Here is a 72,089-nt window from a genome sequence, read left to right as displayed (position 1 = left end):
CATTGGTCAATGTCCTTGTACCAACTTTGAATAAAATTGGTTAAAACATGTCTGAGTTATGGCTCTGTACATGAAAAAATCGTAATAAAATGGCCGCCTGGCGGCCATATTGGATCGTATCCCAAAAAAAATCGACGTGCATCTGTATGACATTTGAAGTAATCCTTGTACCAAGTTTGAATGAAATCGCTTCTTGCATCTCTGAGATATCTGCGTGAACGGACGGACGGACGGACGCACGCACGCACACACGCACGCACGCACGGACACGACCAAACCTATAAGTCCCCCCGGACGGTGTCCGTGGGGACTAAAAAGTAACGCTACCTCATCAATCTTCTATCCCCTACCCCCTCCTGAATATCAAATGTTCCACCCCTTACATAAGACCAGCAGGCAGGAAATGTATTTACAACCTTGGGGATGTTTTAATTAATGCTATGAGTGCTATCATTCTAATGTAAACAGCACTTAAATCAGTTACAGATAGTGAAATGTCTTCCACTGTGGGGGGGGGGGGGGATTACGACATGTGGAATTATCCTGGATCCAAATTTCTCATCAGTTCTTGTGTGTCTTACATGAAAAAGTTGCAAAAATTGGTTCGCAATGAAAAAATTTACCTCAGCTTTGTTTTCTGGATCAAATTTTACTATAAATTGATATTAAATATGTCAAAATTATGTTCACAGCCTTCAAAACTCTCTCACAACATATACTGGGTTGGTGTAGGTCATTTAAGGTCACGAAAGAAAATTACCCAAAATATAAAAATTTGGGGGGTTTCCCAACACTTTGAGCAGAAAATTTATCTAATAACATCCCTCTGGACTTTTGTACCAAATTACAAAGCTATCAGACAAGTAATTTTGAGAACAAGTTTTCTTGACCAAAAATGACAAATTTGTCTTAAAAATACAAATTTGTATATTTCAGGACAATTTCAACATATCTAACTATTGTCATCTCTGGACATCTGTACACCAAATATAAAAGCTATCTGTCCAGGGGCTTTAAAAAGAATATATCTCTCAAGATTTTTTGACCAAAAATATCAAAAATTGCCCCAAAACAGTAATATTTCCAAAACTGTCGTAATTTCAACAATTAGAAGGGTAACACCCTTGCAAACATCCAATCCAAATTTGAGAGCAATTGGGCTAGCGGTTTAAGAGAAGAAGAAATTTACTTAAAATGAGAAAAGTAACCAAAAAAATTCAACAAAAATACAAATTTAAGATATCTTCACGATATTCATTAAACTGATTTTGATCAACCTTAGGAACCTGTATACCAAATATCAAAGCTATCAGATTAGTAATTTTTCAATAAAAAAATTTTTGACCAAAAATTTGGAAAATTGCCCCAAAATTACAAATATTAAAATTTCAATTCAATTTGTATACACTTGACTGAGGTCATCCTGAGGAACATGTATACCAACTTTCAAAGCAATCAGATGAGTGGTTTCAGAGAAAAACATTTTTTGACTAAAAACTGAAAAAATTACCCTAAAAATAGAAACATGCAAATTTCATCCAAAATTTTAAACACCTACTTTAGAATGCCTAAAGGAACCTGCACACCAAGTTTCAACCCAATCTGACCAACGGTTACAGAGTTTTAGCAATTTGCAGGGTTTTTCCTTTTTTCCCCTCATTTGCATATTTTGGCACTGACATGTTCATTTGAACAAAGTCACATCTCCACCCTAGATGCACCTGTACACCAAATACTAAGACAGTAGGTGCTGCGGTTTGGCTGTTTTTGACGTGGACGGACATACATACATACGTAACATACATACATACATACATACATACATACATACAGACATGCAAATGGCATGCAAATGAACTGATTCAGCTTATACGATTACCTCACATTGGTATACCAAATGTGAGCTAAAATTAATTCCCTTGTCAAAATATTTTTTTCATACTCGTTTATTTATTCAAAGCCTTTTGGGTATGTGCACAGGGCGCAGGAGCAGATTTTCGTGACAAACTTGACACGCAAAAAGCATGCGCAGTAGTTAACTACGTACTTTTACACCGTTTTACAGTTATTTACCGTCGCCATTCTGTATACTCAGTGACTTAAAGCAAAGATTCCATGTTTTCTTGATATCATTCAGGTATAAAAAGAGCAACTTTGTCCCTTTCAGTTGGGACAGTTTCTCAAAACAGAGAATAAAAGCACAAGATCTTACTTAGTTCTATCGTGGAGCCAAAATAATATCGTTTTAGCTCCAATCCGCTTCGAATCCATGTTGTGTGACAGAGGTTATTTTCAGTGTTATGATGTACGGACAGAATGATTATCTTCGCAGGACGTGCCGAATAGACAGAGGCGTAAAAAGATACGCTTCTTTTGTTTTCACTTTATCGGTGAATATGATTGACCTTGTATTGTACTGGTCATATTATGACACTGTTTGCGTAGACTGTTGTAAGAGACTTCCCCTGTAGAGTAACGTAGCATCAAGGTAGTGTCGGTACTACGTAGATTGTAGTTGGCCTATCGAAGGGCAGATTACATTTGGTAAATGGCAGTCTGAGGATATTTTCGTCACTGAAGCTACTGATGCTGAGGCGAACAAAATTGGGTTTGGGGTCACCCACCGTGATGCATTTCCTCTCTTAGACCGGGTAATTTGGCCATCTTTGCAGTAACTGTACATACAGGAAAACCCGTGACTGCCGCTAGAGGGCGCCCCTCCAATTACCGCTTCCATTTCCCACCGACATCGATGGATCTCCTTGTGAATCATCCAGAAGTTGGAATGCATTCAAGGGCGGGCCTCTCCGGAACAATTACAGACTTTTATTGTGATAAAAGTAATAAAATTTACAAGGAAAATAAACTCAATATACACTTTTGATGGGTCGTGTCCCTTTGGGACGGGATACAGTGAGGGATCGATATGCTTTTACAGGTTACTAGTGTCAACGCTGATATTTAAATGCTCCTTCGAGTCTACGAGGCCGATACTTGAATAAATTCAATGGTTACTCTTACTCATCTTATAACAAAACCATATGATGTCTCTTTAAACTAAGAGGCAAAAGATGAATGTTGTCCAGCCGCATAACGAGAAAGGTACCAGGATGTAGGGGGTCACGCTTGGGTAAGGAAAGTGGCCAATCGATTGGCCCGGATAGATTCAGTAAAACTAGGCCTTCGGACTATCGTATTTTACAACCTGTTTATGACACTGCAGACAATGTGGAAAAATAATCACACCATCCCTTCGTCGTCAATTTGCTTTACGGGAACTTTTGTCAAAACTTGGTACTTTTACAATCACTGGTATATAGTAGTTTCTTCCCTCAGTAAGTTTATTTCCTTCGTACTGGAAAATAGTCTTTTTGTCAGCAAAATCACCTTAAATCGACTAGCTAACATTGTTCTTGCTTGTTTTCAAAGTACGGTTATGAACAAAGTTAAAACACAAGTCAGTACGACCAAGTGGATAGAAAGATTTCATGTCGTAGACCTAAAAAAATTATTTCCATTGACCTTCAAAATTACAGACGATACTGCCCTGCAAAGCTTTCAGTACAAGATTCTTACACGTACAATAGCTACCAATAATTTTTTAAAAATAAGAAATGTAATCACAAATGACAATTAATGTACTTTTTGTAATAAATGGGTGGAAGACATAGTCCATCTTTTTTTGAGTGCAAATATATTCTTCAATTTTGGAGTGATGGAGAATCGCTTTTGCTGAAAAATTGTAATATTCCAATAACACTGATTCCAGAAATGTTATCTTGGGAATTATAACGAAAGATGGTACATTCACTGTTAATGTTTTAGTAATTTAGGGTAAGAAATACATATATGATTGCAGAAGATTGCACAGAATACCAAAGATTCAACAATTTACAATATGGGTACAAGAAAGAATCACAGTAGAAAAACATAAACATAAATTAAGTTTCTTTGAAAAAGATGACACAGATTCAAAATGGTCAAAATTAAGTCTATTTTGCCAATAGAATTTTGAGATTTTAAACCGAAGCACTGTCCTGCTTTTTTGTTTTTTCTTTGTTTGGTTTTTCTTTTCTGTATTTTTTTTGGTTTTGTTTTGTCTTCTTTTTCTGAAAGCCAATAAAAAAAAACCAAAAAAAAACATTGTTCTTGCTTATGTTGCAGAAAAAGGGGTCGCCTGAAGACATGGAATCGATAGCAATGAAAGTGACAGGAGCAAAATTGAAAATAAGAGCTCTTTCTTCTTCGTCTGTTCGTAATTTGGCAAATTTACTGGCCTCTAGACTGAAAGAGCCGTCGCTCGAGAACGCTCTCTCCGTGCCCCAACTCTTACTGAGCGCCCTCGAGCGACGGATCTTCCAGACTAACTGGTCTCAAAAGCAAGCTACTTCCGCGTGATCGCGAGACAAATTCCGAACGAGGTGTTTACACAAAGGCACAGACCCTCGATGTGTCGAGAAGAGTCGACATGTTGAGGACATGTTAGCCAGCTGATAATGGTCTCATTACCAACGATTGATAATAATATGCACCGATTCAGCTTACAAAGTGCATTGCTGTGTCCGTATATGCTATTTCTGAATGCCAGAAGATACACGTAACGTCTGATCAGACTGTTTTTCTTTTTCTGAATACAATGTGAAACGTTCCGCATTTTAATCTCTTTCAGTTAATAAAATTCCACTATCCCGTATTCAGTTTTCTTCTGTTATAGACAGACTATAGTTAAACGTTGCGTCATCGCTTGACCTTCGGTGTCGGTGAAGACAGTGCATATGTGAGTTGAATGGAATTTTCTACTCTCGGCATGATGGATTGGCAGATATTAGCCGAGTAGAGTCGTGTCTTGCTATGCCTCTGAACCCGATCATGTCAGGGAGAAAATATCTGACCTTCTTTGTCAACTGAACAAGGAGGTGCTATCAGTCTCCATCGAGATTCAGTTCAGAGAGTTCACTCGAGTGGCTAGGCGTTTCTCGAGAGTCTATGCTAGGCGTCAGCGGCTCATCGGGTTCTTTTCTTGAGTGGGTGGGCACACTCAATAGCACTGATTCTCCGTCACACTGGCAAAACACAAATCAGGCCAGTGGCGAATCTCTTCTGATGGCCTTGCCTTGCCATGCTTCAAGTTACTAATGGTGTGGAAGCAATAACTGAATTGGTTAAAGGGGCAGTTTTCAATCCCTGGTTCTCGAATTGGTGGTAATTGACATTGGCTGTTTGCCTGATTTTAGCCCTTCGTTGTCCTTTAAAAGTTGGGCACAGTTAGTCGATTTGCTGAGAGATAAAGCTGATAAAGAACACATCCCCTTAAAAAGTCAGAAATTTCCTCTGAGACGCAACCTTCCTGCCCGCCCATGACTATAAAATAGGTTCACAAGAGTGTTACTTTCATAGAGTTTTATTCGAGTAGAGTCTATGAAAACACAATCACTATCGCCAAACTTCCATATAAATTTTTATGGCATATTGATCAGATATGTCCATTGTGGTTTGTCTCACATGCCCATGTCGTGCGGTCTGAAGGATTCGATGGTATCTAGTTAATGACGTAGAGGGCAGCATTGTCATCATTTCACTGAAAGTGAACCGGAACTACTTTCAACTTCATGATTTATTTAACAGGGATCACATTGCATATTTTAGATACAAAATCGGGTTTTAAAAATATTTAGCATCAAAAATATACACCACATAAAACCGATTTAAATGTATCAGTGCGCCGTTCGATGATGAAAAATCGTTCTATTTTGACGGATTTTCGTGTAATAATAAAATAGAGTATATTCCCGCCATTTTCAAATAAACCTAAAAATCTTGACTGACAAATATGTAGGAGCATGGAACTACTTTTGGCAGTTCCATGGTAGAAGAGGCACGTAATAAAAACATAAGCGCCAAACCAAGCGACTATGTACCCTCGAGGCAGAACACTACATACCCGACGTCAGGCGAGCAAACAGTATCTACCCTCGGGCGCATAGTCACTTGTTTGAGCTATAATATCATTTATTGCAAAATAAATTAACGCACAATAATGGCTTTGAAAATATATTCATATTACTAATGACTGCCCTGGCAGCCATCTTGAATTATATGGCGCGAAACAAATGACATGTACCATGGCATATTGCTGTTTGGCAAGTTTGAATAAAATCTGCTTGATAAATAACAGTTCATGACTTTGAGCATGGAATATACAATAACAAAAAGGCCGCTTAGTGGCGATATTATCGTGTATAAACTCGCACTATGTTACTGTAAGACCGCGTTCAAAAAAAATGGTGAGGGGAGCTGGAGGAATCGCGACTGAAATCTTATTTTTTTATGATCCCCCCTCAATACCCTAAAAAATTTTCAAGTCCCCCCCCCATACCCTCAAAAATTTTCAAGTCCCCCCCCCAAATTACCATATAGCCGCATATTTATTAGGAATGCACGCAGAGTAAAAACAAACATGTAATGTGTCGTTCTGCACGCAGATGTTCAACACTACCTCTTATCAGCAGGTTGTAGAGCCATATACCTAGGGCAAGTTCTTAAATTGATTCATTTTTAAATGCATCAGTGGACTTTTTGGATTTCTAAGTCTAAGCCAACTTGAGTTTATCCAACTCAGACCAGTTCAATGGCACCAGCTGAAAAGCCAACAAAATGACAATCATGAGAGAGTATGAAAATTAAATTGTGTATTCCTAGCTACGTTTAACAAAATTGTGAAAAAAATGAGCACAGTGACCTACCCAATTATTTTTTCAAAAGTACAAGACATATATAACTTATGGTAGATGCCACTTATAAATGTTTTACAAAATTGACAATACTAGAAGGTTAAAATATTCCATGAAATTAATGTTTTAATCTCAGAAATTTTGGGTGTAATAATGGCAAATTTGATAAAAAATAAATGATTCCATTTAGTCACACATTTTTCCATTTAAATTAGAGTGTTTACTCTTCAAAGTTTTACTTTTGTGTTATTGGTACAATGAGATGTGAAAATTTTTGTTCAATTTATACAATTGCGTTCTTGTTCTACTCCCTACAGCATGTTGAGCTGTCCAATATTCAGCTTGCCAACACAGCCTATGTGTACCGTGCATTTGTATCATTCAAATATCACCAATATTTAGACAAACGGGCTTTGTTGACAAAGTGAATATTGTGTTTTTAAGCATGCTGTAGAGAGACACCAAGAAACTGTATTTGATACATTGCATAGAAACATTGAAAAATTATCAATAGTTGCAGCTCCTGCCCCATTACAAGGCCAACTTGTTTTATAAAACTTTAATGGCATTCATACATTTTCAGATTTTTTCAAGATTAAAGACATAAAATGTGACAAAACGGTTCTAGATTTTGTTTAATTATTACTAACATTAGAACCATTGGACGACATCAAAATGTTGGGAGTCAAAATATTTTCAGGTCCCCCCCCCCCCTAGAGGCAGAGCAAAACTTTCAAGTCCTCCCCTCGACTACTCCAAAACTTTTCGAATCCCCCCTTGAATTCCTCCAGCCCCTCCCCCCTCATCATTTTTTAACCGCGGCCTAAGCCATGGAAATCGTGTCTATGCATGCAACCTTATGAATTTTGATTGGTACTGCCTATTGTTCAAATCACGGTCCCTCGGAGGGACTGTGTTCAAATGCAAGTAAAACATCTGCCTTGTAAAAACCTGTTTGACAGAAATACAATGTTAGGGAAAAGTTTGGAACATAATTTTTATTGATATTTTTGCACTTTAAATGTTTCAATGAAGAAAATGGTTTACAACGACTTTTGTTTCCTATGCACGTATTTTAATTGTCCCCAGTCTCGTAGAAAGGAGGGTTACTTAACCCTCTAAGTGCTGTAATTTTTCCCACCACAATTTTAGAGCAACATTTTACAATTTTTACGAATTTTTCTCTATTGTTTTCTATAATTTTGGAGCAAATAGACATCACATTTCAATGGCTACAGTTTTTTATCAAAACTGGCAAAAGTCTTGGGAAAAAAATTAACTGAGGTATATTTTGTAAAGGTGACAAAAATTGACCTTGGCGCTAAAAGGGTTAATACCTTTGTCGTGGAGACTGGAGGAGGCTTAGAGCTTTCATCGATGAAAGCATGAACGCTATGAACTGGGCGACATCTTTTTACGTCACACACGACAGAAACTCCGCTATTGGAAATTAGTGATAAGCAATTAGTGAAGAAATGCAGGGATACAAACGCAGTACTATACAATAGTCATGGAGGAACACTTTCATTGTTCCTCAAAATCGACACTGCGATTGTGACCTTTCTTCATTTGGTTAAAACAAAGAGCCGGAAAAGACTTCCGCTCTGTTTTCACTATTTCACACTTTCACCCAGCGAGTTACTCAACCACCGTGGATTTGTCCATAAATGTGTTGACAGACAAGCTGTGACGTGCAAGCTTCAGGTTAAGACGACATGAGGGTCGTCAATGACAAGAATGTCTCACGACCAGACCGACGTAATTCACCCCCGCCGCCACCCCCCCCCCAAAAAAACATTTTTTTTCAGTCGAACAAAAATTTATGGTGTTAAAACGACTGCCTTGACTTACACGCACACACGTTCCTACACAGTCCGAATTCTGTTCGAGTCAAAACAAAGGAATATCGAAACTACACTTTCATCACTTTGAAACTAAACTCTTACAGAACTCACTTTTTAGGGCTTTGGAAGAGTTTGGTAAACTTGAACGTCTCGTTAGAAAACACAAATTGATATTCCGACAGCTGATGCATTTTGCGTCAGTTCTCGCTCTCACAAAACTTTACATGTCTTTCCTGCAACTCCAATTTCTTCGTCTCAATGCAGTCTCACTGTGTTTTCGGTGAACGTAAATACCGTACGTCTTGCACTTCACAAGTATCTACATCAAAGATAAAATCATTTGCAATTCATTTGGTCGCTCCCAAGCCCTGTAGTTCTTCAATTCTTCCAATAGTGGGACGCGACTAGTTTAGGAAAATATGAAAATCCCTATGTGGTTTTGACAAATGCAAAACGAAATGAGCTCTTCCAACCCCCTCCCCCTCCCTCCCCCCTCCCAATTGCGCAGGCAGCGAGCTAGCTTTATCATCAACTGACGTCCCTTTGTGAGTAGACTGGGGACGCTCTCTACGCTCAGGCTCCTGCGGAGGAGCTTAGAGAGCGCCCTCGTGCGACGGATCTTTCAGTATACGTGTACCATGGAGGTAGAAAGAAAGAGTTCTTTCTTCATCTTCCACATCCATAGTTGTACGGTGCAGCTGCTGTATCATTTAAAAAATGCAATTCCCTATTCAGAGAGAAAGACTGTCTCTGGCTTCTATACACAATCACTCAGATGACAGTACAGTGCTGTTACACCCTCGTCTAACACACGTTGGCACACTATGGCAGAAAGGCGAAATGATGGGTCAGACATGAGGACGCGCCTTCAGACAATTTGAGGGACCCAGACATATTCTGATATTTTTGATCTGTATGCTTGTTTCTTACACTTGCTTATTGTACTCTGAAAAGCACATTTATGCCACTCAACGTTCACTGTAGACTGAAAGATCAGTCGCTCGAGGGCGCTCTCTACGCTCCCCAACTTTTGTGCATTGCGATTGCCCGCTCCCGACAGTTGAATTTTCAAGTCATCAGTATCAAATGCAGCTACATATGCTTGGCTCCAAGGAGCCATTTTCTGCTATACCGGTCAACCCCTATAACCATTGAGGAAGCAATATTCTACCAGGAAGCAACGGGGTTACACTCACATTGTGGCAATGAAATTAATTACTGTCAAGCCCCGGAGGACACTATGCAAGCAGAACGAAAATATTGAAAAGTACAATTGACCCTCTGAGGAAAACATTTCACCCTAGACTGTAGTGTTTTTGTTCCATTACATAATGAATACATTATTCGCTGAAAATTGTATTTCTTGTTTGTCTCCGCAGACATATATTTATGCAAAATAAGTAGGGATTATTGAACTTCGCTGAAAATCGCTCTCCACATTCCTTTGCTCGTCTTGGCCAGAAAAAAAATCAAAGGAACGATATTTTTGGTCTAACAATACTGAAATCGGCGTCGCCCCACTTAATTTTGTATCAGATTTAAGGTGCATTTGAATTGGAGCCATCAACATTCCATCAATTGAGTCTTTCCACAACCTCCTAACATTTTCGGCTAACCCACGGTCACTATGCGCATTGCTCAGAGTGGCTGACGGCAAACGTACGGTGTTCGACCATTCACACTCGCAAAAATAGCTCCTACGCGACTGCGACCTGTTAATGACACCGAACTACCAAGCTGTGAATAGGTGCAGTTGCGTAACATCTTGTTTGGGATTGTTCCATGACGTTGCGTAACACGTCGTGTATGCTTGCGTGGCAACACACCAAGGTCACGATAGTGAGTGAGGCATTTTATTTTACTGTAAATGTAGGCGAGATAAAGCAATTTATCCCATGTAAAAGGAAATTGAAACACTCGAGTTATGCGGATAATGTCGTAGGTTATAAATGTAATATTTTGGTAGCCTGCAAGGTGTGTGCAATAACTAACGGCGTACTCAATGCAGCGTATTTCAGTCAATATACCGGTACCTGGCACAGAATTCAGAACAACTCTTATTTTTATACTTCCTGTCACGTTCAACAACAACTGCGCTAGCGTTCAAAACAAGACGCGTACAGGCGCACATTTGTGAGAAGGGCCAACACAAATCATTGTCTTACGGTGCGTCCATGCTCATACCCAGTGTGAAATAATTGAGTCTACGGGCACTACCAGCAGGCGTGTTGGGAAACAGTGTTAATTTAGTTACAAACCGGTCTCTATCGTAGGACGGTAAGGGTATTTTCATATTCTCAACGCAGAACTTGCTTCTGTTCTGCCTCAATGGCTAAAGGCAGCCGACAAAAGGTTTCTAGACGTTTCGGCACCAAGATGTTTCGGCACCACTCTAGCCCACCTGGGGGAACTAGTGGTACAGCGTAATGTTACAAATCTAAGCACTAAAAATATAAGTATAGTGTCGATTCATGTACATGCTTTGTGAGAACATGGTAAGAAACCGTAAGGAAAACTCTTTATATCATTTTCAAATCTGTGACACACGTTTATCGACGGGTCAGTCAATTACTAATTGTTTTGAAAAAAAAATCGAAACGGATGCCGAAACGTCTTTGGTTGCGGTGCCGAAACGACTTGGGCCGAAACGGCCAGTTACCCCGACCACAGAGCTACCAAAAGATGCCCCGACAAAGCAATGTCTGGTCGACCATGAAGATAGAGCTCACTGAACACAAGGAGTCACGCAAGAATCGATAACACATTACTTTCGAAACTCTACAGGCTTATTATCACCGAAGATATTGTTGACAATGTTCAAGCGAGGTTGTGACATATTTTTGGCCACCTGGAGGTAAAAAAAATGTAAGCATTACATTGCCTGCGTCTCAGAAATGTTGGTCTCCAAGTTCAAATACGGTCACGAAACCATTGACCTTGGATAAACAAAACCATGGAAACTGCCTTCACTGTATTTGGTTTTTTTCCAACAGTCGCAGCAAAAAAGTTGTGTACGCATAGCTGTTTTACATAATAGTGTGTGGTTCTGACGCTTTTAGAACAAAGTTTAACAATATTTCCCCACGGTCCTCTCTCTACTATAACATTCTCCCGATATCGCCCTGCCACACTGCTTTCCCGTGGCCATTGACAAACTGCCCAGCCGAGAACAAACGGAACGGGGCATTTTAACGTATCATTGAGGAGTTATATAGAATTCGCCCACCCAGTGGTGTGTAAAGCGCGTCCGTCCATTCCCCTCCCTACTGATAAGAAAAACATTGTCCCTGGCCACGCATAGTCTTCTTTACCAACGGTTTGTGCCCCGGTGCGTTCTTCCATCTCTATCGATTTTCAGATTTCCCGTCCAGAACAAACGACGTGCCACGAAGCATGGAGGTAGGAAGAGAGCAACCGTAGGCTGAGACTAGTTCAAAAAAAGCTTGCGTTCAACTACGTAGTTGCTCAATAAACCCTACGTTCTATATTGAGGTGGGATTATTCTAAATAAATAACGGCAAGCTCAAGTCAGCGCAGTCCAGGGTATAAATGACGGCCCCATCGCATCTCTCAGCCACCCCCAAAAAAAATAGTACAGTAGTGAGATAGCCCCGTTGCAGTATACACTCGATAAGGACTATGACGTATTTGGAATCGAGTAAGGGTCTGGCATAGTTGAGAAGCACTCACCTTCTCGCCACCGAACTTCACAATCTTCTTGACGAGCTCCTCCGGGTACGTGGGCCGAAACTTTTTGTACGCCACAGTAAGGTCGGACCCGCTGAAGAAATTGCTGAAAGCTCCGTCCATAGCCATTTCGTATTGCGTTGTTGCAGGTTGTCAACTCCGAGTTCAGAGATGCAATGATGCGTACGCTTAGACGTCTGCGTGAGAGATAAACCGCGCCTGCGCAATGTAGCGAAAGTCGATTAATTCGTGTGCGCTGCGCAGCGACACCAAGGCAACACTCTACGCTCAGCTTGATCACGGGTCCCATAATTATAATTCACCGAGGTGGCCATAATAACAATGGATTGATGGGATAGAATTTGCAAGTGTGCAAATCAATCAATCAGTAAATTTTACATAGCGCAAAAGCGGTGTTTTGCTCAGTCTGTGACGCTCAAATGCCAACCCACACTGTGTGCTCTGGAAAATATGTGCATTTTCAGTTTTCTTTTGAAATTTTCCAAGTTTAAGGATTCTCTGATGTCGATCGGTCGTGCGTTCCATTGTTCAGGTGCAGTTCATGAAAATGCACGGCCACCTTACTGACCATTGGTGATGATTTGAAGGTGATGACAAAGAAAACACAATTGGAAATTTCAGGTAATTGGGTGGTGAAGTGAGGTCGTTGTAACCTGCAAATGTACGCTCATCTGCTTTTCTTTTTAAGTTTCACACTTGTTCAACTTTTATGAGTAATTTGTAATATTGCAACATTCAGCTATATGAAACCTAACGCTTTTGAGAAATTTGAAAAATATGAAGATCCAATTATCCCAAATTAGTTCCAATTGTGTTGACAACAAAATACAATACTTTCAGCCCCATCTCCCACCCCAGGAAAGTTTAACCTTTGCCACCGTTGGAGAATAAATATTAACTTTTATTATTTCATGTAATCTGTGCATACCATACTGTACCGTGTAATGGGTCATTGACCTTTATCGTGTTACAACTTTTATATTCAAGTTTGACACTTATCCTCATGCATATTTTCACACCTTTGTATGTGCAGCTTTTCTTTATGCGTTCATTTAGTTTAATAATTTCTGTAGTGTCTATTTTTACAGACATTCATTATAGTTTGTCAGAACTTTATCAAAATTTAAATCGAGATCAAGTAATGGATTAGATTTCAATACAGGATTACGCGCGTTTTGTACGACCTTTGACCGTTATCATGATGTATATATAGAACCATAGAGGTGCAAATTGATTGCTCCTCCGTGTATAGAGTTGAGTTGTTTGTGTGGAGTTGCATCGCACAGTGGCGACTTCGCTCCATTGTCATATACCCGAGCCACGCTGAGCTAGCTTGTCTGTGTGTCCCTGCCTCCTCCTCCGCTGCCATTTTTTTCTTCGCCCCAGTTTTGTATAGGAAAACAATGTTCAATGTTTGCACCCATGGACAAGCATGCGTAGTGCACCTTTTGGGTGAAATTCCAAAATAAGAATTTCTCGTACACAAATGCCCTCTTAACATTTGCGGGAGAAATACATTCGCATCAATAGTCAAACATGTACAAATGCACAGATATATCTAGTTTTGTATGGGGCAAAAACATTGTTCATAGTTTGTAGCATAGACTACCATATACAGTAAAAGGACACTTTTACGTGAAATTGAGTGATCAAATGTCAGTGTAATAGACAAGCTTGTAATGCCGCTGTGAGGGGTGAACTAGGACAATTCCCACTTCTACTTGAGATCAAACTTAATATTGTTAAACACTGGCTTCATATTGTACAACTGCCACATTGTAATCTTGCTAAAGAAGCTTTCCTGGAGCAAATGGTAAACAACACTAACAATAGATCCTGGTTTACCTGTTTAAGTGCTTTAATTAAAGACAATGGAATGGACTTTCTCCTTGATAAAGCTCCATCACTTAAACACCACAAAGTTATAACTGGATTAATGAAAACAAATTTAACAAACAATTATGAAGTCTTTTTGAAAAATTTGATCACTGATGAAAAAAGTAAACTAAAAATGTATGCCCAAATAAAATGTAATTTTAGATTAGAACCCTACTTAACACAGTTACAAGGTGAGAAAAGAAAATTACTCACCAAACTTCGCATTAGCAATCATGATCGAGCAATTGAAAAAGGGAGACACACTGTTCCAAAAACCCCAATTACTAAAAGATACCGCAATCAGTGTAACACCAACAGTATTGAAGATGAAACACACTTTTTATTAGTTTGTCAGAAATACAAAGTCCAAAGAAAGAAATTTTTCAGTAAAATCAATTTCCCAGAATCAGCTTATTTCTCTGCTAAAAAACGAGAGTTATCTTTTAATAAACAACTTGCAGATTATATTTTACTTTATATAAACAAAGAAATACCTAGTTATATTTATTATTATTATACTGTAATACTTTATCTTTATTGAAGAAAATTTGAACTTATTTTTGTATCACACTTTTAATATCACAAATGTGATGTAAATCCTATATTTACAAGCAAGCAATAAAATTATTATTATTATTATTATTATTATTATTATTATTATTATTATTACAAGTTTAGGGGCTATAAGTATTATATAGAAATCTAATAATAGTTCATTGAGGCTGTGTGGGAATTCTGATAAAGAGGTGTTGTATATTTTAATTTTGTCAATAGGGGTGACTTCCCATTGATGTACGTGCAGCGCAGTTTTCTTCCATCAAAAGTCACGACTATGAAAAAGATTTCCAATATAAATTAACTCTCTCTCTCTCTCTCTCTCTCTCTCTCTCTCTCTCTCTCTCTCTCTCTCTCTCTCTCTCTCTCTCTCTCTCTCTCTCTCTCTCCTATGAAAAAGATTTCCAATATAAATTAACTGTCTGTCTGTCTGTCTGTCTCTCTCTGTCTCTCTCTGTCTCTCTCTCTGCAGTGAAATTGCTATGCTGCGACCACCGAACGAATATTTTCCATACATTAGGGGTATTATTAAAAGTTCATTATATAAATCTAACCAGTGTAGTCTGGCACACAGGTTATTGTAACGTTGCTTGGATAGTCGTTGGAGGCGGGCGGCCGCAGGTCGCCGTTTACTTAGGTCTTTTTTTCCAAGTAAACGGCGACCTGCGGCCACCCGCCTCCACGACTATCCAAGCAACGTTACCTGCGGTCTGGCAGAGACCCTGCGATTCGCGTTCTTCTCTGTTGGAACACGCGCGCGCCCTTCAGAGGCGCGACGCGATTCCCAGAGCATGCGCAATTGAGAGTGCGTGCGCGTGACAATAGAATGTCTCGTGCTATCGTGTCGTTAGCTTTAAAAATGATGGAATGTCAACAGAAACTGGAATTACTGCAGAGAATACTTTTCAGGATATCACATGTGAGTGTCTAAGGTACCAAGTAGGACGTTTAGGAAATCCTTTCAGAAACTTCACGCCGCCTGTGGCCAATTTGTGGAGTATAGGCTTACGTAACTGCACGTAAACAGTATTTCTACTGTACATACTGCCGGAACATATGCGATGGAAATGTTTGCGTTTCACGTCGTTCAATTATTCAGAGGGAAATGCCGCACTCTACTCCAATCTTTGAAAAAAAACAGGGTGACAGACTTTGGAATGCTAACTCTTGTATAACAATGACGTAATTTAATGGGAAGACATTTGTATTCGAGCACGGCTACAGTACAGTTTTTGATTCGAGAACTCTCACCATGTCGGATTCACTGAAACAGTCAGTTGTATGCTCAACAATCCAGAGGGTGAGTCGAACTTTTCCTATGTGCATGTAGAACTTGTGCAAAAATAAGCGAATCCACAGGCCTTTGGCGAATCAATAAATGCGTTTTTAACCAAGCTGAAAGCTGGAAAGATTAATTATTTTGTAGCACGTCAGTAGTTTGATATGACTAACGCCATTCACAATAATACTGGCTATTCCATTGAGCATCGTGCTACAGGTCAAAATCTTATTCCCCAGGTTGATATACATACGTAGAGATTTTTATAGAAACTATTCTATAGCTATTTACATTTCTTTTTACTTTTTGCGGTTTTGCGGTTTCCTGTTTTTTGTTAGCCGATTAGCCGGCACACCCGAAACGACTAGTCTTTGCGGTTTTCTATAATTTGGAGTTGGCACGCACCAAAACGATTAGTCTATCGCGCTAGTATTTCTGGGCACGTTTAGTCTCACTGTTTACCTCGGTTGGTTAGCAACCGCAGTTTAATTAACAGCCGATTCTTTATATTTAGGGTAAATTGTTGCAATAAGTGTTTCCTACGACGTTCGCACAAGTGAGAGCCCTATACTATGTCAAGTAGGGAAGTATTAACGTGATATCTTGTAATACTGTTCCCCCCTAATGTCTTGGCCTGCTGGGTTTTTAAAAAGTGTTTAAAGGTATACAGGCACCATGTTCAAATTAAGCCGTTGCAACCATGGAAAGGGATCTAGCTAGTCATAGAGTTTATGGGGTCACGCCAGGTCACACTAAAATAATGCACCACTACATGGTCATAATTTTACTATAGTTAAACAATCAGAAATAATTTGTCTTCATTATTCTTCCTGGAATGAGACAAAGAAATTATAAATTGTCAATCCAAAAATAAATAAGTACCAGTGAATCTTGGGTGCTAAGGGGAATTGGGTTCACAAAATTAATTGACATACTAGTAGAATTAATTTTATCACATAAAATTAATTTGAAGGCATAAACTTAATTCGATGAATGCGAAGTTAGTAATATACTACATAGCACTTATTTGAGATGACTGCATGGAACAAAATTAAAAATGCTTGAAAAATTATTTCTGGTCTATATAAAATTAATTCTAACACACACTAAAATTAACGGAAAACATAATTTTGACCAGAATGGCCCCAATATACATTATCTTTATTATTATACACCTGCGTCTGCAATCTTTGGAGTTTTCTTCGTACAGTATATTTTGGTATCAGAGGACGCAGAGTCCAATAACTTTGCCGCGGAGTACAATAACTTTTGGTGTTATTGGACGCTATTTGACCTTTGACCTCAAAACACCATTACGTCAATGCGGGGAAATACTTCTAAACATTGGGTACTTCACAACGTTAGTAGTGGTGAATCAAAAGCCTGTGAATTCGGGTGAAATTATGCTGCTGGCCTACAATAGGCCAAACCCGGAATTCGAATCGACCACGGTACAAACAAAGCCATGTGCGTAAACGCGCTTAGATGTAAGTGTATTTCCATGCGCGTTAGTACACATGTGGGCTGTTTGTACCGGCATCACGTGATTATTTGGGCGTACTGAGTCTGTAGAACCCACGCACCCCCCACGCGTCCTTTTTATTCCGGAGTAGAACCATTTCTCACACGTACACTGCGCTGCGCGGGTTTGAAATTTCGTTCTGTGCGCTTAGCGGACGCGCTTAACGCGTTCTCAGTTTGCTCGCGATCGCTCAGTGCAGTGCGGGACGGTCATCCCCAAAAAAGCTTTAATTTTGATTTTTTCGAGGTAAAATTGGATTAAAAAAGGTGTATAATAATGAGGTTATTCCCAAAATACCGGGATTTATGTCCGAGTACATTTTTAATAGAAATAAGGGAAAAAGGAACATTTTCAATGCCAAAATAGTTACCATGGCAACTTGAAACATTAAAATAAGTCTGGTTTTTGTGTTCCCTGACCCGAATTCCCCCACTAGGTAATTTTCATATCAATCAAAGTAACTTTTCATGGGATATTAGAAAAATTGATATTTTCAACCCCTAAAATGGTTACCATGGAAACATGGGGCAGTGAAATCGATATCATATTTGGTCTTTTCGACCCAAAATACCCTAACTGTGAAATTTTCACGGAAATTGAACCTATTATTATTCACGTTATTATTTCTATATAATACTTATATTATTATTATTATGTCTTGTTCACAAATGCGCTTTAAACCACATATCCATGTAAGTAGATTTTTATTTTATCAATATGTATGACAAAATATCTGGGACGTTAAACTTCGATACTGGACAGTAAATATCCGATATTTTTTTTAAATGTGCAAAGTTGTGAATTCATGCAAATTTAGCGATCAGATTGGTAGAATATATTTTTGCTATGGGACCGTGTCGTGATGTAGCACGGTAGGAACATGAGCGTGCGCTCAGCTCTGGATAAAAATGCCGTTTTCAGGGTTTCAGCCCGAATTTTCAATACAGTGTTATGATGTAATTACAATATAACCACCTCTGCAACGGTTATACCACTTTATTTTGACCAACTGAATAGATCAAAATTTCGAATTCGCGGAATACCAATTGCATGCTGGGATGGTTTGTAGCTTATAATAATAAGTGAATTCACAGAGGCTGCTGTACAACGCATTCGTTCTCACAGGATGCGGAGTCCATCCAAATATTTGCGATGAACAGGGTAATAAAATCATCAAACTGTCGTTGAAGGGGTGACACGCAGAGACAAGCTCCCGAAAATGCGGTTTTTATCTAATGCAGATTCAAATCTTTCTGCACAAAATGTCATCATAAGTATGTTAGATTTCGAAACGTGAATTTATTTTGTAAGTGGTGATTTTCGGCTGCGGCTGTCAAGTTAGGCAGATGACCTAGAGCACCTTTGTGGTTATCCTATCTAATCCGTGTCACTGTTGAGCGTGTAAAATTAAATAGGAGAAGCCATTGTCAAGTTCTGTCAAGCTTTGCGATGACCCAGTGCAAGATAGCGTATCACCATAAGAAATACGCCCCTCTTGCAATGGGCCATCGTTTATCTACTTACGATAAAGACGAAGAGATGCAATAAACGAGGGAAGCATTTAGTTAGAGGCGAGATGACGTCATTAGGTAGTTTATGGATCAACCATTCCCTGCTTCGTACGAGTACGAGCCTCCTTGTATATAGCATGGAGTATTATTAATACCTCCATGAGAATTGATCCCAGACTTATCGCAACTGATTGCAACTCCACCCCCGCCACCACCCCTTCGTACATCAAGTACAACTTGTTTATACGTTCGTTATTCCACGGTCTTTCCACAATGTGAGGGACCGTGATTATTCATGTCAGAAGTAAAATTGTAGATAAACACGCGCGACGCGGGCTCAGGCTCCCTGTGTCCAATGTTTTCGCTATTCGGGGCACGTTTCGATGCAAAAATAGAGAATCTTTGTGAGAGCTCGTACAGCAGAGAAGGAACAACCATGGAGGTAAACAAGCTACCTCCATGGAACAGCAAATAATAAAAATTCCGCTGAAACAATGACAAAACTGACAAAGTTTTGAGATTTGAAAGGTTTGTGAAAATCATCGATGATTTAACAAATGCAAGAGAACGTGTTCCAGGTATTAATTTTCGGGAAGACAATCGTTTGAAAAGGTGATAATGACATTATGTAACAGCTTTTCTTTTCCACATGATATATTCATTCAAACTCCCCTCCCATCCGCCTCCCTGATCGCTCTTCCGGTCTTTTGTTTAGCCGACATATCATTATTAATACAATAATTAAAAGAATCCCTATAATCTACAGAGTCTGCGATCACGATGTGCGAGAAAACTTTCAAGAATAGTATAGTTGTGCCATTCATCCTTGTAAATCCCCCCCCCCCGACATCTAGTACGTGGTTGCATGGATGTGGATACGTGGTTGAGGAATGCCAGATATTTTTTTTCCTGGAGATTACTGGCATGTGTGAAAGACTTATATTTTGCTCAAAGTTTGCTCGAGGAATATTTAAATCATACTCTTCCGAAATCATGAATAAAAATCGGGGTTCACCGGGCATATATTGGTACCAGCATGGTACAAGTGACAAATAAATTATCCAAGATTTTCCGATATATGAAATTCAAAACTCTAATGCGAAAAATAAAAATTTTCAATTTTTCGAATATTTGATACAATTAATGTTTTTGTTATACCAAGAGCTTTAAAATGAGCCCCCACATGTGGTGGATCAGAAAAAAATTGTGAAAGTTTGAGAGTCCGAATATCTGTCCCCGAGGCACATTCTACCCCAACGATGAAAAATTTCATAAACACATAGTAGAACTGACATCAGGTGATTCCTTGTCTTGATTATTAGAATACATCTTGTGATTTAAATTTGATGATTTCGAATCGACTGCACAAATTATGGTACAGTATGTATAATTTTATAGAAAGTAGTAGGGGGGAAATACGGTTAATTTTTCGCGACAGTCTAAAATATATCTGATTGTAGCGGGGTGAATGTGTGCATGTGTTGTCGAAGATGAAATATTAATCAGAAAGATCAAATAAATATTAATTAGAAAGATCCTTGCATAAAGCATAGACCCTCCAAAATTTTGGAGGGTCTATGCATAAGTTCGGTGAGCGAGAATGTAGTTTTTACACAACTGTAATGCGGGGGGGGGGGCTTATCGCCCTGACCAAATGACTCCTTAGCAGCTCATCGGACTGTTTTCTTTGAAATACTATACTGAGATAGCCAGCGTAAAGTAATAGCGTGGAGCTATAAAATTGAAGGATCCTTCCCTTTTTTTAACTTCATGGTAATAGGTTCACACGGGGAGGATAATGAAAAAAGTTCAATATATGACATTTAGTGATCATATTTCATAACGTCTTGACGAATAATGCCTGCAGTACCCTGTACATTACTTTACCCTCGCCACGGTCCATCGCCATCTGTGTATAGTTTTTTCAAAGAAAACAGTCCATATCTATTAAGTGCTCTTCCCTAATGCCGTTCATTGATTTGTTCTAGCACATTGACCCTGGGTCTCGCTCCAGGGTCTATCGTTCTGCCAATCACCAACGCAGGAGCTAATCGCCCTGACCAAACAACTCGTTAGCAGCTCATAAGTTAAAAGACGGAAGGAAGATTTCAGAGGTCTGAGTTTTAAAAAATGCAGTTTCGGAGAGTTTGGTGACGTAAAAATTCAAAAATTATTTCATCCCAAGAGACAAAACACAGCTAGGACACATTTTTAAATGGTTCAGTCAGTGGGAGTCGTTTCCCCTGAAGCTCTTCAAATTTATTTAAATTGCCACCCCCCCTCCTCCCCGGTGTATAAAAGCTTGACAGCCTTGCCAATCATGGCGGTTCACGTATTATTGGCATGGTAGATCCATGGGAAAAAACATACTCGAAAAAAACCTTCTGATTTAGGCACTAACACATTGTCGTAATCAACGAAGTTAATACGCATTGAACAAGTTAAATTTGCATCTTCGAATTTGTACCGTTGGCTTCCGTCCCGTGTTTTCCTCTCTGTTACAATTGCATTTATTAGGTTATGACATGTTATATGACCATTATCACGAGTTCAACGCCTGCATCTGATATCAAATGTTGGACAATCTGCTCGGTGACCCCATGGACGTGCGTCCCGAGGTTGGCCGGTCAGATCATGATCTTCGGAATCTCGGAACATTTGCATATAATACCATAACCAGTCGTTTCAAATACCTACATTTGCCACACGGAGTATACACAAAACAAACGACAACTACAGAATGTTTAACACCCTGTAAACCCCCTTAACATGACTTTAGCATGTGTGAAGCTAAATTATATGGAACATACGTATTGAAATTCCGGAAATACCTCGATCACACATTCATACAGTGTCTTGTTATTTGTTTAAATACTTAAATAAACAATTTCTCTATCATAATGCCCGTTGTATGGTGCGGACTTAAGGGCGCCAATGGTGTAAATTTAAATCACCACTCAGAATTTTAAGTAAAAAGTCTTTAAAAAACTGTGTATCTTCACTTCCTGATATCGACAATTGGTCGCATTGTGTCACCAATTTCTTTTGTTTGACGACTTTGTGTTGACAATTTACGACTGGAATTGAACAATTACCCGAGGGCTTCGCTTCTGAGCTGTTTTTGTACATATCGAAGTTAGACTTGGTTCAAATCGGTGATTTTTTCAGAAAAAATTATAATATATTTGCAACAGCTTCTCTTGTGTCTCTTCTATTTCATAAAACCCTATTTGAAATTTGGCAGCCCGGGTCAGGTTCTCGATCGAACACGTTGCATTTTAGTCTGCGCAGTAGCGAGTTAGTTTCGGATGAACCTCACCTGCATGACGTTCACCCCGCTCACGCTTTTAGGGACCGTTCAGTTTTTACGGCCTGGGGGGCCGGCAAAATCTTGTCGCCGGTGTTCAAAAAAATATAGACCCCCCTGCATTTTTCGCGAAAAAATGATGACCCCCCCCTTTGTCAGACGAAAAAATTTGATGACCCCCCCCCCCCCCCCGCTGAAAAATAACCAAAACCCATATGTCAAATTTACCCGCACGGTTTGGATTTGAACTCCGGTACGCGGCGCACTTTATTCGTGTAGCAGAGATGCCAGTGCACAAACTTCTCAGCCACATCCATGCAAACGTCTGTTAATTAGGACGACTGTAAGGCAATTTTGAACTTCATTTCCATAGACAACTTATGTCCATGGACATTGTATAAAGTAAACTTTATTGGAGTGGTTCGCCAAAGGCAGCCCTTCGGTTAAGAGGGTCATGGGCCATTACGTAAAGTCAACTTTATTCTAGTGGGTAACCAAAGGTGGTCCGCTGGGAAAAAGAGGGTCGATCATGGCCATTGCATGAAGTAAATAAACTTTACTGACCATGGCCGCTGAAGGCGTCCGGCCATTAAGATGGTCATGGGGTATTACAATAAAGTCAATTTATTGTAGTGGGCTGCCGCAGGCGGCCCGCCGGTAAAGAGGGTCGATCATGGCCATGGCATGAAGTAAACCGCCAAAGGCGTCTGCCCGTTAAGAGGGTTATGGGTAATACATAAAGTATATATTTATTGTAGTGGGCCGCCGAAGGCGGCCCGCCGGTAAAGAGGGTCGATCATGGCCATGGCATAAAGTGAACTTTATTGTAGGTATTATGATTTTGAAAATGTGGTGACCCCCCTTTCCTACCAGTGAAAATGATGACCCCCCCTTCGCTGATTCCAAAATTATGATGACCCCCCCTGGATTTTGCCGCCCCCCCCCCGGCCGTAAAAACTGAACGGTCCCTTATATGAAAATCAGAACTCAATAATGATCGCGTTCACCCCCACCACTCAAACATTGAGAAACCACAGCTTTGAAGCAAGGCTAAGTTCAATATGGGCATGCGTTGATTTATCGACAATGTAGAATACATTTCACCCTTCATCCTGCTGGCCACGTATTTCGAATACAGCAATGGAGAAAGACAGCAATGGAGAAAGACAGTCGCCTGCGGCGGAGACCCATTCACGACTAAATCTTTCAGTCTAAAAATAGCAGCGCATTATATTTTTGATATCTCTTGATGCAGTGTGCAAAATGCCAACTATTCAGTGTTATGCAACGTAACATTTTGCATTGCTGACGCTGCGCAGCACTGCCTATAACTACACACGACCCCTCGACAGTATCACAGTTTGTGGCGGGACCGTGAACCAAGGAGATCGAAAAAAAAACTTGTTTAATTAAACTCAGTCATTGTAAAAATTTCCGTTATCCATTTCTATAAGGCATAACAACAAACCTCACAAAAATACATCTTGTAGATTTCAGTCAAAGAAATTGTAACCCCCACAAGGACACGTTTGTGAAGCATGAACAATCTGTTATATAATAGTTGGATTACGTGTCTGCTTCTCCGTCGAAAACTGCCGTTGGCTGCGCTGTGCTAAAGAATCCAGGTTTTAATACGAAAGCCAGTACTTCTCCTCTGCTTTTGTGAGTTTTCGAGCATCACACCATACCGTACCGAAAATATTGAGCGGTGCCAGACTTCTGCGATCAGAGTTTCATTCCATAAATATAATACGTTAACTTTTCAAAGAAAGGACACGGTCCATCGAGACATGGCTGCCATTGCATTATGAGTGGACCTTTTGACATGAGGGGGGCTCTGGAAGACTGATGAGGTAGAATTGTATCTTTTTTAACCTGATCCATAGTACTTTTTTTCCATTCTCCCCCTTTTTTGTCAAATCTTCCCTGGCTGATTTTTTTAATGACATCGTGCTGGGAATTTCTTTTTCGAAAATCTTCAAGACCCCCAGGATATCAAATGGTCCACCCCTTAGGAGAAATTGATTGAAAGGCGCGACTCGGTCCGCCCTCGTGGTTCGATACACGGCTAATGCCACCGTAAACTGAAATGTTTAAAGCGGCCCTAACCGTGTGTCGAACCTCAAGCGACCCGTGTCTCTCCGAAGGAAATATTTGACGATACGTTAAAGACTCTCTCACAGCCCCTTGTTTGCTACGCAACACTTGATTTTCGATTTACTGTTCAGAGAGTCTGCTGAGGCCGTACTGTGACCGCGCATCAAGTTACCGCGCAATGCTGCTGCAGTGTAACTACATTGACCATATTGCTGAGGGTCAGTACTACAGTTGTGAGAATTTGGCATAAATACTGATCATCATTTAGGATTCGAGTGTTGTAGGGTACTTTTGTAAGTATACAATAATGACAGAAATATTAATTTTTTATCAAGAATATTCATAATCATAAATTTATTAATAACAGGGTCTGTACTACAAGGGCGCGAATTTGGCATGAAAGCTGATCATCATTCAGGATTCGAGTGCAGTAGAGTACTATATGTATGCAATAATGACAGAAATATTTAATTTTCATCAACAGTATTCATAATCATAAATTTATTAATTTTCTACACTCTTGCTGTGACTGATAATGCCTTGTGCCCCTGTGTGAGAGAGTGCGTCATTGCACTTGATTTGAAAAGCAGTAGATTGTGCAAATTGAGAGGGACTACACGTCATCAACCCAAAACTGGAACCGAACACTGCGAACACCAGCAGTGAGACCGAACCAGGATTTGATCACAGTTCTCCTTGTCTGTGGTAGAAGTCAAATTGGTATCAAGCGCGGTGATGACTATATTCATTGAACGAGGTTACCTGGCACAGGGGAAGACACCTTGTCACACCTTCATAACGTCGACAAGAAGTCAGGCATTTTTTCCAGGAATGCATTTGTAATTATGTCTCGAGTTCTGATCATGCGTTCTTCTAGGGTTTGCAATCAGCTTCAGATTCGGATTCGGAACCAGACTATGCAGTTGTTTTTGTCTTCCAGTTCGTTTATCCACACAATTTAACAGGCTAACGAATAGCGTAACTTTCTCTAGTTCTTGACTTGTTCGAAAATCCCATTTCTCTCGTTCAAGTGCATTCTTGAACTTGCAAATTTAATACTTTTATAACAATTTCTTTTTACACGTCTTTTGTTTTTGTACAGTTTAGGGTAGGAGAAGAGTTTTATATACTATTAGGGTAGGTCGGGTTATCGGAATTATACGTTTTATATGTCCATGGCAAAGTGACTTACTAATTATCTCTATCTCCGTTGAGCACAGCTAATAAAGGATTATGAACTGTATTGTCGTTCATGCTTTCTGTTTATGACGTTTTTCGTCACACCAGTACGTAAAATCTCGTAAGTAAACGTTACACAAAACTGTGACGATCACACAAAATAAAAATTTTAATTTTTTGGCTATTGGAGAAACGCTCACTTCACAAAGTTGATAACGACTCGACAAGTTTTATTAAAATTAATCCCTTCCATTTATTCAATTTACATATTTGATTAAATTCACTGACTGGAAGTTAGGTTAGCGATACACCTGAGACCAAACATTGCTGAAAACACAGTTTACCGTATTGAAAAGTTTCATAATATGCTGGCTATCGTTCGCACACGGTTACCTTCTGTCGACGAAGGTAAACCTAGTGTTTTAAAAGACATATAAGGCTGGAACGATCCGAAACCCTCTTCGCGATCTGTTCACTTCAAGGTGTTTGATTAGAGCTATATCTTGCTGATCATCGACAGTGTCAAAGGTCATCTATTCAAAGCAGCTGAAGGTACATTCTATACAAATTTATCGATCAGAGATCAAAAAGGAAAACTGTTACGTCTAACGGGTGTAAAACTCCTACTCAATGAATGAAGAAGGTAATATCATACAAAACGAATATAGAAAAATCTCGTTATTTCTGGAATTATTGGTCACATTACACCACTAACCTCATCTCATCTAAGCGACATCATCAAAATGTTAACTAAAATAATTCTTTAAGAGTATAAAATGGTCTAATTATAATTAGCTCCCGTTGTCTATTTTTCTCCTTTATCCCGTTTCGACTTTTCACGATACTGGCTAGGGCTTGTGTTCCACAGGGTGGTGCATGTATTTTTGCAAGATGGGTCGGCGCGGCAAAAAGCTCGCTGATCGCTCAATTGTTCTTGATTCGCCATTTCAGAGTGCATGAAGTACATTGATGAGGTTAAATGAAAGGCATGTCTTCCATGAAATGCGCCACCAATCAGTCTAACTGTTGCATGCTTTTGGTTGCTCATGATAGGAAAACATAACAATTTCTCGAAAGTTGTAAAAGATACATATTCGTCGTTAGACACGCGATAAAAGTAATAAAATTTCATATATGTGTGTGTTAAATGTAATCCTGCACAGCGCCAACTTGCCCGTTTGCCAGTCCGTTTTAATCGGCAGATGGGAATATGGGTTTCCTGGACATTACCAAAAAGAGGGGTAAAACACAGGTTATCTGGGTCTCGTCAGCAGATTTATCAGTCTTCAGTACGGCCATTATTCTAAAAATAAAGAAAAAAATTTGTCAGCAAAAAAATGGACGTACTCAAGTATGCACAGTACATGCATGCATATACATACATAAATACATAGATATATACATACATACATACATACATACATACATACATACATACATACATACATACATACATACACACATACACACATACACACATACACACATACACACACATACATACATACATACATACATACATACATACATACATACATACATACATACATACATACATACATACATACATACATACATACATACATACATACATACATACATACATACATACATACATACATACATACATACACACATACACACATACACACATACACACACATACATACATACATACATACATACATACATACATACATACATACATACATACATACATACATACATACATACATACATACATACATACATACATACATACATACATACATACATACATACAGCGATATAGATCTGATCCCACTTGCATAGCAACACAGCAAAAGGAAAATAAAGCAGGACTCACGTCAAATTAAACGGTCATTAAATATATTTTCAGTTTCAGATTAGCTCTTGCAGTGGCATTTTGGGTTAGGCGGTTAGGGATATGTTGAGCTACATGGACTACAGGGTTCCATCTTAAAGCGCTGAACTTACTTATTCTGCAGGTCAGTGAATGCTTCATCACCGTTTGGATGAGTCCTCAGGAACTCCTTACTCCCTGACAAAGACTTGATGAAACCAACTATACCAGCAACAGTTATCCGATTCTTTTGCGCCAATTTAACATATCTGAAAGAATAAGGATTAAAAATTGACAAATTGAAAAAAAAAAAAAAAAAAAAAAAAAAAAATATATATATATATATATATATATATATATATATATATATATATATATATATATATATATATACATACGAAAATGGTTTGCTTGTCAATGCAGGCAAAGTATAGTGCTCAATGCATTTCTGCAGGGCGGTAATACTGAGAATCTAGGAACTTGTAGTTGTCACTCTACAGGTTGTTTCATGCGCTAACCAACTACCCGGCGGGTGGCACGCCACATTAGCGCATGAAACAGCCTGTAGAGTGACAACTACAAGTTCCTAGATTCTCAGTATTATATATATATATATATATATATATATATATATATATATATATATATATATATATATATATATATATATATATATATATATATATATATATATATATATATATGGTTCCACAAATAGCTCCCACACATAAACGGAAAGAATTGTCAAGCTACGTACTTAATATTGTGACTTTGTAACTCAGCATGTAAAATACGTACATTAGATGAACACTAGTCTTATTTCGTTCTGGGGTTTTTTGTCTGTATTTTCTTTTGTAGACATCTTTTCACCTGATAAATTCCAAACTTTTCAGACGAAACGTTGTGTTAAGATCATTCAGGAAATAAGTAAAAAATCTACAACCAGCAACCAGATCAGTATATGTATGTAAATACATTCATTATATATACATATCTATATATGTATCTATCTATCTATCTATCTATGTATCTATCTATCTCTATCTATCTCTATCTATCTCTATCTATCTATCTATCTATCTCTATCTATCTATCTATCTATCTATCTATCTATCTATCTATCTATCTATCTATCTATCTATCTATCTATCTATCTATCTATCTATATATCTATATATATATATATATATATATATATATATATATATATATATATATATATATATATATATATATATATATATATATATATATATATATATATATATCTGGAACTGGTCTGGAACTTTTTCGTTTACCATTGGTGATAGTGTTCAGAGTCAAAAGAGACGGCAACAGAAATTCCTTTACCTCCTGGAGTCACGATAAGGGAGCTCAAGTAAGCTGAATGTGTTCTGTGTATCTTTGAACAAGTATTCCCACTTTGGTCGAGTGACACACATGATTTCGTAGTCTAACTGAAAGGTGGAAAGATAGACTAAGTTAGACGTTTGCCTGCTCTTGGCAAAGGACATTTTTTTGGCCATGATGGAGAATAAACTAGGGGCTGAAACATTAATCAATATGATGAATTTTGCAAAATCATATGATCGTTGTGTAGATCTTTAAATCAATGGTGTACTCTTACATTTTTGAACTGAAAGACTAATATTAAACAATCTCAGGAATGAATTTCACTGGTACGGTACTTTCCTTACCTTTGTCCATTTTCAATTCAGAAAGTTCGAGGCATTTGAAAATTGCCTTTACCGGAGATACTTAAATGGAGTGACGCTGCAGAATTCCTATAAAATGATGCCAAGAGTATTACTCCACTATTGTGTTGCCCCTACAGATCACATACCTTCCTTAGCATGGTGGTAATTTCATCCGACTTCTCGGCATCGCCCTCTATCTCTGCCTGGGTGTCATTGTAAGTGTAGATCGCAAGAGCGCCACCAGGTTTTAACACCCTGTCCACCTCTTTATAGAATTTGTCGAGGTCAAACCAGTGCACGGCGGTGCCAACAGTTATCAGGTCCACGCTTAGGGCGTCCACAGGTATGGCTTCACAGCTTCCAACACTGACAACATAAACGTTGAAAACAGTTAAACATATATATGCAGTCTAAAGTCTTTGTAGTTTCTGTACATACGTGTGTGCATAAATATGCATGAATGTAAGTAGATTGGTATGTCACTTTTTAGAGGCTAACTCTAAAGATACATTCACAATTCAAATGCTTTCACAAAAAGTGACATATGATCATTTCAGTGTTGTAATAATATTATATAGGGCTCAGCCCTTGGTGTCGCGCCAGGCGTTGAGATTAAAAATGTTATTTGTATCGATTCATGATTAGTAATCATAAAGGATAAAATAGAATTAATTGTTACTTTCTATATACGTTTGTACCGATTTACCCTCTGATGACAGTTCACGTACACGATGTCAGACCCTGTAGGTTTTAATTATCTGTTATGTGTAAAAAAATTTGACATAAATTGGCAATTTTTACCATGATTACTACCTATTGTGTTTAACAAGGGACGTATTGTGCCATCATTAACTTTGCAATAGTAACTGTACCGCCGAACTTCCGATATTGTAAGCTGAAAACCAGCGTTACTTCTAAAAACAGGCAAATTTTGCACATAGTTATTGACACAGAGGGCGCCTTTCTTAGATTCAATCCCAGAATTCTTTGCGAATGTTCTCGTTCATATGCACGACAGTTTTCTCACTTCTTCTATTTTTTAGGCGTGATAGTAACGATATTTTGTATCAGCGACAGGGTGGATTATAATAATTACTCGCTAATAAAAAAGATATATTTTATCAATGGCATGTTATACAATAGTAGCGAGCACGTTTCGAATTTGTTTATTTACGAGCACTCATGACGGCGCCCACGAAAGAAGGGTACACTTCCGGTTACTCGCATAGTATATTATGAATATGCGCTATTACAATAAAGTATATACAGTCTAAATCTAAGTAGTACATGCACATATGCGAGTGTGTAAATATGTATGAATGTAAGAATGTAAGTAGGTATGTCACTTTTTAGAGGCGAACTCTAAAGATGCGTTCACTGTACTAATACTTTGACAAAAAGTGATATAAAATGACTAACTGTAGTGTTGTATTAAAGTGTCAATGATAACTTAGCAAAAAGGAAAACATCGTTTTGCTACCTTTGTATCATGTTGTCAAGTATGTCTGAGTTATTGCAACAGACATGAAAGACCTAAGAAGATGGCCGCTTGGCGGCCATATTGGAACATATCAAAAATCAAGCTTACGTGTGTGTGCAATGCGTGCTATATTGTCCTTGTGAAAGAAATCAATGTAAGAAATCGATAATGGCTGAGTAATGGCCGAGGCCAAGAAAAGAACTCATAAACCAGCTGCTTCTCTACCATTGCAAGATGAGGTCTTCTTGTGGGCCACGAAAAAATGGCTGAATGAGTATAAAGTTCTTTATGTAATTTTTGTCGTCTGCAAAATGTTACCTGCCGAAGTATACAGAGTAAGCAACACATCTCCCTACCCTTAGAAAACACGATTTCTGGTCAATTTTTCGGGCTACAGATGGCATTGTTTGCATTCTACAGTCGGCTATAAATGACAATCCTGTTTGTTAATGACACGGATTCACAGAGTATTTAAGAAGGGCGAGGTTCAGTATTCAAAACACAATGTTTTCTCTTTTCTGCCAAAATCAGTGTATGAATACTATTTCTCTCTACCTTGAATGAAATAGATACATTGTAATCAGTCAATAACACACAAGCACTGAACCCATTGCTATCAAAAATAGTTCCATTTTTCTGGAGGTTCTACATTCAAATATAAAATCGACTGGATAGGAGACTATCTACACACGATAAAACATAGATATTTCTACTGAATGAATTACTTTCGTCCTCGATGTTACCTCCCACATCTGTCTGCCAACGTCTTTCGATGACATCGATCAGACCCTGTCTTGGCTCGATGCGCTTTAACTTCCAGCTGCATTTGTTAAAATGGTGAAAAATGGACGGGAAAACACATACGAAGATTAAGTAGTCACAACTTTGTAGATATTTCACAATGCATCGCCAAAGTCACACGGCACATATTTCTTACAGAGAGATATCCTTGGATTTTGCATCATTCTGGGAACAAATGCAATTTGATTGTCGTTTGGTTTTGGAGAGAGAACTAGACTACGATTGTTATGAATGTAACAAAGTATAATATATGTCAAGTGTCTTGAAAGTCTGCGCAGCTTTATATCATGTGCAGTAATTTGAAACAGCAGCATTCAGTTTCCCATCTTAAGGTGGAGCTGCACGTTGCCAACACAGTTTTTTTTCAAATCAACATTTCTCATCAAAGATGACAAGGAAACCCCCCTCATACTATATATTTTCAAAAAGCAGAGAATCTATAGTTTTCTACGGTAGCAGTAGTTTACTCGAAGGATGGAAGGGGTGTATATTTGGGGTAAAAAAGCTCAATTTTGGTTTTTATGATAAAAATTAATTTAATTAAAAAACGACGCTATTTTCTGAAATGTAATACTTCACTTGAAAGAAGAGTACATGTAGAAATAACCGACTATTTTATTTTGCATTATCTATCCTCATTCTAAAATGGCAAGGGTTGAAAAACGGACACGCAAGAAAGTGATTAAAATCATGATTAGCCAAATTAAAATGCCTCTCATTCATAATGTAACAATTTTATTGCCAAACAAAATAGTCATTTAGACAACACTATGTGAAAATTTCAGAAAATTTACTCATGCCAGAGTGGGGTTAAATTCTTTGGAAATTTTGAAATTTAGAGGAAACCGAAGCCAGTAAATCGGGTTATTTGCATACATTTGCATAAATTAACTTTTTCACGCAACTTACGACATGCTTGACAGGCTAAAAGGTGAACAAAACCAATATTTCAATCTTGGTCTACCAATTTTATTTACATTAAATGAATATTTGCAAAAAAGTGATTTTTGAGCAAAATGCTCTGTGTTGGATGCAGCTCACCCTTAACGGGCAAAAATAGAAGATTTGTTTGAGACACAGGCAACCTCTTTTTTGGTCACGTGAAAACACCCTAAAAAAGGTGGGCGGAAGGAGAGAAATCATTTGAATAGTTTTATTTTTTTGAGAAAATCAGGCGATTTTGTTGTAGAGTTGAGAATCGTAGAAGGAAATTTTCATAGAATCGTTGACGAAACTGACCTTGCTGGAGCAAATCACATGAAAGACCTAGTGTGCATGATTCTTTCCTGGTGCACACGACAAAGTCTGGCGTCGACGCCATTTTGAATACTGCCATACAGAGTTGGCATTTAGTTACCATGACTGTTGAGGGCGTGTGTTTCTGTCGCTATGCGATATTTAGCCATTCTTGTCGTCCATCTTCTCATGATCAATTGTGAAACTATACCACTTGCAGATCTCATTTCATTGACGTTGTCTAAAATTATCAGGAGATAATTTACCCCTTCACGGAACATAAGATTTGAAGTTTTTTCTGGGTTGGAAAAATATGCGAACCAGTATCCACGATTCAACAATAAAATTACCACAAAACAGCGGGACGATTTATGCAATGACAGCTGTGGTATATGGGACAAACAAAGCAAACTTTTTTTCAGTTTAAAGATTTTACCCTTTTCTCCTATGGAGTCCCAACGATTGCACCTTGTGCATACCATATGAAGATGCACTTCAATGGCTAAACTTTAGAGCATTTTCCTATGGTATGTATCGACCTCAAGAAACTGAACCTGATAACAGTGAACAAATCCACTCATGTCATTTTGTTACAAACAATAGCCGAAAAGGGTTTCACTTGAATAAAAGTCTGTATAATTGCCTAGGAACTCGATCACTGGAATGTTTCGGCTTTTATAACTGCCGTTACAGGAACCGACGGTGTCGCTGATCTTACCTGAACTCGACGTTAGAGGCATGGTTGAGGCCTTGGCTTGTTTGATCTGGTCTGGACTGATGTCAACACCGAGGACACTTTCAGAATAGTCAGATAACACAGCGGTGCTCTGCCCCGAACCGCAGCCGACATCAACAACGCATTTCAGATCCCCAAGCTGTGGATAGCAAATAAAATAGATTAATAAATTGTGCTTTATCGAGGTATCAGTAAATGTTTTGGTAGTGTAGCGATCGTTATTTGTGATAATTTCTTGAGCAGACCGTACGTTGTTGTGGCTTTTGCCGTGCAGTTGTTTTGTTTTGGGATATGTTATCCTGTTTATTTCAAAGATAAATTCCCTTGTCAAAATTTTTTTTCTCATACCCGTTTATTTATTCAAAGCCTTGTGGGTATTGTGTACTAGGCTCTCGAGCAGATTTTCACGACAAACTTGATACGACAAAGCATGCGCAGTAGGTTAACTACGTACTTTTACACTCTTTTACAGTTATCATGATCATGATCGTGATTGGCCAATAATGATCGTGATCGTGTGTTCGAATATGCCCAAAAACAATCATGAGTGACAATCACACCAATCATGCCCCAGGGCTGGATTGGTGTAATTACAAGATGGCGGACAACCAGCCACCGATGCTGAAAAGCAGAAACGGCAGTAATTTTCAAGTTTCAGAGAGTAAAATTTGATTTTTAAAGCAATATTTTTAAGCGAACTTGGTCGAAAGATGCCGGTTTAATCGCCTCTGTCAAAAAATAAAATACCTTGATTTACAACGAAATGAAAAAAAAATATGTGTTTATTTGTTCAGAACACAGTGCAGGCTAGCTAGGCGCACTGCCGAGTATAGGATTTATGCACTAGGTACAATAAACTATTCCGCACGAAGATTTGGTTGAAACGTTTACCGATAAACTTGTACGAGTCGCTAACAATGCTCATTAATGTAATCTGCATATTTGAATATCATTATACCTCGCATCTTGCACTAAAAGTAATATGCACCGATTCAGCTTACAAAATGCATTGCTGTGTCCGGATATGCTGATCTGAATGCCAGAAGATACACGTAACGTCTGATAAGACTGTTTTTCTCTTTCTGAATACAATGTGAAACGTTCCGCATTTTAATCTCTTTCAGTTAATAAATTCCACTATCTCGTATTCAGTTTTCTTCTGTTATAGACAGACTATCGGACAATTAAACGTTGCGTCATCGCTTGACCTCCGGTGTCTGTGAAGACAATACACATGTGAGTTGAATGGAGTTTTCTACTCTCGGCATGATGGATTGGCAGATATTAGCCGAGTAGAGTCGTGTCTTGCTATGCCTCTGAACCCGATCATATCAGGAAGAAAATATCTGACCTTTGCCAACTAAACACGGAGATGCTGTCCGTCTTCGTCGAGATTCAGTTCAGAGAGTTAACTCGAGTGGCTAGTCGTCAGCGCCCATCGAGTTCTTTTCTTGAGTGGGTGGGGACACTTTAATAGCACTGATTCTCCGTCACACTCGCAAAATACAAATCAGGCCAGTGGCGAACATCTTCTGATGGCCTTGCCTTGCCACGCTTTAAGTTACTAATGGTGTGGAAGCAATAACTGAATTGGTTAAAGGGGCAGTTTTCAATCCCTGGTTCTCGAATTGATGGTAATGGACATTGGCTGTTTGCCTGATTTTAGCCCTTTGTTGTCCTTTAAAAGTTGGGCACAGTCCCTTTAGAGTCGGAAATATCCTGTTAGACGCAACCTTCCTGCCCGCTCATGACTATAAAATAGGTTCACAAGAGTGTTACTTTCATAGAGTTTTATGTGTTTTAATGACATGTACCATCATTGCTGTTTGGCAAGATTGAATAAAATCTGCTTGATAAATAACAGTTCATGACTTAGAGCATGAAAATACAATAACAAAATGGCCGCCTAGTGGCGATATTATCGTGTATTAACTTGCACTATGTTACTGTAAGCCATGGAAATCGTGCCCATGCATGCAACCTAATGAATTTTGATTGGTACTGCCTATTGTTCAATCACGGTCCCTCGGAGGGACTGTGTTCAAATGCAAGTAAAACGTCTGCCTTGTAAAAACCTATTTGACAGAAATACACTGATAGGGAAAAGTTTAGAACATAATTTTTGATTGATTTTTTTGCACTTCAAACGTTTCAATGAAGAAAAAAGGTTTACAACGACTTTTGTTTCCTATCACAGTCCCTCCGTGTTCCTATGCACGTATTTTATTGTCCCAGTCTCGTAGAATGGACGGTTGCTTAATAAAGGCGCCCTTCTCAATCCCAGGTTCTCGCATTAGCAAATGTGTCAACAGCCCATTAACAGTTTGTCATTATTTTATTTTCCATTGAATATTTCATCAAGGAAATAATATTTATATTAGATAAATCTGATAATTGAGTGGGGGCTTTAACCCTCTAAGTGCTGTAATTTTTCCCACCAAACTTTTAGAGCAACATTTTACAATTTTTACGAATTTTTCTATAGTTTTTCGACAATTTTGGAGCAAAGAGACATCACATTTCAATGGCTCCATTTTTTTATTAAAACTGGCAAAAGTCTAGAAAAAAAATTTAACTTGGGTATATTTTGCAGAGGTGACAAAAATTGACTTTGGCGCTAAAAGGGTGAATACCTTTGTCGTGGAGACTGGAGGAGGCTCAGAGTTTTCATCGATGAAAGCATGAACGCTATGAACTGGGCGACATCTTTTTACGCCACACACGAGAGAAACTCCACCATTGGAAATTAGTGATAAGCAATTAGTGAAGAAATACAGGGATACAAACGCAGTACTATACAATAGTCATGGAGGAACACTTTCATTGTTCCTCAAAATCGACACTCCGATTGTGATTTTTCTTCATTTGGTTAAAACAAAGAGCCGGAAAAGACTTCCGCTTTGTTTTCTCTATTTCACATTTTCACCCAGCGAGTTACTCAACCACCGTGAATTTGTCCATAAATTTGTTGACAGAGAAGCTGTGACGTGCAAGCTTCAGGCTAGGACGGCATGAGGGTCGTCAATGATAAGAATGTCTCACGACCAGACCGACGTAATTCACCCCCCCCCCCCCCTTCAAAACAAAACCCCCCAAAAAAGATAAAAATTCAGTCGAACAAAAATTAATGGTGTTAAAACGACTGCCTTGGCTTACACTCACACACGTTCCTACACAGTCCGAATTCTGTTCGAGTCAAAACAAGGAATATCGAAACTACACTTTAATCACTTTGAAACTAAACTCTTACAGAATTCACTTTTTGAGGGCTTTGGAAGAGTTTGGTAAACTTGAACGTCTCGTTAGAAAACAAAAACTGACATTTCGACAGCTGATGCTTGATATGTCAGTTCTCGCTCTCACAACACTATACATGCCTTTCCTGTAGTTCTATTTCTTCATCTCAATGCAGTCTCACTGTGTTTTCGGTGAACGCAAATATACCGCACGTCTTGCACTCTTGCAGTTCACAAGTATCTAAATCAAAGATAATATCATTTGTAATTCATTTGGTCGCTCCCAAGCCCTGTAGTTCTTCAATTCTTCCAATAGTGGGACGCGGCTAGTTAAGGAAAATATGAAAATCCTTATGTGGTTTTGAAACGCAAAACGAAATGAGCTCTTCATAACCCACCCCCTCCCACAAATTACGCAGGTAGCGAGCTAGCTTTATTATCAATTGACGGTCCCGTTGTACGTAGACAGTACAGTACTGCAAGACTGTCGTCTAACACACGTTGGCGAAATGATTGGTCAGACCGTGAAGGGGCCGTGGTCAGACATGAGGACGCGCCTTCAGGCAGTCTGAGCATGGATGTACAAAAATAGATCTATTTTTGTACATCCATGGTCTGAGAGACCCAGCGTATTCTGATACTTTTGTTCTGTATGCGTTTTTTTACATTTGCTTGTTGTACTCTGAAAAGCACATTTATGCCACTCAACAATTACTGTAGACTGAAAGATCAGCCGCGCTCGAGGGCGCTCTCTACGCTCCTCCACTAATTTAACGCTAAACTGTATAACTTTTGTGCATTGCGATTGCCCACTCCCGACAGATGAATTTTTAAGTCATCAGTATCGAATACAGCTTCATATACTTGGCTCCAAGTAGCCATTTTCTGCTATAACAGTGAACCTGTATAGCCATTGAGGTAGAAATGCTCTACCAGAAAACAACGGGGTTTAGGCCTAATTCAAATTGTGGCAATGAAATTAATTACTGTCAGGCGCCGGATGACACTATGCAACCAGACCGAAAACAAAATATTGAAAAGAACAATTGACCCTCTGAACAAAACATTTCAGCTTAGACTGTGGTGTTTTTGTTCCGTTACATAATGAATACATTATTCGCTGAAAATTGTATTTCTTGTTTGTCTCCGCATTTATGCAAAATAAGTAGGGATTATTGAACTTCGCTAAAAATCGCTCTCCACATTCCTTTGCTCGTCTTGGCCAGAAAAAAATCAAAGGAACGATATTTTTGGTCTAATAATACTGAAATCGGCGTCGCCCCACTTAATTTTGTATCAGATGAATTGGAACCATCAACATTCCATCAATTGAGTCTTTCCCACCCCCTCCTAACATTTTCGGCTGAGCCCACGGTCACTATGCGCATTGCTCCGAGTGGCTAATGGCAATTAACGCACAGGTGCAGCCAACGAACAATGCACTTTTAAAGGGGTCCTTACCATGATAAGATACATTAAATGTAGTACATGACAAGTAATGTGAACTGACTAATTTTAAGTCATGAGGGTAATTAATTAGCTGTTCATAATTTGCCCTCCCACTGAACATTTTTCGACTTACCCTGCCGCACTCAAACTTCATTTTTACCCGCTCCCCACATATTTTTGCCTGTTTCCCCTCCCCACTGTGAATGTTTGAAGCTCCCCTGCCCTGTGGCGAAAAAAAACTTGCCGGTTTCCCCTGCCCTGGAAAAAATTCCCCTCGAAATTTTGTCATTCCATTTCCCCTGCAGACATGAAGCTACCCTACCCTGTGATTAAAAAAACCTGTCGATTTTTCCCTGCCCTGAGAAAAAAAAAATCCCCTACGGATTAAAACTATGATATGAGGAGAACGTCATTGCGTACAAAGATTGTCAGCTGAATAAATTGATCAGATAAAATTAAATGTGGATGCCGCGCTCTGATTGGGCTGATGACTGTCACAGCTTACACAATGTTCCAGTTTGCGACGTTGACGGGAAGCGCGCAAACTTCAGCAGGTCAGGTCAAACTGATTATATCGGACTTTCCTTTCCGGCGGCCGCAACACTATTGTTCTTTGTATGTTCGTTACTCGATCCATTGAACGAGTTGCCCGCGCAAATAACTGTCACAATTTGATGCATTCCTAGGCCAAAGATAGATACTATCAGCTGCCACGCCCAAAATGAAATGGGAAAATCGTACATTTGGTATATTGGGAATTGAAAAAACGGAAATACGAATTGTGGGAAATAGAGTTTGTCAGAGGGAAATTTGAATGGCCGTAAAGTGCCATCCTCACAGCAGTATACACCTGTTTCCTATATTTCAATCTCAGCCCAAAGATTTTAAATTTAGAAATAGGCCTAAAAGTTAATAATCAAGATGACAAAACCATTTGAAAATTGAAAATTAGCTCCATTTCGATTTTTTTTGAAAATGTAAATTGGTTAATTGGTTGGCCGAATTGTGCCACGGATTTCTCAGCCACCCCAGTACAGTAAAGTAGTGAGATAGCCCCGTTGCAGTATACACTCGATAAGGACTATGACGTATTTGGAATAGAGTACGGGTCTGGCACAGTTGAAAAGCACTAACCTTCTCGCCACCAAACTTCACAATCTCCTTGACGAGCTCCTCCGGGTACGTGGGCCGAAACTTTTTGTACGCCACAGTATGGTCGGACCCGCTGAAAAAATTGCTGAAAGCTCCGTCCATAGCCATTTCGTATTGCGGTGTTGCAGGTTGTCAACTCGGAGTTCAGAGATGCAGTGATGCGTGCGCTTCGACGTCAGCGTGAGAGGTTAACCGCGCCTGCGCAATGTAGCGAAAGTTGATTTCTTCGTATGCGCTGCGCAGCGACACCAAGGCAACACTGTACATTCAGCTTGATCACGGATCGCATAATTATAATTCACCGAGGTGGCCATAATTACAATGGATTTATGGGATAGAATTTGCAAGTGTGCAAATCAATCAATCAATCAGTAAAGTTTATGTGGCGCCAAAATCCAAAAGCGGTGTTTTGCTCAGTCTGTGACGCTCAAATGCCAACCCACACTGTATTCTCTGGAAAATATGTGCATTTTCAGTTTTCTTTTGAAATTTTCCAAGATTAAGGATTCTCTGATGTCGATCGGTCGCCATTGGAATTAATTTGGGGTTATCCGGGGTGGTGAAGTAAGGTCGTTGTGACCTGCAAATGTACGCTCATCTGCTTTTCTTTTTAAGTTACGCACTTGTTTTTATGAGTAATTTGTAATGTCGCAACATTCAGCTATATGAAACCTAACGCTTTTGAGAAATTTGAAAAATATGAAGATGCCATTATCCCACCCCAGGAAAGTTTAACCTCTGCCACCGTTGGAGAATAAATATTAACTTTTATTATTTCATGTAATCTGTGCATACCATACTGTACCGTGTAATGGGTCATTGACCTTTATCGCGTTACAACTTTTATGTTCACGTTTGACACTTATCCTCATGCATATTTTCACACCTTTGTATGTGTAGCTTTTCTTTATGCGTTCATTTTGTTTAATGCTTTCTGTAGTGTCTATTTTTACAGACATTCATTATAGTTTGTCAGAACTTTATCAAAATTTAAATCGAGATCAAGTAATGGATTAGATTTCAATAAAGGATTACACACGTTTTGTGCGACCTTAGACCGTTATCATGGTGAATATATAGAACCATAGCGGTAAAAATGAGGTTGTTCCTCCTTGTATAGAGTTGAGTTGTTTGTGTGGAGTTGCATCGCACAGTGGCGGCTTCGCTCCATTGTCGTATACCCGAGCCACGCTGAGCTAGCTCGTCTGTGTGTCCCTGCCTCCCCCTCCGCTGCCATTTTTCTTCGCCCCACTTTTGTATAGGAAAACAATGTTCAATGTTTGCACCCATGGACAAGCATGCGTAGTGAAATTATACTTTTGGGTGAAATTCCAAAATCAGAATTTCTCGTACACAAATGCCCTCTTAACATTTGCAGGAGAAGTACATTCACACCAATAGTCAAACATGTACAAATGCACAGATATATCTAGTTTTGTATGGGGCAAAAGCATTGTTCATAGTTTGTAACATAGACTACCACATACAGTGAAAGGACACTTTTACGTGAAATTGATCGATCAAATGTCTTGTTCACAAATGTGCTTTAATTCACATATCCTTGTACGTAGAATTTTATTTTATCAATATGTATGACAAAATATCTGGGACGTTAAACTTCGATACTGGACAGTAAACATCCGATATTTTTTTAAATGTGCAAAGTCTTGAATTCATGCAAATTTAGCGATCAGATTGGTAGAAAATATTTTTGCTATGGGACCGTGTCATGATGTAGCACCGTGACGGTAGGAACATGAGCGTGCGCTCAGCTCTGGATAAAAATGCCGTTTTCAGGGTTTCAGCCCGAATTTTCAATACAGTGTTATGATATAATTACAATAACCCACCTCTGCAACGGTTATACCACTTTATTTGACCAACTGAATAGATCAAAATTTCGAATTCGCGGAATAGCAATTGCATGCTGGGATGGTTTATAGCTTATAATTATTAGTGAATTCACTGAGGCTGCTGTAGAACGCACTCCTTCTCACAGGATGCGGAGTCCATCCAAATATTTACGATGAGCAGGGTAATAAAATCATCAAACTGTCGTTGAAGGGGTAAAACGCAGAGACAAGCTCCCGAAAATGCGGTTTTTTCTAATGCAGATTAAAATCTATGTGCACAAAATGTCATCATAAATATGTTAGATTTCGCAACGTGAATTTATTTTGTAAGTGGTCACGACAGGGTGGTGATTTTCGGCTGCGGCTGTCAGTGGTCAAGTTAGGCAAAAGACCTAGAGCACCGATCTTGTGGTTATCCTATCTAGTCCGTGTCCCTGTTGAGCGTGTAAAATTAAATAGGAGAAGCCACTGTTAAGTTTTGTCAAGCTTTGCGATGGCCCAGTGCAAGATAGCGTATCGCAATAAGAGATACGCCCCTCTTGCAATGGGCCATCGTTTATCTGCAATGAACGAGGGAAGCATTTAGTTAGAGGCGAGATGACGTCATCAGTTAGTTAATGGATCAACCATTCCCTGCTTCGTACGAGTATATACGAGCCGCCTTGTATATAGCATGAAGTATTATTAATACCTTCATGAGAATTGATCCCAGACTTATGGCAACTGACTGCAACTCCACCCCGCCCCCACCCCTCCGTACACCAAGTATAACGTGTTTATACGCAAGTTATTCAACGGTCCCTCCACAATGTGAGGGACCGTGATTATTCATGTCAGAAGTAAAATTGTAGATAAACACGCGCGACGCGGGCTCAGGCTCCCGGTGTCCAACGTTTTCGGTATTCCGGGCACGTTCGATGCAAAAATAGAGAATCTTTGTGATAAAGCTCGTAGAGCAGCAGAAGGAACAACAATCGGAGGTAAACAAACTACCTCCATGGAACAGCAAATAATAAAAATTCCGCTTAAACAATGACAAAACTGACAAAGTTTGGAGATGTGAAAGGTTTGTGAAAATCATCGATGATTTAACAAATGCAAGAGAACGTGTTCCAGGTATTAATTTTCGGGAAGAAGGCAAGTTTCAAAACCACTGAAGGTGATAATGACATTACATAATCAACATCCTTGCTTTTCCACATATTCATTCAACCCCCTCGCCCGATCGCTCTTCCGGTCTTTTGTGTAGCCGACACATCATTATTAATACAATAATCAAAAGAACCCCTATAAGCTCCAGAATCTGCGATCATGATGTGCGGCGGGGGGAAGGGGGGCTTATCGCCCTGACCAAATAACTCGTTAACAGCTCATTGGACCGTTTTCTTTGAAATACTATACTGAGATAGCCAGCGTAAAGTAATAGCGTGGAGCTATAAAAATGAAGGATCCTTACCTTTTTTTAACTTCATGGTAATAGGTACACACGGGGAGGATAATGAAAAAAGTTCAATATATGACATTTATTGATCATATTCATAACGTCTGGACGAATAATGCCTGCAGTACCCTGTACAATTTCTTTACCCTCGCCACGGTCCATCGCCATCTGTGTATAGTTTTTCAAAGAAAACAGTCCATATCTGTTAACTGCTCTTCCCTAATGCCGTTCATTGATTTGACCTAGCATATTGACCCTGGGTCTCGCTCCAGGGTCTATGTGTTCTGCCGATCACCAACGCAGGAGCTAATCGCCCTGACCAAACAACTCGTTAGCAGCTCATAAGTTAAAAGACGGAAGGAAGTTTTCAGGGAAAAATGCAGTTTCGAAGAGTTAGGTGACGTAAAATTTCAAAAGGTTGTTTCATCCCTAGAGACAAAACAAAGCTAGGACAAATACTTTTTAATGGTTCTGTCAATGTGAGTCGTTTTCCCTGGAACTGTCCCAAGGGATTTAAATCCCCCCATAGTGTATGAAAGCTTGACAACGTGGCCAATCATGCTGGTTCACGTATTATTGGCATGGCAGATATCCCTGGGAAAAGACTCGAAAAAAACACCTTCTGATTTAGGCACTAACACATTGACGTAATCTACGAAGTTAATACGCACTGATTAAATATGCATCTTCGAATTTGTACCGTTCGCTTCCGTCCCGTGTTTTCCTCTCTGTTACAATTGCATTTATCAGGTTATGACATGTTATATGACCATTATCACGAGTTCAACGCCTGCATCTGATATCAAATGTGCGACAATCTGCTCGGTCATCCCATGGACGTGCGTCTCGAGATTATGATCTACGGAATCTTGGAACATTTGCATATAATACCATAACCAGTCGTTTCAAACACCTACATTTGCCACACGGAGTATACACAAAACAAACGAAAACTACAGAATGTTTGACACCCTGTAAACCCCCTTAACATGGCTTTAGCATGTGTGAAGCTAAATTATATGGAACATACGTATTGAAATTCCGGAAATAGTTTGACCACACATTTATACAGTGTCTTGTTATTTGTTCAAACACTTAAATAAACACTTTCTCTATCATAATGCCCGTTGTATGGTGCGGAAGTAAGGGCGCCAAAGGTGTAAATTTAAAACAACACTCAAGATTTTAAATAAAAAGACTTTACAAAACTGTGTATCTTCACTTCCTGAGATCGACAATTGTATGCATTGTGTCAGCAATTTCTTTTGTTTGACGTCTTTGTGTTGACATAATTTACGACTAGAACTTAACAATTAACCGAGGGATTCGCTTCAGAGCTGTTTTTGTACATATCGAAGTTAGGTTTGGTTCAAGTCGGTGATTTTTTCGAAAAAAAATATAATATATTTGCAACAGCTTCTCTTGTGTCTCTTCTATTTCATAAAAAAAACTATTTGAAATTTGGCAGCCCGGGTCAGGTTCTCGATCGAACGCGTTGCATTCGAGTCTGCGCAGTAGCGAGTTAGTTTCGGATGAACCTCGCCTGTATCACGTTCACCCCGCTCACGCCTTTTATATGAAACCAGAACACAATAATGATCGCGTTCACCCCCACCACTCAAACATTGAGAAACCACAGCTTTGAAGCAAGGCTAAGTTCAGTCACAGTCACCTGTGGTCGGTCTATTCCGCTTGGTGTCTATGCCCCCATAGACGTGTGTATATATGCCTGAGAAGAATTATCGACAATGTACAATACCCAGTGTTGAAGACTAAACATTTCACACTTCATCCTGCTGCCACGTATTTCGAATACAGCAATGGAGAAAGACAGCAATGGAGGAAGACAGTCGCCTGCGGCGGAGACCCATTCACGACTAAATCTTTCAGTCTAAAAATAGCAGCGCATTATATTTTTAATATCTCTTGATGCAGTGTGCAAAATGCCAACTATTCAGTGTTATGCAACGTAACATTTTGCATTGCTGACGTTGCGCGTCACTGCCTTTAATAAAGCCCCCACTCAATTATCAGATTTATCTAATATAAATATTATGTACTTGATAAAATATTCAATGGAAAACAAAGAATGACAAACTGTTAATGAGCTAATGACACATTTGCTAATGCGAGAACCTGGGATTGAGAAGGGCGCCTTTTTAACTACACACGATCGATCCCTCGACAGTATAACAGTTTGTGGAGGGACCGTGAACCAAGGAGATCTAAAAACAACCTTGTTTAAATTCAGTCATTGTAAACATTTGCCGTTATCCATTTCTATACGGCATAACAACAACCGTCACGAAAATACGTATTGTAGATTTCAGTCAAAGAAATTGTAACCCCACAAGGACACGTTTGTGAAGCATGAACAATCTGTTATATAATAGTTGGATTACTTGTCTGCTTCGAAAACTGCCGTTGGCTGCGCTGTGCTAAAGAATCCAGGTTTTAATACGAAAGCCAGTACTTCTACTATGCTTTTGTGAGTTTTCGATTACCACACCATACCATACCGAAAATATTGAGTGGTGCCAGACTTCTGCGATCAAACTTTCAGTCCATACATATAATACATGAACTTTTCAAAGAGAGGACACGGTCCATCGAGGCATGGCTGCCATTGCATTATGAGTGGACATTTTGACATGGGGGAGGCTTTGGAAGACTGATGAGGTAGTATTATATCTTTTTTAACCTGATCCATTGTACTTTTTTCCATTCTCCCCCTTTTTTTGTCAAATCTTCCCTGGCTGATTTTTTGTTATTGACATCGTGCTGGGATTTTTTTTTGCAAAAATTTATAAGACCTCCAGGATATCGAATGGGCCACCCCTTAGAAGAAGAAATTGATTGAAAGTCATCTTCGACTGATGGAAGTCGAAGCACGATGTCCTCTCGCGGCTCAGCCGCTCGTGGTTCTATACACGGCTAAATGCCACCGTAAACTGAAATGTTTACAGCGGCCCCCACCGTTTGTCGAACCCCAAACGACTCGTGTCTCTCAGAAGGAAATATAGAAGTACCCCTGGTAGTTTTAGGTACCCATTGAGACCAAACGAGGATTTGATCACAGCTCTCCTCGTCTGTGGTAGAAGTCAAATTGTTATCGAGCGCGGTGATGACTATTTTCATTGAACGAGGTTACCTGGCACAGGGGAAGACACCTTGTCACACCTTCATAACGTCACGGTCGACAAGAAGTCGGGCATTTTTTCCCAGAAATGCATTTGCAATTATGTTCTGATCATGCGCTCTCCTAGGGTTTGCAATCAGCTTCAGATTCGGATTCGGAACCAGACTATGCAGTTGTTTTTGTCTTCCAGTTCGTTTATCCACACAATTTAACAGGCTAGCGAATAGCGCAACTTTCTCTAGTTCTTGACATGTTCGAAAATCCCATTTCTCTCGTTCAAGTGCATTCTTGAACTTGCAAATTTAATACTTTTATAAGAATTTCTTTTTATACGTCTTTTGTTTTTGTACAGTTTAGGGTATGTAGTAGAAGAGTTTTATATACTATTAGGGTAGGTCGGTTTATCGGAATTATATGTTTTATATGTCCATGGCAACGTGAACTTTTTAACTAATTGTTGAGGATAGCTAATAAAGGATTTTGAACTGTATTGTCGTTCATGCTTTCTGTATATGAACGTTTTTCGTTATACCAGCCCGTAAATACTCATATAAGTAAACGTTACACAAAACTGTGACGATCACACAAAATAAAAATTTTAATTTTTTGCTATTGAAGAAACGTTCGCTTTACAAAGTTGATAACGACTCGACAAGTTTTATTAAAATTAATCCCTTCCATTTATTCAATTTACATATTTGATTAAATTCACAGACTGGAAGTTAGGTTAGCGATACACCTGAGACCAAACATTGCTGAAAACACAGTTTACCGTATTGAAAAGTTTCATAGTATCACAGTCCCATAGAGGGACTGTGATAATATGCTGGCTATCCCCTGTAGAGGGCGTAATTCTCGTCACTCCTCACTTGGTATATATAGTTAACGCGTACAGGCACCGTCACTTTCTGTCACCTTCACAGACTTGAACTTAGGTTAGCGATTCACCTGAGACCAAAACTTATTGAGAACACAGTTTACTGAATCGAAAAGTTTCATATAAGTTGGCTATCCCCCACAGAGGGCGTACTTCTGGTAACTCCTCACGCTATGTCCATCGTTCGCACACGGTTACCTTCTGTCGACGAAGGTAAACCTAGCCGGCTTATCTGGTGCGTGTGGTACGCATGTCTTGATGCCCATTTTCCCATGGTTCCATTCGATGCGGAAATTTTGGACCAGCTGAAACGCGGAAAGAAATTATTTATGAGGCAGACCCATTCGAAAAACAGTGAGTTGTCCTTGCGCAATAGAATTAATACTTATCAGCTCAAATTGTCTGATTGCAATGTGAAATTATTATGTATGACAGATTACTATGTAGACATGCTTTCAAGATTTCGGAAATTTGTGACGCTACCCCGGGCGACGAGGTACCTCGTCGCGGCTCCTTTCGTGGCATTTTCATGGCCACGTGACGCCAAAAATATATAGAAAGCAGGATTACATGCTACCTTGGTGAGCAGTATCTGAAGCTCTTGTTCAGCTACCCGTCTACCGAGACACATCATGGGTCCATAGCCGAAGGGCAGCACCAGGAGCGGGCTGAGCCTGTGGAGGCCTCGGTTTTCTCGCAGCCAACGTTCGGGCTGAAACTTGTCAGGCTCCGAACAATATTCCGGCAGCATCCCTGCTATCGTCAGAGCCCGAACGAGCACCTAGTCAACGGAAGACAAAACACAGGCTTATTAGGGATAATTCAAATAAGACATCGGCCGGCGGGCGGGAAAAAAAACCGACGTTGACACGTACTGAACTGGCATTTGAAACCCATTACATAGGTCGTAAATATCATGAATAAAATTATGTATTAGCGATTATATTACAGCTTTTTCAATAGCAGTGACTTTCTGTGATGTCGTACCCTCAGATTTTTACTGATAATGTATCCGATTAATAGTAATCCGGGCTGCCAATGGCCTAATCTGGCCCCTAGTCTTGTCTGACGAATTTATCATAACATGAAACAAAATGATACACGTAATAGACGCAATGCGCCGACCCCTGACCCCTTACTCTTACCCTGACGCTGGGCTATACAATGGATTTGTGGCGCCAGGACTTATTTTAACTTTAAACTGTGTGTAAACTATGTAGGCCTATAATACAAACTAAATTCCAGTCGGAGTTTAAGCGAGTCCCGGCGCCCCCCCCCCCCCAGGACACCGCGACATTGGCACTATAGGCATTATCGGATAATATTTTCTAAGTTATCTAAGTTAGAGTCTAATATTAGACGAGTTGGGAAGAGGCAGATGCCCGACATGCTGTTTTATCGGATAATATCCGATAAAATCGATAATATCGTCTAAAATCTAAGTTAGAGTCTAAAATTAGACGGGTGGGCAAGAGGCAGATGCCCGACATGCTGTTTTATCGGATAATATCCGATAAAATCGATAATATCGTCTAAACTCTAAGTTAGAGTCTTGTATTAGACGAGTGGGGAAGAGGCAGATGCCAGACATGCTCTTTTATTAGATAATATAGTTGCCACTTCACTACCCGTCTAATATTACACTCTAACTTAGATTTTAGACGATATTATCGATTTTATCGGATATTATCCGATAAAACAGCATGTCGGGCGTCAGCCATACCTCACTCGTCTAATATTAGACACTAACATCTAAGTTAGAGTCTAATATTAGACGAGTTGGGAAGAGGCAGATGCCCGACATGCTGTTTTATCGGATAATATCCGATAAAATCGATAATATCGTCTAAAATCTAAGTTAGAGTCTAATATTAGACGGGTAGGCAAGAGGCAGATGCCCGACATGCTGTTTTATCGGATAATATCCGATAAAATAGATAATATCGTCTAAAATCTAAGTTAGAGTCTAATATTAGACGAGTTGGGAAGAGGCAGATGCCCAACATGCTGTTTTATCGGATAATATTCGATAAAATCGATAATATCGTCTAAAATCTAAGTTAGAGTCTAATATTAGACGGGTGGGCAAGAGGCAGATGCCCGACATGCTGTTTTATCGGATAATATCCGACAAAATCGATAATATCGTCTAAAATCTAAGTTAGAGTCTAATATTAGAAGCAGATGGGTGGAAAATTCTAAAAACGCTGTTTTATCGGATAAAATCGATAATATTATCCCTATTAGATCACTTTGGTCTCATGTTCCTGGAACTCTCTAACTTAGAAATTTTAGACGATATTATCCGATAATAAAGAAAAAGCCTATGTCGCGCCTTCATGCCCCCCCCCCCCCGTCTTCGACAAGGAAATGAATTTCGCATGCCGCAAGCTCCAGTATTATCCAAGACCCTACGCTAAAAAGACCCAACGCTAAAAGTGAGATTTCGATATGTTTTAATATAAGGCACAGTACAAACGTTCTACTTCCGAATTCAGGCCAATGTGGTTTGATCATGGAGCCCCCCCCCCCCCCCGGGGTCAGGCCGATACGGTTTACCTTTGTAATTGAGTATATGTTCTACAAACTAATGCGACATATTCTGATGACTTGAAAACCTAAACGAGCGGTGTTCGCCCTCCGATAGAGTGTCCCTTTTTAAACCTACAAGCCATTAATGTCGTAAACAACGTCACCTATTTCCGATCCGTGACTTGAATTGTTCATAAAGCTTGAACTCCCGACGATGGCGCATTTGTTGTACGCAGGGCTGCGACAGCAAGTCGATGAAAGATCCGGCGGGAAGTAGTCGGCGACGCCGCCTTCTTTCAAAACACTGCTGTTCCTGTTCAGAAAGCCCGCATGGGCTTTGGTGAAGAGAGTACACAGGACATCGGATGACGTAGCGTTCACTCTACCTTTCAACCTTTCAGCGTATCTTGGAACATGGGTTTTTGGCTTTTCGCTTACCTGTGAAACCTTGACAGTCGCATTCGTCCTTGGCATTGTCCTTAAAACTGTGTGGCGGTCTGCTCCGAAATTCGCCGGCGGTAAACGATTTCGACAGGTAGTGGCAGACCGACACAGGTAGTGTGTATTCAGTATTGTCGACCCTGAAGTCCATGATTATAAACATCGCCGTCAGGAGAAGTGTAACACACATCAAGACACTAATACACTTTCGAACAGGCAAGCTCCTCATAACTGCAAAAGGGCCCTCTGCTGTTGGAAATTAAACGGGCAGCAAGTCGCCTTAAATTTCACTCCGTTCGATAAATAGGCGATTCCTCAGCAGCTTGTGTTTTCATGCAAGTTTCCTAAAATGGCAACTATAGAATAAGGTGCAGGTTCTTCCCATACAATAGGATTTCATATCAACCTTTCAACCATAGGTAACCGTTGAGATATCTCTCTCTCTCTCTCTCTCTCTCTCTCTCTCTCTCTCTCTCTCTCTCTCTCTCTCTCTCTCCTCTCTTTCAGATGACGGTAACAATTACTCAATAACTTATGTTGTTTGTACTTGCCTTGTCTGTCTGTACTGAGAGCACATGGCTTGACATAAGATTAGTAAACTGCCCTTGGAGGCTGCGCCATTACTAATTTACACTTACAGTTTTCAAACAAAATTGATCATTTTCAACACAAGGTTCGGCGGATGTGATGGACGAAGTTTGCTACTGAAGTTGGTCCTTTCAGAGTCACGGAAAAAATCTTAGAATTTTGAGATACACTTTTTCGAATTCAGCTTAACCAGTTTTCAGCCTTCCAGTCCGTGTGTTTCTGGCCTGATGGCAAACGCCCTGTGGTATTAGGCAAGGGTGATCTCCGAACGGTCCACTCTAATTCTTGTATGTCAGCGGTAAAGACCTGCCCGCAGACTGTTTTAACAGAGACGTTCACCAACTAGGAAGGATTTCGCAAGGCCGCGATCAGTCAAGCAGCGGCGATTTAGTTTGAACAATTTCTGCACGCATGCATACTGTTCAGCGCATATACGCCTTGCCACAAAACTGGGCAGGTATCTCGAGCCTGAAGTGCCTGGATTAAAAGTACCATTCCTAAAAGTTTTTTTCTGAAATTTATACAGACAAGATCAACTTAACAAATATCAAAAGTATATGACAAAGAATGCTTTTTAATAAACGTGGCCTTGAATAGCCATTGTGTAAAGTGCATTCTTCATCAGTTTTGTACAATCTCATTTTTGCACGGTTTCGTTTGGGCGGCTCCCTCGCAAACGGAAGCTGCGCCTCTGTTCAGAATGCAGTGATATTATTTTTAATCTAGAATGCTCAACCATGCAAGACTTTAAAACTTACCTTGAAATATTCTTTTGTCACGTTATTCACATATCGAATAGGTTTTTCCCATCACAAGATCAGCAGTACTATTACTAATCGCCTTATTAACTAATATGTAACAGGTCTGACCTGAGAGCGAGCGCAGCGTAGTATATCGTCATTGATGTTTTTAGGCAATAGCATGCTAATTTCTGTGTTTGATGCATGATTCATAACTTAGCCATTGACTCGTTGAGGTTGAATTGTTATCAATTGTTTTCTAGAATAACATTTATAGCAATTTAACTCGGAAATGCCAAGTTCACTAACGAAAATTATTTAAAACTGGTAAATTATATGATTCCGATCAGTTCATTATATTAAACAGGGGCGGGAACAGAGGCAGTCTAATGTAAAACACGTACTTGATATTCCCGTCGGTAGCTAGCTCTCAGCACACTATTTTTAATTCTCGCGTGAGTTGACCGTTCGTTCTCGCGAGAGTAGGCTTGTTTCAAAATGGCGGCGCCTAGTGATGACCGATCCGGGCCTTCAAAAGTGATCGAAAATAGTCATTTTGAAACAAATTTCACATTTTCTTTGGAACAGAGAGATTCTTTTGTCGGCAATACACATTGTCGAGTAGTTTTTGTGGTAGATGATATCTTTAATTTCACACAATCCGTGTGAAAGTATTCAAAATGGCCGCCTCCATGGAACTGTGCTCTCTTTTCAAACTCGTAGGTATATAGAGATTCCATTCTAAATTTCTTGTACACGCATTAGTCTTCGGCCGCTCTCGCTGCGCTCGCTATAATAGAATTATATATTGTTGCTGTCGACAAAATTTATTGAAATACTTTCACAATTGTGATTCCTTCTCTTTCCAACCGCGTAATCAGACAGACCTGAACTCTTTTGTCAGAACACATCATGCAGGAATAACTCTGTGCAGTCGTCTGTTCGTAGTAGAAAGTATATCTCCGAGCGTGAGCGTAGGGGGCGTCATCTAGAATATATTCAACGATTACACATAGGACTGCAGTCATAACGAGTGAAAAGCTAATGGAATTACAACGAGAGTTGATCAAAACATAGACAGTTCTCTTATCTGTCTCTGACGAAAAGTACCATGTATTTCCTTCATAACCCTCTCCCGGGACAGAATTTCGTAAAAAAAAACAGACATGGTTGGTTCGCAAAATATAACTATTTGGTGTGGTACTACCATTTCGTGAGTTTATTGCAAGTTATAGCAATCACACCAGCCGTGAGAGGGCGCAAAGCCATGTGAGAAAATACTGGGAAAAGGCCTACGGTGACCCCATTGTTTATTTATTGCTAACCCCTTTCATCACCATGGTTTGGCGGTTCGCCGTGGTGAATGAGGATCTTTTCACTTGGAAATGGGGATGGACAGGTTATAGGAATGGGTCACGTGTTTTCGTATATTTTTAAAGCTACGAACATATGTCAAGGACTTCCAGTTAGGGGCGCATGCTCAGTTTTTAATAAATCAGGGTCTCTAGATATTGATTGGATATTCCATTCCTAAACTCGCTCACTCACTCATTCATTCTTCCGACATTCATCTATTCTTCACTCATAAACTCATTTGGTCAGTCATTTTACACCCACCCCTATTTTTTTCGGGGGGGGGGGGGAATGGTCGGCGATTTTGGTCACCGGTATCATTGGGCTTCTAAGATAAGTAACTTTTGAGAAATTACCAATCAAGGTTTTAAATGGTTTTGCTTTTTTTCTTTTTGTTTATTGAATGGACACCAACGTGTCAGCTTTGCGATTCAGGTAAATATACAACGATGGTTCCATTTATTTGTTCCTCCATGAGTAACTACATCAAATAATAATTCAATACAAGTATATAATTTGTTAGGAGACAACGAGTCTGTTTCACTAAACGATGTAGCAAGGTGTCTCAGATATTTTGAAACATCTTTTAAAAGTTTTAAACCAACAGTTTTTCAATGTCGTTACGAAAGATAACAAAGTGTCTAAGAAAACGCTATGTGTAGGTATGCAATAGTTTTTCATGTAAGTATGCTTATTATTCAAACGAGTCTTCAGGGACCGGCAGATCAAACTGGGGTCTCGGGATTGTGTACTCTGAAAGTGGCCCGATAGCTGGGTTACATATAGAAAGCTGCCCGATAGCAGGGTGACTTATGGCAACACCTCAAGTCTGTGGAAAGTTTCGAAACCAAGCGTTTTAAAAGACATATAAGGCTGGAACGATCCGAAACCCTCTTCGCGATCCGTTCACTTCAAGGTATTTGATTAGAGCTATATCTTGCTGATCATCGACAGTGTCAAAGGTTATCTATTCAAAGAAGCTGAAGGTACATTCTATACAAATTTATCGATCAGAGATCAAAAAGGAAAACTGTTACGTCTAACGGGTGTAAAACTCCTACTCAATGAATGAAGAAGGTAATATCATACAAAACGAATATAGAAAAATCTCGTTATTTCTGGAATTATTGGTCACATTACACCACTAATCTCATCTGATCTAAGCGACATCATCAAAATGTTAACTAAAATAATTCTTTTAAGAGTATAAAATGGTCTAATTAGCTCCCGTTGTATATTTTTCTCCTTTATCCCGTTTCGACTTTTCACGATACTGGCTAGGGCTTGTGTTCCACAGGGTGGTGCATGTATTTTTGCAAGATGGGTCGGCGCGGCAAAAAGCTCGCTGATCGCTCAATTGTTCTTGATTCGCCATTTCAGAGTGCATGAAGTACATTGATGAGGTTAAATGAAAGGCATGTCTTCCATGAAATGTGCCACCAATCAGTCTAACTGTTGCATGCTTTTGGCTGCTCATGATAGTAAAACATAACAATTTCTCGAAAGTTGTAAAAGATACATATTCGTCGTTAGACACGCGATAAAAGTAATAAAATTTCATTTTTGTGTGTGTTAAATGTAATCCTGCACAGCGCCAACTTGCCCGTTTGCCAGTCCGTTTTAATCGGCAGATGGGAATATGGGTTTCCTGGACATTACCAAAAAGAGGGGTAAAACACAGGTTATCTGGGTCTCGTCAGCAGATTTATCAGTCTTCAGTACGGCCATTATTCTAAAAATAAAGAAAACAATTTGTCAGCAAAAAAATGGACGCATTCAAGTATGCACAGTACATGCATGCATATATAGGTACGTACGTACATAAATACATACATAAATACATAGACACATAAATACATACATACATACATACATACATACATACATACATACATACATACATACATACATACATACATACATACACACATACATACATACATACATACATACATACATACATACATACACACACACACACACACACTACATACATACATACATACATACATACATACATACATACATACATACATACATACACACACACATACATACATACATACATACATACATACATACATACATACATACATACATACATACATACATACACACATACTACACACATACACACACACATACATACATACATACATACATACATACATACATACATACATACATACATACATACATACATACATACATACATACATACATACATACATACATACATATATGTATGATCCCACTTGCATAGCAACACAGCAAAACCAAATAAGCAGGACTCACGTGAAATTAAACGGTCATTAAATATATTTTCAGTTTCAGATTAGCTCTTGCAGTGGCATTTTGGGTGAGGCGGTTAGGGATATGTTGAGCTACATGGACTACAGAGTTCCATCTTAAAGCGCTGAACTTACTTATTCTGCAGGTCAGTGAATGCTTCATCACCGTTTGGATGAGTCCTCAGGAACTCCTTACTGTCTGATGTAGACTTGATCAAACCAACCAAACCAGTAACAGTTCTCCGATCCTTTAGCGCCAATTTAACATATCTGAAAGAATATAAAGGATTAAAAATTGACGAATTGAAAAAAAATATTAAAAAAAAAAAAATATATATATAAGGTTCTACAAATAGCTCCCCCACATAAACGGAAGAATTGTCAAGCTGCGAACTTAATATTGTAACTTTGTAACTCAGCATGTAAAATACGTACATTAGATGAACACTAGTCTCTTTTCGTTCTGGGTTTTTTTGTCTGTATTTTCTTTTGTAGACATCTTTTCACGTGATAAATTCCAAACTTTTCAGACGAAACGTTGTGTTAAGATCATTCAGGAATTAAGTACAAAATCTACAACCAGCAACCAGATCAGTATATATATGTAAATACATTCATTATATATACATATGTATATATATATATATATATATATATATATATATATATATATATATATATATATATATATATATATATATATATATATATATATATATATATTTCAGAGCTCAGTGTGAAGTTGTAGTCTCATATACGAACTCTGGGTCTGGAACTTTTTTTGGTGATAGTGGTCAGAGTCAAAAGAGACGGCAACAGAAATTCCTTTACCTCCTGGAGTCACGATAAGGGAGCTCAAGTAAGCTGAATGTGTTCTGTGGATCGTTGAACAAGTATTCCCACTTTGGTCGAGTGACACTCATGGTTTCGTTCTCTAACTGAAAGATGGAAAGATAGACTAAGTTAGACGTTTGCCTGCTCTTGGCAAAGGACATTTTTTTGGCCATGATGGAGAATAAACTAGGGGCTGAAACATTAATCAATATGATGAATTTTGCAAAATCATATGATCGTTGTGTAGATCTTTAAATCAATGGTGTACTGTTACATTTTTGAACTGAAAGACTAATATTAAACAATCTCAGAAATGAATTTCACGGTACGGTACTTTCCTTACCTTTGTCCATTCTCAATTCAGAGAGTTCGAGGCATTTGAAAAATTGCCTTTACCGGAGATACTTAAATGGAGTGACGCTGCAGAATTCCTATAAAATGATGCCGCCGAGAGTATCACTCCACTATTGTGTTGCCCCTACAGATCACATACCTTCCTCAGCATGGTGGTAATTTCATCCGACTTCTCGGCATCGCCCTCTATCTCTGCCTGGGTGTCATTGTAAGTGTAGATCGCAAGAGCGCCACCAGGTTTTAACACCCTGTCCACCTCTTTATAGAACTTGTCGAGGTCAAACCAGTGCACGGCGGTGCCAACAGTTATCAGGTCCACGCTTAGGGCGTCCACAGGTATGGCTTCACAGCTTCCAACACTGACAACATAAACGTTGAAAACAGTTAAACAAATATACAGTCTAAAGTCTTTGTAGTTTCTGTACATACGTGTGTGCATAAATATGCATGAATGTAAGTAGATTGGTATGTCACTTTTTAGAGGCTAACTCTAAAGATACATTCACAGTTCAAATGCTTTAACAAAAAGTGATATATAATCATTTTAGTGTTGTAATATTACAATAAAGTATATAGTGTCTAAATCTAAGTAGAAATGCACATATGCGAGTGCGTAAATATGTATGAATGTAAGAATGTAAGTAGGTATGTCACTTTTTAGAGGCGAACTCTAAAGATGCGTTCACTGTACTAATACTTTCACAAAAAGTGATATAAAATGACTAACTGTAGTACTGTATTAAAGTGTCAATGATAACTTAGCAAAAAGGAAAACATCGTTTTGCTACCTTTGTATCATGTTGTCAAGTATGTCTGAGTTATTGCAAGAGACATGACAGAACTGAGAAGATGGTCGCTTGGCGGCCATATTGGAACATATCACAAAACAAGCTTACGTGTGTGTGCAATGCGTGCTATATTGTCCTTGTGAAAGAAATCAATATAAGAAATCGATAATGGCTGAGTAATGGCCGAGGCCAAGAAAAGAACTCATAAACCGGCTGCTTCTCTACCATTGCAAGATGAGGTCTTCTTTCGTGGGCCATGAAAAAATGGCTGAATGAGTATAAAGTTCTTTATGTAATTTTTGTCGTCTGCAAAATATTACTGCCGAAGTATACAAAGCAAGCAACACATCTCCCTACCCTTAGAAAACACGATTTCTGGTCAATTTTTCGGGCTACAGATGGCATTGTTTGCATTCTACAGTCGGCTATAAATGACAATCCTGTTTGTTAATGACACGGATTCACAGAGTATTTAAGAAGGGCGAGGTTCAGTATTCAAAACACAATGTTTTCTCTTTTCTGCCAAAATCAGTCTATGAATACTATTTCTCTCTACCTTGAATGAAATAGATATATTGTAATCAGTCAATAACACACAATCACTGAACCAATTGCTATCAAAAATAGTTCCATTTTTCTGGAGGTTCTACATTCAAATATAAAATCGACGGATAGGAGACTATCTGCACACGATAAAACAGAGATATTTCTACTGAATGAATTACTTTCGTCCTCGATGTTACCTCCCACATCTGTCTGCCAACGTCTTTCGATGACATCGATCAGACCCTGTCTTGGCTCGATGCGCTTTAACTTCCAGCTGCATTTGTTAAAATGGTGAAAAATGGACGGGAAAACACATACGAAGATTAAGTAGTCACAACTTTGTAGATATTTCACAATGCATCGCCAAAGTCACACGGCACATATTTCTTACAGAGAGATATCCTTGGATTTTGCATCATTCTGGGAACAAATGCAATTTGATTGTCGTTTGGTTTTGGAGAGAGAACTAGACTACGATTGTTATGAATGTAACAAAGTATAATAATATGTCGAGTGTCTTGAAAGTCTGCGCAGCTTTATATCATGTGCAGTAATTTGAAACAGCAGCATTCAGTTTCCCATCTTAAGGTGGAGCTGCACATTGCCTACACAGTTTTTTTTCAAATCAACATTTCTCATCAAAGATGACAAGGAAACCCCCCTCATACTATATATTTTCAAAAAGCAGAGACTCTATAGTTTTCTACGGTAGCAGCAGTTTACTCGAAGGATGAAAGGGGTGTATATTTGGGGTAAAAAAGCTCAACTTTGGTATTTATGATAAAAATTAATTTAATTAAAAAACGACGCTATTTTCTGAAATGTAATACTTCACTTGAAAGAAGACTACATGTAGAAAAAACTGACTATTTTATTTTGCATTATCTATCCTCATTCTAAAATGGCAAGGGTTGAACAACGGACACGCAAGAAAGTGATTAAAATCATGATTAGCCAAATTAAAATGCCTCTCATTCAAAATGTAAGAATTTTATTGCCAAACAAAATAGTCATTTAAACAACACTATGTGAAAATTTCAGAAAATTTACTCATGCCAGAGTGGGGTTAAAGTCTTTGGAAATTTTGAAATTTGGAGGAAACCGAAGCCAGTAAATCGGGTGATTTGCATATATTTGCATAAATTAACTTTTTCACGCAACTTACGACTGCTTGACAGGCTAAAAGGTGAACCCAACCAATATTTCAATCTTGGGTTACCAATTTTATTTACATTAAATGAATATTTGCAAAAAAAGTGATTTTAGAGCAAAATACGTTGTGTTGGATGCAGCGCACCCTTAACGGGCAAAAATAGAAGATTTGTTTGAGACACAGGCAACCTCTTTTTTGCATGTGAAAACACCCGGTAAGGTGGGCGGAAGGAGAGAAATCATTTGAATAGTTTATTTTTTTGAGAAAATCTGGCGATTTTGTTGTAGAGTTGAGAATCGCAGAAGGACATTTTCATAGAATCGTTGATGAAACTGGCCTTGCTGGAGCAAATCACATGAAAGACCTAGTGTGCATGATTCTTTCCTGGTGCACACGACAAAGTCTGGCGTCGACGCCATTTTGAATACCGCCATACAGAGTTGGCATTTAGTTACCATGACTGTTGAGGGCGTGTGTTTCTGTCGCTATTCGATATTTAGCCATTCTTGCAGATCTCATTTCATTGACGTTGTCTAAAATTATCAGGAGATAATTTACCCCTTCACGGAACATAAGATTTGAAGTTTTTTCTGGGTTGGAAAAATATGCGAACCAGTATCCACGATTCAACAATAAAATTACCACAAAACAGCGGGACGATTTATGCAATGACAGCTGTGGTATATGGGACAAACAAAGCAAACTTTTTTTCAGTTTAAAGATTTTACCCTTTTCTCCTATGGAGTCCCAACGATTGCACCTTGTGCATACCATATGAAGATGCACTTCAATGGCTAAACTTTAGAGCATTTTCCTATGGTATGTATCGACCTCAAGAAACTGAACTTGATAACAGTGAACAAATCCACTCATGTCATTTTGTTACAAACAATAGCCGAAAGGGTTTCACTTGAATAAAAGTCTGTATAATTGCCTAGGAACTCGATCACTGGAACGTTTCGGCTTTTATAACTGCCGTTACAGGAACCGATGGTGTCGCTGATCTTACCTGAACTCGACGTTAGAGGGCATGGTTGAGGCCTTGGCCTGTTTGATCTGGTCTGGACTGATGTCAACACCGAGGACACGTTCAGAATAGTCAGACAACACAGCGGTGCTCTGCCCCGAACCGCAGCCAACATCAACAACGAATTTCAGATCCCCAAGCTGTGGATAGCAAAATAAAATAGATTAATAAATTGTGCTTTATCGAGGTATCAGTAAATGTTTCGGGAATGTAGCGATCGTTATTTGTGATAATTTCTTGAGCAGACCGTACGTTGTTGTGGCTTTTGCTGTGCAGTTGTTGTGTTTTGGGATATGTTATCCTGTTTATTTCAAGGATAAATTCCTTTGTCAAAATTTTTTTCTCATACCCGTTTCTTTATTCAAAGCCTTTTGGGTATTGTGTACTAGGCTCTCGAGCAGATTTTCGCGACAAACTTGATACGACAAAGCATGCGCAGTAGGTTAACTACGTACTTTTACACTCTTTTACAGTTATTTACCGTCGCCATTTTGCACACTCAGTGACTTAATGCAAAGATTCCATGTTTTCTTGATATCACTAACGTATAAAAAAGAGCGATTTTGTCCCTTTCAGTTGGGACAGTTTCTCAAAACAGAGAATAAATAATCTTAGCTCTACCATGGAGCTAAAATTGTCTCTTTTAGCTCCACTCACCTTCGAATCTATGTTGTGTGACACAGATTATTTTTAGTGCTATGATCTGCAGACAGAATGATTATCTTCGCAGGACGCCCCAATGGACAGAGGCGTAAAAAGATACGCTTCTTTTGTTTTCACTTTTTCGATGGAGGTGAATATTATTGTCCTTGTATTGTACTGGTCCATACACAGTAGAGGGGGAAGCTACTGTCTATGACCGGTGATAGCATGACACAGTCACTGTTTGCGTAGACTGTTGTAAGAGACTTCTCCTGTACTTTCGCCACTACCTAGATTGTAGTTGGTCTGTCGAAGGGCAGATAACTTTTGGTAACTGACAGTCTGAGCGCATTTTTGTCAATGAAGCTACTGATGCTAAGGCAAACAAAAGCAGGTTTGAGGTCACCAACCGTGCCGTGATGTATTTCCTGTCTTAGACCTGGGACGCGTTCGATTAATACGATCATGATCGTGATTGGCCAATGATCGTGATCGTGTGTTCGAATATGCCCAAAAACAATCATGATTGACAATCACACCAATCATGCCTCAGGGCTTGATTGGTGTAATTACAAGATGGCGGACATCCAGCCACCGATGCTGAAAAGCAGAAACGGCAGTAATTTTCAAGTTTCAGAGAGTAAAATTTGATTTTTAAAGCAATATTTTAAAGCGAACTTGGTCGAAAGATGCCGGTTTAATCGCCTCTGTTAGTAAAAAATAAAATACCTTGATTTACAACGAAATTGAAAAAAATATGTGTTTATTTGTTCAGAACACAGTGCAGGCTAGCTAGGCGCACTGCCGAGTATAGGATTTATGCACTAGGTACAATAAACCATTCCGCAAGAAGATTTGGTTGAAACGTTTACCGATAAACTTGTACGCGTCGCTACGTATGCTGCAGCTCTGCAGAAATGCGTCAACACTGAGGGCAGCCATGTCAACTGAAAACATGATCGTGATAGCCAGTTTTGTTTACAACCTCGATTTCGAAAATGATGTCACATATATCATAATCATGATCGTACAAATCGAACTAGACTTGGTTCAAGTCTGTGATTTGTGAATGTTTGATGGTGTAAACGCGATGATTTGTGTTCTGTTTTAATGTGAAACGCGTGAGTGGGGTGAACGCGATGAGTGCGCAGACTCAAAGGTAACCCGTTCAATCTGGGAAAACCTGGCCTCGGCTGCCAAATTCCAAATAGGTTTGTATGAAAAAAAGAAGAGATACATGAGAAACAAATGATTTATTTTTAGAAATTCACCGACTTGAACCAAGTCTAAAATCGAACGCGCCCCAGGTCATTTAGCCATCTTTGCAGTAAGTACCGTCAAAACATGTAATAAATTCGATTATGCTTTTATAGATAACACTGGCAACAGACTTTCATTGCGATTAAATTAATAACATTTTCAAGGAAAAACAGTTTAATAAACACAATATACACTTTTGACGGGTCATGTCCCTTTTGGACGGGATACAGTGAGCGATCGATATGCTTTTACAGGTTACTAGTGTCAACGCTGATATTTAAATGCTCCTTCGAGTCTACGATGCCGATACTTGAATAAATTTCATTGTTACTCTTACTCATCTTATAAAAAAACATACAATGTCTCTCTAAACTAAGAGGTCAAATATGAATGTTGTCCAGCCGCATATCGAGAAAGGTACCAGGATGTAGGGGTCACGCTTGGGTAAGGAAAGTGGCGAATCGATTGGTCCGGATAGATTCAGTAAAACTAGGCCTTCGGACTATCGTATTTTACAACCTGCTTATGACTCTGCAGACAGTGTAGAAAAATAATCACACCATCCCTTCGACGTCAATTTGCTTTACGGGAAGCTTTGTCAAAAACTTTACAGGGCACTTTTACAATCACTAGTATATACATGTAGTTGTTTATGCCCTAAATAAGTTTTATTTCCTTCGCACTGGAAAATAGTCTTTTTTTCTGGAAAATAGCCTTTTTGTTCTTGCTTATGTTGCAGAAAAAGGGGTTGCTCGAAGACATGGAATTGATATCAATGAAAGTGACAGGAGCCAAATTGAAAATAAGAGCCCTTTCTTCTTCGTCTGTTCATAATTTGGCAAACTTACTGGTCTCTGGACTCTGGAGGACGCTCTCTGCGCGAACGCTCTCTGCGCGCCCTCGAGCGACGGATCTTCCAGACTAACTGGTCTCAAAAGCAAGCTACTTCCGCGTTATCGCGAGACAAATTCCGAATGAGGTGTTTACACAAAGGCACAGACCCTCGATGTGTCGAGAAAAGTCGACGTGTTGAGGACATGTTAGCCAGCTGATAATGGGCTCATTACCAACGATTGATAATAATATGCACCGATTCAGCTTACAAAGTGCATTGCTGTGTCCGGATATGCTAATTCTGAATGCCAGAAGATACACGTAACATCTGATATTTCTTTTTCTGAAAACAATGTGAAACGTTCCGCATTTTAATCTCTTTCAGTTAATAAAATCCCACTATCCCGTATTCAGTTTTATTCTGTTATAGACAAACTATAGAACAATTAAACGTTGCGTCATCGCTTGACCTCCGGTGCCTGTGAAGACAATACACATGTGAGTTGAATGGAATTTTCTACTCTCGGCATGATGGATTGGCAGATATTTGCCGAGTAGAGTCGTGTCTTGCTATGGCTTTGAACCCGATCATGTCAGGAAGAAATATCTGACCTTTGCCAACTAAACATGGAGGTACTATCCGTCTCCACCGAGATTCAGTTCAGGGAGTTAACACGAGTGGCTTGTCGTCAGCGGCCCATCGAGTTCTTTTCTTGAGTGGGTGGGGACACTTTAATAGCACTGATTCTCCGTCACACTCGCAAATACAAATCAGGCCAGTGGCGAATATCTTCTGATGGCCTTGCCTTGCCACGCTTTAAGTTACTATTGTGTGGAAGCAATAACTGAATTGGTTAAAGGGGCAGTTTTCAATCCCTGGTTCTCGAATTGATGGTAATGGACATTGGCTGCTTGCCTGATTTTAGCCCTTTGTTGTCCTTTAAAAGTTGGGCACAGTCCCTTTAGAGTCGGAAATATCCTGTTAGAAGCAACCTTCCTGCCCGCTCATGACTATAAAATAGGTTCACAAGAGTGTTACTTTCATAGAATTTTATGTGTTTTAATGACATGTACCATGGCACATTGCTGCTTGGCAAGTTTAAATAAAATCTGCTTGATAAATAACAGTTCATGACTTAGAGCATGAAATATACAATAACAAAATGGCCGCCTAGTGGCGATATTATCGTGTATTAACTTGCACTATGTTACTGTAAGCCATGGAAATCGTGTCTCATGCATGCAACCTAATGAATTTGATTGGTACTGCCTATTGTTCAAATCACGGTCCCTCGGAGGGACTGTGTTCAAATGCAAGTAAAACGTCTGCCTTGTAAAAACCTATTTGACAGAAATACACTGATAGGGAAAAGTTTAGAACATAATTTTTGATTAATGTTTTTGCACTTCAAACGTTTCAATGAAGAAAAAGGTTTACAAGGACTTTTGTTTCCTATCACGGTCCCTCCGTGTTCCTATGCACGTATTTTAATTGTCCCCAGTCTCGTAGAATGGACGGTTGCTTAACCCTCTAAGTGCTGTAATTTTTCCCACCAAACTTTTAGAGCAACATTTTACAATTTTTACGAATTTTTCTATAGTTTCTCGACAATTTTTGAGCAAAGAGACATCACATTTCAATGGCTCAATTTTTTTATCAAAACTGGCAAAAGTCTGAAAAAAAATTTAACTATGGTATATTTTGCAGAGGTGACAAAAATTGACTTTGGCGCTAAAAGGGTGAATACCTTTGTCGTGGAGACTGGAGGAGGCTCAGAGTTTTCATCGATGAAAGCATGAACGCTATGAACTGGGCGACATCTTTTTACGCCACACACGAGAGAAACTCCACCATTGGAAATTAGTGATAAGCAATTAGTGAAGAAATACAGGGATACAAACGCAGTACTATACAATAGTCATGGAGGAACACTTTCATTGTTCCTCAAAATCGACACTCCGATTGTGACCTTTCTTCATTTGGTTAAAACAAAGAGCCGGAAAAGACTTCCGCTTTGTTTTCACTATTTCACATTTTCACCCAGCGAGTTACTCAACCACCGTGGATTTGTCCATAAATTTGTTGACAGACAAGCTGTGACGTGCAAGCTTCAGGCTAAGACGACATTAGGGTCGTCAATGATAACAATGTCTCACGACCAGACCGACGCAATTCACCCCCCCCCAAAAAAAAAACAAAAAACAAAAAAAAACAAAAAAAAACAAAAAAAATTCAGTCGAACAAAAATTAATGGTGTTAAAACGACTGCCTTGGCTTACACTCACACACGTTCCTACAAAGTCCGAATTCTGTTCGAGTCAAAACAAAGGAATATCGAAACTACACTTTAATCACTTTGAAACTAAACTCTTACAGAATTCACTTTTTGAGGGCTTTGGAAGAGTTTGGTAAACTTGAACGTCTCGTTAGAAAACAAAAACTGACATTTCGACAGCTGATGCTTGATATGTCAGTTCTCGCTCTCACAACACTTTACATGCCTTTCCTGTAACTCTAATTTCTTCATCTCAATGCAGTCTCACTGTGTTTTGGTGAACGCAAATATACCGCACGTCTTGCACTCTTGCAGTTCACAAGTATCTAAATCAAAGATAATATCATTTGTAATTCATTTGGTCGCTCCCAAGCCCTGTAGTTCTTCAATTCTTCCAATAGTGGGACGCGGCTAGTTAAGGAAAATGTGAAAATCCTTATGTGGTTTTGAAACGCAAAACGAAATAAGCTCTTCATAACCCACCCCCTCCAACAAATTACGCAGGTACCAAGCTAGCTTAATTATCAATTGACGGTCCCGTTGTACGTAGACAGTACAGTGCTGCCAGACCGTCGTCTAACACACGTTGGCGAAATGATTGGTCAGACCGTGAAGGGGCCGTGGTCAGACATGAGGACGCGCCTTCAGGCAGTCTGAGCATGGATGTACAAAAATAGATCTATTTTTGTACATCCATGGTCTGAGAGACCCAGCGTATTCTGATACTTTTGTTCTGTATGCGTTTTTTTACATTTGCTTGTTGTACTCTGAAAAGCACATTTATGCCACTCAACAATTACTGTAGACTGAAAGATCAGCCGCGCTCGACGGCGCTCTCTACGCTCCTCCACTAATTTAACGCTAAACTGTATAACTTTTGTGCATTGCGATTGTCCACTCCCGACAGATGAATTTTTAAGTCATCAGTATCGAATACAGCTTCATATACTTGGCTCCAAGTAGCCATTTTCTGCTATAACAGTCAACCTGTATAGCCATTGAGGTAGAAATGCTCTACCAGAAAGCAACGGGGTTTATTCAAATTGTGGCAATGAAATTAATTACTGTCAGGCGCCGGATGACACTATGCAACCAGACCGAAAACAAAATATTGAAAAGAACAATTGACCCTCTGAAGAAAACATTTCAGCTTAGACTGTAGTGTTTTTGTTCCGTTACATAATGAATACATTATTCGCTGAAAATTGTATTTCTTGTTTGTCTCCGCATTTATGCAAAATAAGTAGGGATTATTGAACTTCGCTAAAAATCGCTCTCCACATTCCTTTGCTCGTCTTGGCCAGAAAAAAAATCAAAGGAACGATATTTTTGGTCTAATAATACTGAAATCGGCGTCGCCCCACTTAATTTTGTATCAGATGAATTGGAACATCAACATTCCATCAATCATGAGTCTTTCCCACCCCTCCTAACATTTTCGGCTGAGCCCACGGTCACTATGCGCATTGCTCCGAGTGGCTAATGGCAATTAACGCACAGGTGCAGCCAACGAACAATGCACTTTTAAAGGGGTCCTTACCATGATAAGATACATTGTACATGACAAGTAATGTGAACTGACTAATTTTAAGTCATGAGGGTAATTAATTAGCTGTTCATAATTTGCCCTCCCACTGAACATTTTTCGACTTACCCTGCCGCACTCACACTTCATTTTTACCCGCGCCCCACATATTTTTGCCTGTTTCCCCTCCCCACTCTGAATGTTTGAAGCTCCCCTGCCCTGTGGCGAAAAAAAACTTGCCGGTTTCCCCTGCCCTGGAAAAAATTCCCCTCGAAATTTTGTCATTCCATTTCCCCAGCAGACTGAGACATGAAGCTACCCTACCCTCTGATAAAAAAAAAAACCTGTCAATTTTCCCCTGCCCTGAGAAAAAAAAATCCCCTACGGATTAAAACTATGATATGAGGAGAACGTCATTGCGTACAAAGATTGTCAGCTGAATAAATTGATCAGATAAAATAAAATGTGGATGCCGCGCTCTGATTGGGCTGATGACTGTCACAATTTTACACAATGTTCCAGTTTGCGACGTTGACGGGAAGCGCGCAAAACTTCAGCACGTCAGGTCAAACTGATTATATCGGACTTTCCTTTCCGGCGGCCGCAAGACTATTGTTCTTTGTATGTTCGTTACTCGATCCATTGAACGAGTTACCCGCGCAAATAACTGTCACAATTTGATGCATTCCTAGGCCCAAGATAGATACTATCAGCTGCAGCTAGCTGCTACGCCCCAAAATGAAATGGGTAAATCGTACATTTGGTATATTGGAATTGAAAAAACGGAAATACGAATTGTGGGAAATAGAGTTTGTCAGAGGGAAATTTGAATGGCCGTAAAGTGCCATCCTCACAGCAGTATACACCTGTTTCCTATATTTCAATCTCAGCCCAAAGATTTTAAATTTAGAAATAGGCCTAAAAGTTAATAATCAAGACGACAAAACCATTTGAAAATTGAAAATTGTGCCACGGATTTCTCAGCCACCCCAGTACAGTACAGTAGTGAGATAGCCCCGTTGCAGTATACACTCGATAAGGACTATGACGTATTTGGAATAGAGTACGGGTCTGGCACAGTTGAAAAGCACTAACCTTCTCGCCACCAAACTTCACAATCTCCTTGACGAGCTCCTCCGGGTACGTGGGCCGAAACTTTTTGTACGCCACAGTAAGGTCGGACCCGCTGAAAAAATTGCTGAAAGCTCCGTCCATAGCCATTTCGTATTGCGTTGTTGCAGGTTGTCAACTCGGAGTTCAGAGATGCAGTGATGCGTACGCTTCGACGTCTGCGTGAGAGGTTAACCGCGCCTGCGCAATGTAGCGAAAGTTGATTTCTTCGTATGCGCTGCGCAGCGACACCGTGACCAAGGCAACACTGTACATTCAGCTTGATCACGGATCGCATAATTATAATTCACCGAGGTGGCCATAATGATAATGGATTTATGGGATAGAATTTGCAAGTGTGCAAATCACAGGCGCTCCTTAGCTGGGTAGTCTGCTAAGTAGATCGATTTTCGGATCGATCTATTGATCCCGTAGTCGATATGCCCGCCACTGCAACCTAAATATTCACAAGGTGTGCAACACAGTCACTCAAAAAACACACCACCCGATTTGTAAACTGGCCGTGCGCTCGCACAAAACATTCACAACTACACTCCCATATACCTAGTTGGATCACAAATTTAACCATCCCCTCAAAAATCACGCCGATGAATGTGTTACTCGCATCATCTTGAAGAAATCGGCCGTGTTTTTAGACCAAGCGCAGTGAAATGTGGCCTGCAGAATGATTCTACCATATGTAATTTTTTCCACAACTGATTGGCTAATCAACGGCCGAAACAAAGGTCATGGCAAAACGTCACTGATGTAGTATAGTTGAACCTATCAGCAGTGGAAAAAATGACGTCATATGGTAGAATCGTATGGGCCATCGTTTATCTGCAATGAACGAGGGAAGCATTTAGTTAGAGGCGAGATGACGTCATCAGTTAGTTTATGGATCAACCATTCCCTGCTTCGTACGAGTACGAGCCTCCTTGTATATATCATATCATGGAGTATTATCAATACCTTCATGAGAATTGATCACAGACTTATGGCAACTGACTGCAACTCCACCCCCACCCCCACCCCTCCGTACACCAAGTATAACGTGTTTATACGCAAGTTATTCAACGGTCCCTCCACAATGTGAGGGACCGTGATTATTCATGTCAGAAGTAAAATGAAGATTTTTGTAGATAAACACGCGCGACGCGGGCTCAGGCTCCCGGTGTCCAACGTTTTCGGTATTCCGGGCACGTTCGATGCAAAAATAGAGAATCTTTTTTTTTTTTGTGATAAAGCTCGTACAGCAGCAGAAGGAACAACAATCGGAGGTAAACAAACTACCTCCATGGAACAGCAAATAATAAAAGTTCCGCTGAAACAATGACAAAACTGACAAAGTTTGGAGATATGAAAGGTTTGTGAAAAGCATCGATGATCTAACAAATGCAAGAGAACGTGTTCCAGGTATTAATTTTCGGGAAGAAGACAAGTTTCAACTTGAAAACCAGGGTTTGAAAAGGTGATAATGACATTACATTATCAACATCCTTGCTTTTCCACATATTCATTCAACCCCCTCGCCCGATCGCTCTTCCGGTCTTTTGTTTAGCCGACACATCATTATTAATACAATAATCAAAAGAACCCCTATAAGCTCCAGAATCTGCAATCATGATGTGCGGCGGGGGGAAGGGGGGCTTATCGCCCTGACCAAATAACTCATTAACAGCTCATTTGACCGTTTTCTTTGAAATACCATGGATGTAAAAATCATCCATGGAAATACTATACTGAGATAGCCAGGGTAAAGTAATAGCGTGGAGCTATAAAAATGAAGGATCCTTACCTTTTTTTAACTTCATGGTAATAGGTACACACGGGGAGGATAATGAAAAAAGTTCAATATATGACATTTATTGATCATATTCATAACGTCTGGACGAATAATGCCTGCAGTACCCTGTACAATTTCTTTACCCTCGCCACGGTCCATCGCCATCTGTGTATAGTTTTTCAAAGAAAACAGTCCATATCTATTAACTGCTCTTCCCTAATGCCGTTCATTGATTTGACCTAGCATATTGACCCTGGGTCTCGCTCCAGGGTCTATGGTTCTGCCGATCACCAACGCAGGAGCTAATCGCCCTGACCAAACAACTCGTTAGCAGCTCATAAGTTAAAAGACGGAAGGAAGTTTTCAGGGAAAAATGCAGTTTCGAAGAGTTAGGTGACGTAAAATTTCCATCTCAAGAGACAAAACACTGCTAGGACATATACTTTTTAATGGTTCTGTCAATGTGAGTCGTTTTCCCTGGAACTGTCCCAAGGGATTTAAATCCTCCCATAGTGTATGAAAGCTTGACAACCTAGCCAATCATGCTGGTTCACGTATTATTGGCATGGTAGATAGATAGATATCCCTGGGAAAAGGCTCGAAAAAGACACCTTCTGATTTAGGCACTAACACATTGACGTAATCAACGAAGTTAATACGCACTGATTAAATTTGCATCTTCGAATTTGTACCGTTCGCTTCCATCCCGTGTTTTCCTCTCTGTTACAATTGCATTTATCAGGTTATGACATGTTATATGACAATTATCACGAGTTCAACGCCTGCATCTGATATCAAATGTGGGACAATCTGCTCGGTCATCCCATGGACGTGCGTCTCGAGATTATGATCTACGGAATCTTGGAACATTTGCATATAATACCATAACCAGTCGTTTCAAACACCTACATTTGCCACACGGAGTATACACAAAACAAACGAAAACTACAGAATGTTTGACACCCTGTAAACCCCCTTAACATGACTTTAGCATGTGTGAAGCTAAATTATACGGAACATACGTATTGAAATTCCGGAAATAGTTTGACCACACATTTATACAGTGTCTTGTCATTTGTTCAAATACTTAAATAAACACTTTCTCTATCATAATGCCCGTTGTATGGTGCGGACTTAATGGCGCCAAAGGTGTAAATTTAAAACACCACTCAGGATTTTAAATAAAAAGACTTTAAAAAACTGTGTATCTTCACTTCCTGAGATCGACAATTGTATGCATTGTGTCAGCAATTTCTTTTGTTTGACGTCTTTGTGTTGACATAATTTACGACTAGAACTTAACAATTAACCGAGGGATTCGCTTCAGTGCTGTTTTTGTACATATCGAAGTTAGGTTTGGTTCAAGTCGGTGATTTTTTCGAACAAAATATAATATATTTGCAACAGCTTCTCTTGTATCTCTTCTATTTCATAAAAAAAACTATTTGAAATTTGGCAGCCCGGGTCAGGTTCTCGATCGAACGCGTTGCATTCGAGTCTGCGCAGTAGCGAGTTAGTTTCGGATGAACCTCGCCTGTATCACGTTCACCTCGCTCACGCCTTTAATATGGAACCAGAACACAATAATGATCGCGTTCACCCCCACCACTCAAACATTGAGAAACCACAGCTTTCAAGCAAGGCTAAGTTCAGTCACAGTCACCTGTGGTCGGTCTATTCCGCTTGGCGTCTATACCCCCATAGACGTGTGTACATATGCCTGAGAAGAATTATCGACAATGTACAATACCCAGTGTTGAAGACTAAACATTTCACACTTCATCCTGCTGGCCACGTATTTCGAATACAGCAATGGAGAAAGACAGCAATGGAGAAAGACAGTCGCCTGCGGCGGAGACCCATTCACGACTAAATCTTTCAGTCTAAAAGTATCAGCGCATTATATTTTTAATATATCTCTTGATGCGGTGTGCAAAATGCCAACTATTCAGTGTTATGCAACGTAACATTTTGCATTGCTGACGTTGCGCGTCACTGCCTTTAAAGCCCCCACTCAATTATCAGATTTATCTAATATAAATATTATGTACTTGATAAAATATTCAATGGAAAACAAAAGAATGACAAACTGTTAATGAGCTAATGACACATTTGCTAATGCGAGAACCTGGGATTGAGAAGGGCGCCTTTTTAACTACACACGATCGATCCCTCGACAGTATAACAGTTTGTGGAGGGACCGTGAACCAAGGAGATCTAAAAACAACCTTGTTTAAATTCAGTCATTGTAAACATTTGCCGTTATCCATTTCTATACGGCATAACAACAACCGTCACGAAAATACGTATTGTAGATTTCAGTCAAAGAAATTGTAACCCCACAAGGACACGTTTGTGAAGCATGAACAATCTGTTATATAATAGTTGGATTACTTGTCTGCTTCGAAAACTGCCGTTGGCTGCGCTGTGCTAAAGAATCCAGGTTTTAATACGAAAGCCAGTACTTCTACTATGCTTTTGTGAGTTTTCGATTACCACACCATACCATACCGAAAATATTGAGTGGTGCCAGACTTCTGCGATCAAACTTTCAGTCCATACATATAATACATGAACTTTTCAAAGAGAGGACACGGTCCATCGAGGCATGGCTGCCATTGCATTATGAGTGGACATTTTGACATGGGGAGGCTTTGGAAGACTGATGAGGTAGTATTATATCTTTTTTAACCTGATCCATTGTACTTTTTTCCATTCTCCCCTTTTTTGTCAAATCTTCCCTGGCTGATTTTTTTATTGACATCGTGCTGGGAATTTTTTTTTTTTTTTTTTTTTTTTTTGCGCAAATCTTCAAGACCCCCAGGATATCGAATGGGCCACCCCTTAAAAGAAGAAATTGATTGAAAGTCATCTTCGACTGATGGAAGTCGAAACACGATGTCCTCTCGCGGCTCAGCCGCTCGTGGTTCTATACACGGCTAATGCCACCGTAAATGAAATGTTTACAGCGGCCCTCACCGTGTGTCGAACCCCAAACGACTCGTGTCTCTCAGAAGGAAATATAGAAGTACCCCTGGTAGTTTTAGGTACCCATTGAGACCAAACGAGGATTTGATCACAGCTCTCCTCGTCTGTGGTAGAAGTCAAATTGTTATCGAGCGCGGTGATGACTATTTTCATTGAACGAGGTTACCTGGCACAGGGGAAGACACCTTGTCACACCTTCATAAACGTCACGGTCGACAAGAAGTCGGGCATTTTTTCCCAGAAATGCATTTGCAATTATGTTCTGATCATGCGCTCTCCTAGGTTTGCAATCAGCTTCAGATTCGGATTCGGAACCAGACTATGCAGTTTTTTTTGTCTTCTAGTTCGTTTATCCACACAATTTAACAGGCTAGCGAATAGCGCAACTTTCTCTAGTTCTTGACATGTTCGAAAATCCCATTTCTCTCGTTCAAGTGCATTCTTGAACTTGCAAATATAAATACTTTTAT

The 72,089-nt window shown here is 39.4% G+C and overlaps 3 protein-coding genes and 1 long non-coding RNA gene across 5 annotated transcripts in view; all 4 read right to left on the bottom strand.

Annotated features, from left to right (window-relative positions):
• LOC139137174 (putative methyltransferase DDB_G0268948) overlaps window positions 1–12,482 on the bottom strand; it is a 20,292-nt gene extending 7,810 nt beyond the window's left edge. Inside the window, exon 1 of the mRNA XM_070705151.1 lies at window positions 12,266–12,482. Within this exon, the coding sequence (XP_070561252.1) occupies window positions 12,266–12,391 (126 nt within the window). The 5' untranslated portion in view covers window positions 12,392–12,482. The remainder of the gene's footprint in view (window positions 1–12,265) is intronic.
• Window positions 12,483–25,824: 13,342 nt separating this feature from the next.
• Window positions 25,825–39,441, bottom strand: LOC139137175 (uncharacterized). The gene is made up of 6 exons (XM_070705153.1): window positions 39,224–39,441; window positions 33,387–33,543; window positions 29,298–29,517; window positions 28,805–28,911; window positions 27,589–27,723; window positions 25,825–26,914 (listed from the first exon to the last, which is right to left on the bottom strand). The coding sequence occupies exons 3-6, from the start codon at window positions 29,307–29,309 to the stop codon at window positions 26,803–26,805; spliced, it is 366 nt and encodes a 121-aa protein (XP_070561254.1). The 5' UTR covers window positions 29,310–29,517; window positions 33,387–33,543; window positions 39,224–39,441; the 3' UTR covers window positions 25,825–26,802.
• A 6,874-nt stretch (window positions 39,442–46,315) lies between these two features.
• LOC139137176 (uncharacterized) lies at window positions 46,316–50,031 on the bottom strand. Of its 2 annotated transcripts, XR_011553334.1 has the most exons (3): window positions 49,248–50,031; window positions 47,129–47,332; window positions 46,316–46,856 (listed from the first exon to the last, which is right to left on the bottom strand). It is a non-coding gene; the product is annotated as an uncharacterized lncRNA (long non-coding RNA). The 2 variants fall into 2 exon arrangements; XR_011553333.1 differs by lacking the exon at window positions 49,248–50,031 and having other exon boundaries at window positions 47,129–48,154.
• A 3,123-nt stretch (window positions 50,032–53,154) lies between these two features.
• Window positions 53,155–67,058, bottom strand: LOC139137173 (putative methyltransferase DDB_G0268948). The gene is made up of 6 exons (XM_070705150.1): window positions 66,831–67,058; window positions 59,181–59,338; window positions 55,824–56,043; window positions 55,328–55,434; window positions 54,632–54,766; window positions 53,155–53,937 (listed from the first exon to the last, which is right to left on the bottom strand). The coding sequence occupies exons 1-6, from the start codon at window positions 66,954–66,956 to the stop codon at window positions 53,826–53,828; spliced, it is 858 nt and encodes a 285-aa protein (XP_070561251.1). The 5' UTR covers window positions 66,957–67,058; the 3' UTR covers window positions 53,155–53,825.
• Window positions 67,059–72,089: the final 5,031 nt, after the last annotated feature.

The sequence above is a fragment of the Ptychodera flava genome, chromosome 7 (genome assembly GCF_041260155.1).
Source record: "Ptychodera flava strain L36383 chromosome 7, AS_Pfla_20210202, whole genome shotgun sequence".
Taxonomy (NCBI): domain Eukaryota; kingdom Metazoa; phylum Hemichordata; class Enteropneusta; family Ptychoderidae; genus Ptychodera; species Ptychodera flava.
Note: the sequence above shows the minus strand (reverse complement) of the source record. Positions and strands in the feature narration are given on the sequence as shown.

Bases quoted from the DNA above. Each gene is read 5' to 3' on its own strand.
- LOC139137173 (XM_070705150.1), bottom strand. From the start codon at position 66,956: ATGGCTATGGACGGAGCTTTCAGCAATTTTTTCAGCGGGTCCGACCTT. The intron at 55,435-55,823 runs GTATGTGATCTG...TCCATCTTTCAG, and splicing joins TTACCACCATGCTGAGGAAG to TTAGAGAACGAAACCATGAG. The intron at 53,938-54,631 runs GTAAGTTCAGCG...CTTTATTTTTAG, and splicing joins TTCACTGACCTGCAGAATAA to AATAATGGCCGTACTGAAGA.
- LOC139137175 (XM_070705153.1), bottom strand. The intron at 27,724-28,804 runs GTAAAGGAATTT...TTATTCTTTCAG, and splicing joins CCTTATCGTGACTCCAGGAG to ATATGTTAAATTGGCGCAAA. The intron at 26,915-27,588 runs GTAAGTTCAGCG...CTTTATTTTTAG, and splicing joins TTCACTGACCTGCAGAATAA to AATAATGGCCGTACTGAAGA.